This window comes from Neopsephotus bourkii, unplaced genomic scaffold (genome assembly GCF_033783945.1).
Source record: "Neopsephotus bourkii isolate Nb327-2 ecotype Australia unplaced genomic scaffold, CSIRO-AGI_Nbou_v1 NB_1787, whole genome shotgun sequence".
In the NCBI taxonomy this organism is placed as follows: Eukaryota; Metazoa; Chordata; class Aves; order Psittaciformes; family Psittacidae; genus Neopsephotus; species Neopsephotus bourkii.
The window spans coordinates 1,309,888-1,370,038 of record NW_026902261.1 but is presented as its reverse complement, the minus strand read 5'-3'; the positions used below and the strand labels follow the sequence as shown (position 1 = coordinate 1,370,038).

Sequence of the window (60,151 nt, the reverse complement as noted above, 5' to 3'; positions counted from 1 at the left end):
TGCCAAGCCTTCACTTTGTTCCTTCACACTACGAATTTAATGAAGGGCTCTTTATTTTATAGCTGTACTAATGTCAATGCAAAAAAACCCGCGATGACCGTGGGCAAACACATCACCAGGCACCGACAAAAGCTCAGAGCAATCCTGGGGAGCAAAGGTGCTGGGATCCCACAGCTGCTGGACTCACACAGGACATAGTTAGAAAATCAGAGCCCAGCTCTGAAGCAGAGTGCCTCCAGGGCAATAGCTGAAGCAGGGTGCCTCCAGTGCAATAGCACAACTGTGTTCTCAGCAGCATCAGGAGAGATTCTGTTGATTTAGCAAGCAAGAAGAATTGAACACATTCTCATCCTAAGAAATAAAAGAAATTAAACTAAACTGCCTTCAGCCTCCAACTGAACAGAAGCTCCCATCACCCTTCTGGCTCTGCCACTCAGAACTGAGGCTTCTGAACTGCAGGGCCCTCAGTCCAGCTCTTCTCAAGCTTGTCCTCCTTTGTTTTGAAAAGGCCATTAAGTTCTCTACAGCTTGTTGGAAGGCCACTGATCTGATCATCAGTGGATTGGTAAAGTTCATTTGAACTACCTTCTTCTCTGGAAATAAAGTTTCAGTAACAAAATCAGGGTTTGAAACAGAAGTAGAAGCGGGGGCAAAGCTGATCTTTAAGCAGTCTTTGAGGAACACAGACCCTCGGAGCTAAAGGCATGTGGGACTCTCATCTTCGCTCCCAAGCTGCTTAGCAGCCACATTAAACCCTTTGAACTCTGATAAACTCACCACACTCAGGGTGCATCACACTCAGGTGTATTACCCAGCTTCAGGCTCCTCCCTGAAATGATCAGGTACCAACAGCCCCTGCCTCAGCCCTGTCCTGCCCCTGGTCAGAGCCTGCCATGACCGAGGGGCCACAGCAGTACCTCTAACAAAGAACACCATCTGTCACTTGGGTTGCTAAAAGTCCACCACGAAGACTTCAAAGCCTGGGCCACCATCTGCTCTTTGCAGAACCTCACCTTGTTTTGTGAGCGCTTCTCTCAGAGCTGGGGTTATCATCTCTCACTTCCCACCCTCCTCTTCCTCCCAGTGTTCTCTTGAGTCAAGCTCATTCCAACATCTCCTTCCTCGAGCTCACGTTCTCTCTGTTTAAAGACAAGGAATTACAACCATTTAAAGCCAAGCATCACAGTTTCAACGCTGTGGCACAGTTCTGCCACAGACCTGATCAGCTTAAAACTGACACAAGTGTCCACACATTAATTCTTGCATTCCTGTAATTCTGCTTTTTACCCCTCTTCCCATCGGACTCTGGCCTTTCAGTTTTAGATTTAAGACAGAAAATACACTTAAATAAATAAACACCACACCAGAAACCAGGTGGACTTGTTCTACTAACACAGCAACCAGCTTCAAGCAACCTGGGCTAGTGGAAGGTAGGTGGGGTGGAACTAGGTGAGCTTTAAAGTCCCTTCCAGCCCAAACCGGTCTGTGATTCTGTGATTTAGTAACATTCTCTAGGGCATTTTAAGAAACAAGCTGTTTGAATCTCCTGTGAGATTGAGTGGGACCCCCAGGGTTGAAGCCCAAGTGTTTCATGGCTGCACAATAACCTCATCTCTCCACAGAGCACAAACCAGAGGGAACAAACCATTGCCTGGAGTGAGAAGCATCTGTTGTTCCAGTTATCTGCGACAGGCCAGGGAAGAAAACCACATCCCTTCCATGACTCAACACAGCAGTAAGTGTCACTTCTGAGACTTTATGGGTATTTATAGTTTCACATCTGCACAAAAGCATGAAAGTGTAAATAATTACTTTGATATTTCATACAGCTTGTAATCTGTCAGCCCCTTATGGCTGGTTTTGAAATATTAAAGGAGGTATGAATAAACAACCACCAAAAATCAACTGAACACGTTTTCTTTTCACAAATGGGGTATCGCCCATCCAAGCCTCCTTCATGCCAAAGACATCAAGAAGTTCATGCAAACACTTCCAGTTTGAGTCCACCCACCAACTGTGGCCATGATGAAGGAAACCACAGATTTCTTGTGTATCTGAGCAAAATTTCAGAAATAAAGGAGCCCCAGAAGAAAAAAGAAAGAGAAAAACCACCCAACCAACCAAAAACCAAAACAACACAAAACAAGAGACTCAGAGGCTGGAGGGCAAAACAGTTCCTCATAAGCACTTGAAAAGGAAGTAGGAGAGTAGACCACTCAGGGACAGAGGTTATTACCTGCCCCACTCATCTTGAATAAAACTCTGGCTCACACTTTCAGGGAGGATCTTCAGGAAGGTGTTTTCTAATGACCAGTAACACACCATGGTCCAAGCTGTTTCCATCTTCTACTTCCTTTCACTCTGCTGAATTTTTAGGCAGGATTTCATTGTTTTCTATAACGCAGCAGAACTTCCCTCAAAGGCAGCACTATGAAGTACCTGTCATTTGTTGGGTCTAAAAGCTCGTTTCTCGAGACATGATTTATCAGCAAGATGCTTCAGCAGTAAAACATTAATCATAGAATCACAGAATGGTTTGGGTTGAAGGGACCTCAAAACCCATCCAGCTCCAAGCCCCTGCCACAGGCAGCAGCAGCTCCCACCAGGTGCTCCAGCCCCCAGAACATCTCCATGGCCTCCTCTGGACTGGCTCCAGCAGCTCCACGTCCCTCTTGTGCTGCTGCCCCAGAGCTGGATCAGGGCTGCAGGGGTCTCCCCAGAGCACAGCAGAGGCAGAGAATCCCCTCCCTGAGCTGCTGCTCACGCTCTGAGGGTGCAGCCCAGCATGGGGGGGGGGGGGGGGGGTTCTGGGCTCAAGAGCCCACTGAAGCCGGGTCATGGGGAGCTGCTCATAGACCAACACCCCCAAGTGCTTCTCCTCAGGGCTGCTCCATCCATTCTCCCCAGCCTGTGTTTGTGCTTGGGACTGAGCTGACCCAAGTGCAGGACCTTGCCCTTGCCCAACCTCATGAGGTTTGCACTGGCCCACACATAAGGAAGGAAGCAAGGAAGGAGATAAAATCTTCATCTTTTTACTAGTAAGTATTAAACTAAGAGCTTCTCCTCCCACAGGCTACCATTTAACCCAGAACTAGGCCCAGCCATTCAACTGGAAAAGAAAGGCACCATCTGAGCACAGACTTGCGAGCTACTCAGAGCAGAATGCTATGCAGGATTTAAAAGTGGACACATCCTGGCCTCTCTGATCTACAATCTCATGCCAGGTTAATTCTCCCAGAAGAACCAAAGCTGCATTATGGAGCACACAGAATCATATCATACAATGGGTTTTGTTGGAAGGGACCTTAAAGAGCATCACATCTGGTTCCAACCCCCTGCCATCACAGTGTTAAAAAGGCAGGGACTGACTTCAGTACAAAAGAAACGTCCTGCCCAAGACAGCCTTCTGATACAGGAAAGGTCTGCCTGAATATCAAGGGTTTGACCTTAAATATTTGGGCCTCTTACAGCAGTGTCTGAGGAAAGCGTCTGAACAGCAGAACAACAAGGAAAATTGCCTTTCTGGCAAGGCAGAAACACTTTTCAATACTCATTTTTCCTCACAGGGAAAATTCCCCTCCCCAGTCCCAACGGAAAGCCTGTAAGGAAAATAATCAGTTGTTTGTCTCTGCGCTGCACCACCTGACTTGTTCAGTTTGGCAAGTGACTGGCTTCAGGTATTTCTTGTGGGAAATAGAATTCACCCCCTGGGAGATTTACTTCTTTGCTTAATAAACCTTTCATATCTATTATTGAGGGTTTGAGCGGTGAGAGCAAAGTTACCTTTGCACAGAGCAAACTCCTCAAGTCCTGGGGATTTAGCACAAAGTCCTGCAGTAAATCCACACAAATTACAGTCTTTCCATAACAAATCAAGCAAGCAGTGAGCAGAGCCAGCTTTTCAGGCCCTGGAAATACCACACCACCAAAAAACTCAAGAGTCATCCCCTGGTCTGCCGGTGAAGGCAAAAGACCCACCTCTTCCCTTTCACTGCCATACAGGCAGAGCAACAGGCAGCAGCAGCAGCAGCAGCACATAGTGTATGGGAACACAGAAGCCCATTTTTGATGGGTCAAGAGCAGAGGATGTCTGACACAGGGCACAGACACAGGCAAGGACCTCAGCATTCTGTGGGAACCTTAGGAAGGCCAAGGGCAAGGTTTTGCATGTGGGTTGGGGTAATTCCACGCACAAGCACAGGCTGGGGGAGAACGGATTGAAAGTAGCCCTGAGAAGAAGCCCTTGGGGGTGCTGGGCCTGGCTTCAGTGGGCGCTTGAGCCCAGAACCCCTCTGTGTGCTGGGCTGCACCCTCAGAGCGTGAGCAGCAGGTCAAGAGAGGGGATTCTCCCCCTCTGCTGTGCTCTGGGGAGACCCCCCTGCAGTCCTGATCCAGCTCTGGGGCAACAGCACAAGAGGAACGTGGAGCTGCTGGAGCAAGTCCAGAGGAGGAAATGGAGACGCTGCGAGGGCTGCCTGGCAGCAAGAAACACTGCTACAACATTCCCAATGGAGCTGTACATGGACTATTAAAGTTCATGGATTACACGAGCAAAGAGCTGAAGTTCACACCCACAGCGCTCTGGAAGCAATACTGCAGTGGCAAGAGGACAGCTAGAAAAGCTGACAACTTGTCCCTTAGTTCAGGCTCATCGGTCAGTGGCACCACAGGCAAGAACCACCTGGGGGGTTCAGAAAACTGGGTTAGACATCAGGCTGCCCACAGGAACAGCACTTGGCTCCTTGCAAAACAGCCTTCTACAGGACTAAGACATACGGGGAGAAACCGGGACAGGAAGCAGACTTCCACACAGCTACTCCTGAACCCAACAGAAGAGCAGAACCCTGCAAGTGCACGTGGGCTTCCTCCTGCTCCAGGTACAAAGCTCTGGCTGCCACAACCCAGCTGAAGAGATGCTGACAGCACTGCAGTTTGCTCGGCCCACAGATGAAAGGCCCTGCCAGTCTTACACAGCACAGGATACTCTCGCAGGGTCTCAGTCACAGGGAAAATGGCTTTGAGCATTTGCAAGTGAGCACAAAGATGAATACTGGAACCTTGGATTGAGTCATCTGTGAACCAGCAAACACCCCAACAGCAAGAAAGCCTCGTTAGAAGTAGCTGGTAGAGTCAACAGAAACACAAGCTCCATACCCGCTCCAGTTAAACACAAAAGCCTCAAGCAAAAAGCAGACAACGGTTGAAGCATGACAGCTGAGAGATGGGGATCTTGGCAATCCATTACCCCTCAGCACTGCCAGAGGAAGTGTCCTGATCAAGGGCAAATCTCATGGCATGTATTTTCAGGAAGTGTCCCTGAAATGGGGAAGGCCCCGAGAAGCTCTCTCAGAAGCGAGACTTTTACTCCTGGAACACAAACCTTTGTGACTATGCCATAACCAGCTGGAAGGAAGTCTCCATCCACACATCTCTCCCCACGCGGCAGAGTAACAGAAGGTCCCTCACGTCATGCTGAGGCAGCAGGTACTAGCTGCCAGCCAAAGGAAGGATGCTGCTCAAGCAGAGCTGCAGCTCAGCCTCCACAGGGTTGCACTTGCTTTCCTTTGCAAAGTCGGTGCTGAGGGGTTTGGACATATACAACAGCATTTGAAAACCCAAATTCATGCAGACACCTAATAAGGGAAGATTTCTGCTGCTATCCAACCACCTCAGTCTGCAAGGGTACCGCACATCTGTGAAATACAAGTGGCTAAATGATCCTACCAACATCCCATTTTCCCGTAGTGCAACATCAGCCAGAATCCTCATGGATAAAACAATTCTCAGATCACAACTCTAAAAATACATCTGCAGGGCTCCAAAGGGCTTGAAGGCTGCTCCCTGAGCTATAACATCCCTGCTGGGCTGGAGGGAAAGCTTTACAGCAGCTCATTAAACCACAACTCCATCTGCTGCACAGTTCTGCCAACACCATAGAGATTGATTGCCAAAGTCACTCCCTTAGAGTTGAAAATTGGGCCATACAGTCACACTTTTATTCCTTTCTTCTGTGCTTCCGTAATCACACCTAAAATCCAGGTAAATGTGATTTAAGCAGCAACCCAAAAATTGAAGGTGTCTTATTGTAAGCTTTTAAAAATAAATATAATTTAAAAATTAACTCATCAAACTTCTAACTTATTTTGTAGCCTGTGTAATAGCAGGACTTGTTGCATGTTTGTTCACAGCAGATGAGACATAACAGTTCTCTTCCTTTATATCCTACCGACCCATCCTTGCTTGGGCACTGCTGAGGGGTCACAGGGACCAGCCCAACTGAGCTGGGTCACACTGACCCCTACACAGGGAGCACAGATCCAGCCCCAGGCTGCCGCCAGACACTGGCAAAGGCTCTGCCAGTGGCAAAGAGAAACATCATTTCCTTGTGCAAAAGCTTCACTGCATTATTACAAGAAAATGTTTTGCACAATTACATTGAAAAACATCCAGATGGTTGGGAACACATGTTCGGACTCCATGCAACACAGAAACAGTTCAATGCCATGTTATAGCATCCAGCTGCTTCTGTAGAGCCCAGAGAATGCTACTTCTGTTCTCTTAGTGCCACCCTCTTCTGGTGAGAAAGCTTTTTGGAAAGATTGCATCTCCTCGCACATCCACAGCACCTACCAAAATGCAATCCCCATCTCATGCCAAGCCTCTGCAACCCAACAGCAAGAGAGGGACGTCAGAAGAGCACCTCTGACACACCAACAAGGCCAGGTGAATACTGTGCCTGCTTTGGCAGCACATGTACCAGCAAAGGAAGCAAAACTGTGGCTCACCTTGTAACAGGAAAGAAAAAGCAGCTCCCGCTGTCCAAAGCTGCTCTTCACACAGAGCAGGGGAACACTGGACAAGGTGAGGATGTGCTGGCACTTGAGAGCCACCTACAAACTGCACTGACCGCTGCAAGCAGGAACCTGGAGAGCTGCTGCAGCTGCAGGCCCAGCCTGCGGGGCTTGTCCCACAGAACACGAGTGCAGCCAAACACAAGGTCCAGCCTGAGCTTACCTTTAAAGTAACTTTCCTTTCTTCCACCCTTATTTATCAGGGACGCCCAAGTCCTACCCAGAAAAGGCAAGCCTCAAGAGCTCTTGTAATGCTCTTTATGAATTATAATCCTTTGCAATAGACAAGATTTAGAGAAGAAAGATTTGAAGGAAAGGGTGAAGTGTCCCTGTGACAAATCCAGATTTTAATGCAAGCAGTAGCTGCAGCAGTTAAAAGATATTTAGCAAAGCTTGTTTTAAAATGTAGGCTCACACTGAATTCTGAGCCACAGCAGCAGAGGTCAAGGAGCAGCCCAGCCAAATGAGCTGCTGCAGATGAAAGCACAGTGTTCCTATAGGAACCTTTCACACCGTAAAAGTTCCAGGAAGTTTTTGCAGAGCTCTAAACCTGTGTATCAGGTTTAGCTGATTTTGAATCTGACCGTTAAGTACCCCAGCCTCATGCAGGTAGCTTAAAATACAGCTAACAATTCTTGGAGACGCCAAGAAGTTTCTGCCTGCAACTCAAACTTGCAGACAACCCTTTTTCTGTAAGCCTTATACCTTAAGCATCTTATAGCTTAACACTCACTGCCTCATTTCAAACAGAACTTCATCCATTGCCAGGGGTGCAAGGTTTGGTCTCCCACAGCCCTCACATGCTCACAAAGGAGGTGATGGACACTCCCAGTGCTGGTGAGCACCTTCCCACTGAATGGCTTCTCAGGGGACATCCCCCGGGGCAAATGCACACAGAAGGAAACAAACTCCTTGTTTCCTGTAAACCCCATCTCATTCTTGATCTCTCTCTCACACAAACCTTTTCTATTTACATTGCAAATGTGACTCTCAGCATCACTAAACTTTTTCTTTGGGGAACCAAGAACATTAATCTGAAAACTGTGTCAAGAGATCAGCCCATTTGATTGCTTTGCAGCCCATCAACAGAAACTTAGGGTATTATCATCACTATCACTCATGCCTGCAGTTTAGAAATACAAAGGTTAATAAAGCCATTTCATTCCCTGGGAGCAAGTCTGGATTGATCTATCTTTCCAGTCTCTCCCACCTGTGGGAGATAATCCACCTGAAGAAATGGTGTCCCTGGGATTAACAGCAGTCCTGCAGGCCACAAACACACCCATTAGGTTTCCTATTTGATCCGATAAATACATTTCAGGGGAGTAACTTTGGAGGACAGGGGAAATGTGCCACAACCGTAGAAGTCCACTTAGTTACTAAATTCACTAAGAACCACCACTGCCTTCTCCTGGTGCATAAAAGCCATTCGGAGAACAGGTTCTAGGCCTAGAAATAAGCAGCTGGAAGGGTGGTAAATGCAGAGAAAGCCCAGACCTTCACCCACCTACTTGTGCATCATCCGTCCCTGCCTGGCACCACAGCCTTGGATCACCAGGCACCCAACAGAAGCAGCCTCAGAGCTCCCCAGGCCTCTTTCTGGCCACACTCCTATTACCCACTGGTGACCTTCCACCCCCTCAGGAAATTCCCCTCATGAAACCACAGGCATTATCTGCACTCACATCAAAGTCTGGGTCCAGCTCAGGACCCTGACCAGCATCATCTGCAACTATATCCCCTGCAGCAAGTTCCAAAAGTTGAATTACTCCGCAAAAAAGGCACCTACACCTTCAGAAGCTCTTTGAATCTCCACCTCTTTCCCAAGAGAGAGTAGCTCCTAAGTAGAATAGCTACGACTGACAGGAAAAGAGCTTCTGGCATTCACCTTGAACTACTGAAGCCATCTGCCTGACCCAAACGACTGCAAGAACACAGCATCTGTCTCAGGCTCTTTGATGATCCTTTGTGAAGTGCGGTGAAGCACAGGGAAAAAAGCAGTAGAACAGAACTCAGCCTTCACTTCCACCAGGTCAGGCAACAGGAGATGGATGCAAAATTAAATTCAGATCACCTGCAGAGATGTGAGGAAACATTTATTAGATAAAACTCCACAGCTTCACTCTGACAGCCCATTAAAAGCAGGACAACGAGGAATTCTGACCATCTGTGACTCTGCATCTCCCTTATCCACGAGCGATTTGCACTAGAGGCACTACTTGCCTGCAGAAGAGATCAAAGCTGGACCCTAAGTTACTGCAAATTAACCACATTGCACAGGCAGAACACCTGCTATTCCAGCTCCTATAGGCAGAGGAGTTAACAAAAAACACTGATGTCCACAAAATCTGTGCTCAAAACTGTTCAGGAACATTTCAAACCCAAGTAACTTGGTGTATGAAGAAGCACCTGATAGAACCCTGAAGTGCACCACCTCTCTTTAAACTCGGTAGCTTGTGTGTGGATAGTTCAGCTACAAAAGCCCAAAGCATTGCCTGTGCTGGGATGGATGGATGGATGGATGGATGGATGGATGGATGGATGGATGGATTGATTCATTCATTCATTCATTCATTCATTCATTCATTCATTCATTCATTCATACAGCTAATCCATAGGCCTGGATAGGATCTCACAATTATGTGAAGTAAATGTAGTTCCAATGAAAGCAGTGAAGTTCTATCAGAGAAAAACAGTGAGGATCAGGTCCAATATATATTTTGCTAAATTACTGACATGCATCTGGATTAAACAAGTGAACTACTGGATTTTCTTATTCAATGAAGACCTGAGAGATTGCCCATGAACATGTGTAAAGGTCTGAAATGGCCACACAGTGGAAAACCATAGGCAACAGTTTATTCCACAGATGTAGAGGCAGATGCTCTAAAGCCTTACTGTGGATGTGCACTCACTTCACATGACCTGCTTTGTGTACCTGCACGCTTGTTCTTACAGTAAAGACGAGGTCAGTCACCTTCATTTCAAAGGGAGAAAGCTTAACTTATGCTATGGGTCTGGTGGGGATGTGCCATTTGCCACTGAACACAGCAAAGCTGATGTGCTTTCTATTCACATGCTGGCTTATCTCACAGCAACTTTTCATGAACTCAGCGTGCCAGAGGGCCAGGTGTGCTCAGAGAAGCATGGAGTGGATGTGTGACATAATGTGTATCTTTTTCTGCAGGTCAATGAAGGACTCCAAAACCTACTCCAGCCCTCGAACCAATATGCCTTCTTCCTTTACTGCTTCATCATCTTTTATGTGATTCATACTTTAAAGGAGTTGGCCTACTACGTTTTGCAAACCCATTACCTGTTCTGTTTTGCTATTGTGCTCTTCCGCAGTCTTAAAATGGTTTTCCAATATTACAGAAGTAACAATAAATGTCCTTAAGAAGAGCTGCATATTCTACTCTTTTTTGCCTCATTTTTGCTGCTTTTTTATTATCGCTACACCAATCATACATGCAGGATTTCAGCTATCATTGTATGCCTAATTTAGGAAAGTGAAGAATGAATGCAGAGTGCAGGATCTTCTTGTGTTTCTGCAGCCTCTGTGTTTCTGAGCAGTGGAAGGTTACAAGGAAGGTCCACTTTACATACACGGAAAGATCTGCAGGAGACTGAAATGAGTAGTGGCACAATCTTGCTAAAAGTGGCAGTGAGACATTGCTTGCTGTAGGTAAGGCCTACATACACAGATTTAGAGAATTAGACCAATCAAAATAAGTGTATAAAAGCTTTACCAAGCTGCAGTTCCTCTTTTTCCAGCAAAAGTAACCATTAGGTCTTGTGGAAATCCCAGGCCCCTTCAACAGTTTAGTGTTTCTGTGGAAGGCAGTGATTCAACTTCATTTTTTTAAGTGAAGACCTGTAAATAAGCTGCTTTGAAATCTGTGGTTTTCTTTCACTAAAATAATGAGAATGTCACACAAACAATGGAGAGAAGTCTGTCCTTTGTTTTCTGCTGAATCTGAAAACACTGCGGATATCCTGGATGTAAGTAAGGTTTGCAATAGCACAAGTGACTTTGAATACTTCTCTTCATTGTTGGTAACTCTTGGATTTTAATCAACAGAGGTTGTATGAATCTGTGTTTAATCTTAAGTCAAATTACAGCTACAAATACAGAAACATAGAACTATCTCCCTTTACTCCACTTTGAGCAACCTGGTCTAGTGGAAGTTGTCCCTGTCCACAGCAGGGCTCGAACTAGATGAGCTTTAAGGTCCCTTCTAACCCAAACCATTCCATGATTCTGTGGTGTAATGGTTTGGGTTGGAAAGGACCTCAAAGCTCATGTAGTTCCAACCCAGTTAGTCACAGATGCGAGATCACTAGAAGTTCCACAATACAGTCTGCACAGAAATGTTATTTTGGATGCTCTTTCAATGCTAGCTTTTGGGGTTCTAACCCAGCAAAATATACATGGGGAAAGGAAAATCAAGGGATAACATTGACTCAGGTCACTGGAAAGAGCAAATGCGTAGGAAAAATTCCAAAACATCAGGAACATCTATGTGAAGTTAATACAATTGCTGCTAAACAGAAAAAACAGCTAAGTGGTTATGACCAGCCAAAAATGCCAAGTGGGTTTGCTCAAACATAGGTGTAACACCTTGCCTGTCACTAAAATTGTTCAATGATTCCTCAGATTTTTTGTATCCAAGTAATGATAACACCAAGAATTCTTTTCAGGTGGTGACTGCTTTCTGTATAGTAATTGCCATCTGGTATTGCTAGTGACTTGTACTATCTGTTTTAACCAGCCTGACCTGTGTGTTGTTTTTCTTGTTTAGGAGATACAAAGGAGAGTTGGGAATATGACACTCTAGAGCAAAAGAGAACTGAATATTTGAAAACAAGTACTTCTGAGAACCTTGCAGAAATATCAGCACTGAGGGAAAGAAATGAAACCTTGGAAGGTCAGCTAGCTGCACTTGAAGAAAAGAATAAAGAGTTTAGCGAGCAGATAACAAGCTTGCATCTCAAGCTTTCTGCTTCTGAAGAAAGGGCTTTTGGCTTAAGTGAAGAACTTAAGCAGCGTCAAGCTGATTATCAGAAGATTGCTTCTGAATTGGACAAACAGAAAACTATAAATAAGGAACAAGAAGGAAAGATTATTCAGCTAAATAATGAAGTAGAAAGTGCAAAACAAAAGTTAATTGATGAATTGTCACAAATTAAAGCAGTGCTGTCCAAAGTAGATGAGTTGTATAAATGTCACTCACTAGCTGAGTCTTACGCTATGGATATTGATTTTGTTAATCTAAAAGCTTCATTAGACTTTCAAAAAGGCAAACTAGAGAGAGCTCAAGTGAGTTCTGTATGCATGCAGTCCCAAACTGATTCTGCAGAAGATCAGAGATGGGAGGGCTCCTTTCACAGCACTGTTGAAAGCATTTGGGAAGAATGCAAAAATATTATAAGGGTTTCTTCACAAAAAAGTCAGCGGATTCAAGAACTACTTCAACAAGTTGAAGACTTAAAGAAAGGACTTGATGACTCTGAGAACTGTAATAATCAACTGAAAATAAATTAAATGAAATTGCAAATCAAGATCATCAGTCCTTAAAGGAAAAAGAACTTATGAGTCAGTTAGAAGAGCAAATTCAGAAGAAAACACAGGATTTTGAAAAGCAGGCTGCAGAAGATCGCAGAGTAATTGCCGAGTTCAAGGAGGAAGTTACCACCTACAAGGAAAAAATAAGAGAGCTTGAATGCCTATTGGAGGCTTTTAAAGCTAAGGATGACAGCATAGAAAAGTTAGAAGAAGTACTCAAAGAAAAAGAATCTATTATTTTAAATCTAGAGACTAGTACAGTAGCTCTGCAAGAGAAATGTGCCAATTCAGACCTAACCATTAAAGAACTAAATGATAAAGAAGTAAATCTGAAGGAGGAAATTGTGCAGTTGATGAACAGTTTGGAGAATATGAAATGCTGTCTTGAGGAGAAAGAGAAAAATGAGGATGAGCAAATACAATCTATAGAACTGTAAGTAAATACTGAGAACTTCTAGACCTTTGAGAATAGACTCAAAGCTACTTTCTGTGAACATCAGTTTATTTTGACATAACACTTGCATGTTTATCAACTTTTTGAACCAAGCTACTTAAGAAGTCTTAATACACTACTTGCATTTTACAGTTGCATATTCTGCTGCCTATGTTTTCCTCACCTGTTTGTATATTCTTTCATAAATATGCATCTAAATAATGTGGAACTACTGTAGGGGGAAACAGGAGCATGCAAGGAAATAAAGAATTCTTTGGGGATCTCTGATATTGTTATATTGCATACACTTTCTAGAGGAAATAACATAGTTTACTGTTATATCCTGTAACTTGTCTGAAAGCAGGTGATGTTTTCTTTGGAAAGGACTGAATGTTAAAAAGGAAAAGAAGGAAGTTAAAAAAAAAAGAGCTTAGGGAGTAAACACCTGGTTTTGTTGATAGCTATCCTAGGTGAACAGAGCCTACTCTAAAACCTTGAAGGAATAACAGGTTTAGAAGGATAGCACTTTCCCCAGCCCCTTCTACTTTTTAGATCTTTAAGAAATAAGAGCTTAAATGTATCTGACAGATTATATTTGCTATATGCTAAGGCAATTGCAAGGCAAAAATAGCTTCAAGATGTTATGTAGCCCTTCTCCTTACTAGGGTTTCTTTTGTGCCATATTTGTAGGTACCTGCATACACACTAATGCACAACTTAACATGAAGGTCTGGGGATCCGCCACCTTGAAAGGTGTTTCTCCTTTTGTGTGGCCTTGTTTTGTATCTTCAGCTATAGAATCTAAAAAACCTTCTGTTAGTTTTAAAGTAAAAATCCAAGGTGTCTTATTGTAAACTTTTAAAAATAAATATAATTTAAAAATTAACTCATCAAACTTTTAAATTATTTTGTAGCTTTTGTAATAGCAGGACTTGTTGCAATGTTATTGTTTTTTCTACTTTCTTATTTTTACATATTTTGATCCTTACAAGGTCTGGTATGTAGGTATCAAGTTGAAACTTACTTGATATTAACCTTGTTCCTTTTCTTACTTTGTAAGGACACCTAATGATAAAAATGATTGCTCTGGTCTGCTTAAAAATAAATTGCAGTGTTCAGAAGTGAATCTGATCAGTTTATTACTTCAGGATCATATAATAGCTGAAATCCAAAAGTAAAGTTGTAAGGCTTGGCATCAATCTGATAAATCTAAGATTTTTTTAATGAATAAAAACAGCATAGAGCCTGAGTTAGTGTGGAAAAGGTGTTTCTCTGAGGTATATAATACAAATGTCATTTACGTCTCTTAATTTTGAACACAAGGCTACGTAAAGATCTTTCTGAGAGTTCTGCCCTTGTGCGGAGTTTGAAAGAAGACTTGCAGAGGAAAAAGGAAGAATATACAGATTTGAAAGAGAAATTTTCTGATGCCAAGAAACAAATTCAGCAAGTACAAGAAGAGGTTGGTAATGTAGGCCAAATGTTTCTTCAAGTTTGTTTGTGGTTGTGTTATTAAAACCTGTGTTCACAAATTTCAAGCTATGAATGTTACATGATTAATAATAAAGCTGTTTCAAGTGATGCATTTAGCATAACAGTGAATCTTAAATTAAATTGCCATTAAAGTTGTAAGCTAAAGATAGTACCAGATGTCAAAACACAGATTAATACAGATACTGAAGGGGGGGTGGTGGTGTAAATTTTGTTAATGTATTTGAAAAAGGTTTGTAAAAACTATGGCTAATCTGGTTATGGAGGAGTAAATTATAAACATAATCTTAATGACAACAGTAGCCTTATGTTATTCGCGCTGACTTCAAAGGCTGATGTTTCAGGGGGAAAACACTGATACCTGGAAGGAGGAGATGGATTATTCAGAAAAAGCAACTTTTAAAAATTTGAGTTACGTTTCCTATTAAGGTGTGGAGAAGAGAAGAAAAGAAAGCATGGAATTGCTTTAATGTTAATTGTTAGTATTTGCTTTTCAAGCACAGGATGTCTTAGAACCTCATGGGATGTTACAAGAACTTAAAATTCAAAAGACTGTTGAAGAGTTTGGTTTGAAAATTAAGACTTCAATGTCTTCCCCAGCAGCCTATAATTTGAGGACCTATTCCTACTCAACTTTCACTGTATAATCCCTTGTTTGAGAAATAGCAAGGAAATGAATTTGTAGCTTGATTAGGTTATTTCCTGATAGGTCTTTTTTGTTTTGTTTCTTTTGTGATTTGTGGGGTTTTTTTAACCCCCTGCCCCTGAAAATTTAGCTGTTTGCAGACATTTAACTCTTAATTAAAATAATTAGTTATTTAGTAACTTACAAAGGTTGTAAGAGGCTTATACAAAATGCTAGCTTTCCTTGATGTCTTTGTGCATTGTTACAGGTGAGTACAATGCGATCTGAGGAGAAATCACTGAGGAGCAAGGTTAATGAACTTCAGAAAATTAAAAACCAGCTTAGTGAAGAATTAGAGATCAAACAGCGCACAATTCTGCAACTTAAAAAGGTAGGGGTTTTGGGTTTTTATTTTTTTTACTGCTCTTAGTTTTTTTTTTTTTTGATGAATCCTTAAATGGGGCAAGCAGAAGGAGAAAGCTTACAGAAACTGGAGTAAAGATAAGAGTTTGAAATTAATTTTAATAGGTGGATAAAAGATGTTTAAAGAATTTCTCACTGCATGCCACTGTCAAATTGTTTTTATATAATCTGCCTAATTAATACTCACTTAATAACTGCAGATATTCTGATTAGTGACACATAGATATGTTAGTAGTAACATTTTCCTCTAAACCTTTTGGGGTTTAGTCAACTTGAATGCTCCTTAACACCACATAAAAAATTTATGCTGGACTGTTTTTCTTAAATGCTTTAGGAGCAGTTGAATAACGAGAAGCTGGAAGAAATCTCCAAAGAGTATGAGAAAACATGTAAAGGTCAGAAAAAGACAGTTTTATTGCTTCTCCCCTTTGTGGAATGGCAACGTAATGAGCTGTCATATTGTTAATGAACTTGAGACAGTTTTATATATTTATATGTTAAAAAAACCTGGGAACTTCAAACAGGGCATTAAAATTACACAGTCAAGAACAAAATTTTATTAAGGCATTGTTTGCAGGTATATTTGAAAGCAGTCTCAAATTAAGAAATATGAGCTCAGAGAAAGTGTGAATTTGCTGATATCAGTGTCAGGTTATTAAATGTTGGTATTTATTAGTCATTTTAACAAATTGGAACACTGAAACACTAACTAGCACAGTAACAGTTTCTGCAGGCTTGACAAACATCATTAGTTTCCCATATAATACAAGACACAGACTGATGTTAAACTGAAATGTTTGCCTAAATCAAGTTCATGGAGTCACTTAAGAATTTTGGATTCAGGTAGTTCAGTAGAGTTGCATTGTTTCTAATAGAGCTTTTGATCTTGGGCAATGAGGAGGGTGAGGGCTTGTCCTGATTTTCTGCTGGGATAGAATTGCCTTCCTAGTAGCTGGTACAGTGCTGTGTTTTGGCTTTAGTATAAGATTAATGTTGAAAACAACAAAACATTGGTGTGTTAAGTAGTGGTTTCTCATGGATCAGTTAGTGATGAGGAGCACAAGAACTTGGGGGGGGAGCACAGCCAGGACAGCTGACCTGAAGTAGGTTAAAACATGATAGGGCTCATTTGTAAATATTTTTCAAATCTTCACATCTGTGTGCAAAGGAAAAAATAATTGAAGATATGCGGATGACATTAGGAGAACAAGAACAGACTCAGATTAAACAAGAAGAAGTGATGGAAGCCAAACTAGAAGAGATCAACAGATTAGTTTTGGGTAATCTATGGAAAGGAAGCAGGGAGGCAAAATTATATTGGATCTACTGTGATTAGATGCTTTAAATTTATGGTTTTATTTGCTGACTGCTATTTAGATGTTAATTTTATGTAGTACATAAAAAACTTCTAAGAGTTAAAGGCTCTGTTGTCCCTTTGCAGTCACAGCTGATAAATTCAAGGAACTTTAGAATAAGGATGCGAATGTGTGTCGGGTTTAAACCAAGCCAGACAACTTGTGCACTCAATTCCAGTGAGTGGTGCCAGGCTGGAAGCAATAGAGGCCCACGTTAGTCCCACCCTTTCCCCAGGGGCTCCCAGAGGGATGGGGAGGAGAATCGAAAGAATGCAACTCCCACGGGCTGAGATAAGAACAGTCTAGCAACTAATGTACAATACAAATCACCACCAACGACAACAATGATAAGAGAAAATAGAAAGGGAAAGGAGTACAATACCACGCGCTGAACAAGGAGTCCGACCCGGCCCACCCCCCGTCCTTCTGGGTAACTCCCAGTTCCCCCCTGGGCATGACGTGCTGTGGTATGGAATACCTCTTTGGTCAGTTTGGGTCAGGTGTCCTGTCTCTGCTTCCTCCCGGCTTCCCCTCCTCCCTGGCAGAGCATGAGGCTCACAAAGCCCTTGGCCAAAGCAAAACATCATTTTTATCAACTTTGTTCCCAGCCCGAAAGTCAAAACACAGCACTGCACCAGCTACCAAGAAGGAGAAAAAATGACTGCTACTGCTAAACCCAGGACAATGTGCTCAAATATGCATTTAAACTACATATTATATAACCTAATTTTGTGTACTGACTAGAACTGGAACTATGGAAGCAGAAATTTAGAGAGCTGAATAACCAGAGCGATAGTGACTGGCAGCAAAAGATGAGAAAAAATGAGGAGAAAAACATAAGTGAAAATGAGGAAATAATGAAGCTGCAAAAGGAGCTGAAGGTAAAATATGGTGATGTAATTCATACTTAGCTTTAAAGCCATAACTTTCATTTAGAAATCTTTCTCTTTCTGTGTCACTGTCTTCAAGAGCTAGGGCATCATATGGCAAGTTGTTGCACTAGTAAAGGAAACCTCCTCTAGAAGCTGTTTTGCACCAGTACAGCAGTTTGGACACGTATCTTTGTAACGTATGGCATCACTGATGCCCTGTAATGAACTGCACTCATCCTTATATTATGCTACCACAGATGTCTTTCTACAGCTAGGCTTCTCTTACAGTTGTCTTAGCTAATCTAACTCATGATAGCTATTCCAAGCCTCTTTCCTGTCAGTTGCTTTGGCAACTAAATCAGACTCAAGATCTTGCACTTGCTGTATGACCTGTAACCCCTTCTTGTTAGGCTGAGGATTTAAACTTAATTCTCATTGGATTAGAGAGGAGATTTCCCCTCTCTCCCCACAAGCGGCTATTCGGGTGCCTTCTGTTTTATGTGGGTGAATGTCTGACAAGAGCTTTGATTGTGATAGGAAAGGAGGCAAAGTTGCTGTGGATTGAAGCGACATTCTTTGGTATGCTCGATCTCTGCCTACCATTCAAACTGTACTGTACTCTTTGCCTTCCAGTCTTGAAGTAGAAGTAAGTTTTCTAACATGTCCTGCAAGGCAGTGTAAAAGATTGGGAATCTGTAAGTTAAGAGTCTGTTTACTTCTGGTGTAACTTTTATAGTGTGCTCACTCAGCACATCTTTAGACGAGGAAAAAAAAGTTTCCATGAAGATGTGTCAGTCTGAATAAAACTTGCTGAAAATTGTTCATTTTTTCTCAATACGGAGGAACATATGAGAATGTAGTACTTGCACTTGGGAATATGCTGGAGTAAAACTGTGTTAGGATTTTTATCTTTTGGAAAGAAATCCATTTAATGGTAATCTGGATTTTGAGATTTTTATTTTGTCTTAATCTCTACCTGTCGTTTTATTTCTGGTTTAATTAAAATAGGAAAATGAGGCAAAGTATCAAAGTGATAGAAAGAAGTGGCTGGAGGAGAAAATGACACTCATACATCAAGTAAAAGAAGCTGAGATCCTTCGCAACAGGGAAATGAGAAAATTTGAGGAGGAAAGAGAGCACCACGTAAAGGATCAAGCAGAAATTGTAAGTGACTGGAGGTCTTAGTATATTGAATCCTCTAGTGTCTTTAGCACAGAGCAAATCTCATGTGAAGTCTTAACAGTGTGGATGCTTTAGGGTAGTTGACTTTTGTCAAAATCCCCTCACTTTATCACATGGTGAAGCCTAGATGAGACCATCTTGTTAAGAAAAGGGAAGAATAGGAGGGTCATAAAATGAAAAAGCTTAATAGGTAATGGAAGTTAACATGCCTGTTCTTTTCTATCCTATCATCACCTCACTGAATTCTTCAAACATTATTTTGTGTGTAAAACACCTGTCAGTAACCTACACTTACATGAATTGCTGCTTATTTGAAGCTAAGAAAACATACTTTGAAAAATAGGATTGTTTGTTTGGCTTTTTCATAAAAGCAGAAGTTAACAAAAAATCTTTTGAGATTTAAAAATACTTAGTTAAAATGCTAGTGGTTTTGTTCCTGTTTCAGTTTCAACTGAGAGTCAATAGCAAGGTAAATGCCTTACCTGTTCACCAGGCTGCATTATGGTTGTATTTCTTGAGTATCTAAAATTATGAAATGAATCTGACCAATCTAAAACTGTATTTGCATCCAGATATAGTTGGCAATGACTTTCTGGACCTACAATCAGTACAGGAGGGTATTAGGAGCTTAAGATTACTTTAACGTTATCTGTGACTTTGCTTGCCTGAGACTTGCTCGCTCTGATTTTATTACTAACAAGGAGTATAAATATAGATGCAGATTTTCTAGTTGAAGCGTAGTTTGCTTTTGTATCTTTTTTGTGAAAATAGCTCTATGCGAGCTTTGTAAGATCAATATAGGCTTTCAAGTTTACTCAGGCCATAAAATAGTAATGCTATGTGAAACCAAACTATCAGAACAGTTCAGATAGTGCGTAGAACTGGTGCTCAATTCTAATCTTTTTTTTCCCTATTTAGGAAAGTCTTGCTGCTGCACAGCTGGCAGAAAAGGACAACAATCTTCAAAAGTGGCGTGAAGAAAGAGAGAAATTAGTAGAAGCTTTGGAAATACAGCTCAAGACTTTGGTTTCTAACACCACACAAAAAGATAAGGAAATAGCAGAACTGAAACAGGCTGTACTAAAGGATTTGGGAAAGGTTCTCTCTCTCTTGTTCTTGCAGGATTTTTTTTTTCTTTTTTACTTTGTTATGCATTAATTCTACAAAACACAATACTTTTTGTGTTTTGGCTCAGTTTTTTTCTTCTTACTGTCATATTGAAGCCATTAGCAGCTCATTAAAAATAGAAGCTTTATGTTTGAAATTGAATTTGTAACAGTAACCAAAGTTTCAGAACATTTAGTAGTTTAGTTAAAGTCTCTTTGATCCTTTGATTGCAAAGTTGAACTGGAGATCTGAAACAGTTATCATAGCTGCTGCTTTTTTCACAGCCCCAGGGACTTAATGAGCAAGTGGGAGGTGAACTATTTATAACTTCACATAAGTAGAGTAAAATAAAAATTTATGTTACATCTTCCCTGGGTGTTACATGACTTCCCTTCACTTTAAATAGTGACCACTCATACATGAAATTGTTGGCTTTTTGTTGGATAGCTGACTGGTTTAGCTTGCAGTTCTAAAACTGATGCTTCCAAGTAACGATGCTTGTGTGTATATTTTCTTTTGCCAGTCCTGCAATTTGTGGCATGTTTTGCTATGTTTTTTAGGCTAAGGAAACTGATACAGAAGAACTAAGGAAACAGCTGGCTGAGAAAGATGACTTTATAAAGGAACCAGGTTAACCATGAAAGTCTTCCGTCTATGGCAGAAGTACCTTTACCTGAAGAAGGACAATCTGAAATAGATCAGACTGTAAACAAAGAGGTATGGTTTGTTATGGAAAGTATGTACTAATTATAAGGTTTTAATAACTTTTGTTGTTTTCTCAATATATGTTTCAGCAACACTGGGAATCTGACAAAACTTATTGCTCATACTACTTCATACTTTATCTTCATTTCTGAGTTCTTGTTCATTCTTTCCATCTCCCACCTTTGCTATCAGAAAGAGGGTACTTACATTAATAGAATACCATCTCTCGATACGTTTATAGAACTTGCATACCTGAGGGGAAAACTAGTTAACTAACCCAGGGTTCTAGAGATTTGAAGACAATGTAGTGCCATTCCAGTTTGATTGTGTTCAGGGAATTTCAGGTCAAAACTTTTGCGATATTGCCTATACTGTGGTAATAGAGATGTTTCTGTAATAGGAGCTTCCAACTGTCGTGGTTTAACCCACAGCCAGACAGCTTGTTACCCACTCCCCCCCTTCTTGCCCTCCCCCTACTCCTGGGGGAACGGAGAGGAGAATCAAAAAGAAATGCAACTCCCACGGGTTGAGATAAGAACAGTTTAGTAACTAAGGTATAACACAAATCACTGCTGCTACCACCAATAATAGTAATGATAAAGGAAATAACAAGGGAAGAGAATACAACACCCCATCACCAGGTGACCGATAACTTGCCCCCCCCCAGCCCGATCAAGCACCAACCCATACCTCCTCCAACCCTGCAGTCCAACTCGCCCTTCCGGGGAACTCCCAGTTACATCCTGGGCATGACGTGCTGTGGTATGGAATACCTCTTTGGTCAGTTTGGGTCAGGTGTCCTGTCTCTGCTTCCTCCCAGCTCCCCTCCTCCCTGGCAGAGCATGAAGCCCACAAAGTCCTTGGCCAAACCAAAACATCATTGTTTTTCAGCTCTGTTCCCAGCTGAAAGTCAAAACACAGCACTGCACCAGCTACCAAGAAAGAGAAAAATGACTGCTGCTGCTAAACCCAGGACACCAACCTATATGGGGGTTCAGAAGAACAAAACAGTATCTTGCATCCCACAGAAAACCAAAACAATATTTGAAGTTTACACAAAGAAAATATCAACTTTGCTTATTTACGGAAGGAAAAATTGAAAGGCTTGCAACTATACTGAGACTTCCAATTCTGACTGAAATCTTGTGTGTTAACTTCAACAGTATTTAATGATATGGTTCTCCTGCTAAACTGAATTAATGCTGTGTGGCTCTATTGCTAATTAATAGTGAACAGGGCTGAAAGTGGATTTCCTAGCAATCCCTCCTCTGGCTGCTAGAACATGCATTTCTCCTCTTGCTACAGAACTGGAATGCAAAATGCGTCTCTTCATCTCTTTCCTGTCTACTGCCAGATAAGACTGTCTGGGTAGTTTCTTGCTAGTTCATCAGTTCAGCTAGTGCCATATAGATAAAGCTTGTGATGAATGAGGGAGGACAGAGTAGCTCTCAGATGCGTTAGTGCTTTACACAGCTTTGTAATAACAGGTAAGAGAGCACCATAAATATTTATTTTTTTTGCTATTAAAGTAGTTATTGAAGAATTGTTGTGAACATTTGGTGCTGGCATATTTACCTCAAGGAAGTAGAGACAATATTTGTTCCTATGGGTAAGTGGAGGTGTCTCGGATTATGATGTGAGAAACTTCTGTTGATGTTGAAGTGAATGGGGTAAAGTTTTGGGGGGGAGAAGTCAAATAATTCCTGGGAAACACATTGTGACAATAAAGAAGAAAAACTAAAGCATTCAAGGGGATATGTCTCCTGCCATTTAAGAAGAGGCTAAGAAGATGGCACTCTGATTACGAGAGGTTAAGGCTACTGGAGAGTTATGGAGCTGAGGTTTACAAAATCATGGTTGTGGTGGGTAAACAAAAGCCAAAACTGTCTTTCCTAAAGTCCTGCAAGAACTGGGCAGCTGTTGCTGAAACTAATAGGAGATAATTTAAACAATTAAATAACTTATTCCTATCTGAAGCCACTAATGATCCTCTGAAAACAGGTACTATCAGCAGGGAACAGAAAAACTTGTATTTGAAATCCGTAACTATATTCACAAATGGGTACTCTAAGGATTAGGCAAAGGTATATCACAGTATCACAGTATCACACAGTATCACAGTATGTTAGAGATTGGAAGGGACCTCAAAAGATCATCTAGTCCAATCCCCCTGCCGGAGCAGGAACACCTAGATAAGGTTACACAGGAACGTGTCCAGGCGGGTTTTGAATGTCTCCAAAGAAGGAGATTCCACAACCTCCCTGGGCAGCCTGTTCCAGTGTTCCGTCACCCTCACTGAGAAGAAGTTTCTTCTCAGGTTTAAGTGGAACCTCTTGTGTTCCAGTTTGTACCCATTACCCCTTGTCCTTTCATTGTTTGCCACTGAGAAGAGCCTGGCTCCATCCTCGTGACACTCCCCCTTTATATATTTATATACACTAATAAGGTCACCCCTTAATCTCCTCTTCTCCAAACTATAGAGACCCAGCTCCCTCAGTCTTTCCTCATAAGGGAGATGCTCCACTCCCTTAATCATCTTAGTTGCCCTGCGCTGGACTCTCTCCAGCAGGTCCCTGTCCTTTTTAAACTGAGGGGCCCAGAACTGGACACAATATTCCAGATGAGGTCTCACCAGGGCAGAGTAGAGGGGAAGGAGGACCTCTCTCGACCTACTAACCACCCCCCTTCTAATACACCCCAGGATGCCATTGGCCTTCTTGGCCACAAGGGCACAGTGTCGGCTCATGGTCACCCTGTTGTCCACCAAGACCCCCAGGTCCCTCTCCCCTACACTGCTCTCTAACAGGTCGTTCCCCAGCCTATACTGGAACCTGGGGTTGTTCCTGCCCATATGCAGGACTCTACACTTTCCCTTGTTATATTTCATCAAGTTATTCCCCGCCCAGCCCTCCAGCCTGTCCAGGTCTCGCTGGATGGCAGCACAGCCTTCTGGCGTGTCGGCCACCCCTCCCAGCTTAGTGTCATCAGCAAACTTGCTGATAGTACACTCAATTCCCTCATCTAAATCATTGATTAATATATTAAATAATACTGGTCCCAGTACCGACCCTTGAGGCACTCCACTAGATACAGGCCTCCAACTAGACTCCGCCCCATAGACTACAACTCTCTGGCTTCTCTCCTTCAGCCAGTTCACAGTCCACCTCACTACCCGATCATCCAGACCACACTTCCTCAATTTAGCCGCAAGGATGCTGTGGGAGACCGTGTCAAATGCTTTGCTGAAGTCAAGGTAGACCACATCCACCGCTCTACCATCATCCATCCACCGTGTTATTTCCTCATAAAAGGCTACGAGATTGGTCAAGCACGACTTCCCCTTGGTGAAGCCATGTTGACTGCCCCTCATAACCCTCTTATCCTTGATATGCCTTAAGATGGCACCAAGGATAAGGTGTTCCATCACTTTCCCAGGAATGGAGGTGAGGCTAACCGGTCTATAGTTACCCGGGTCCTCCTTCTTGCCCTTTTTGAAGACAGGAGTGACATTTGCTTTCCTCCAGTCCTCAGGCACCTCTCCCGTTTCCCAAGACTTGGTAAAGATGATGGAGAGCGGTCTAGCAATGACCTCAGCCAGTTCCCTCAGCACCCGCGGGTGCATCCCATCTGGACCCATGGATTTATGGATATCCAGATTGCTCAACTGGTCTTTAACCCATTCCTCATCGACTAAGGCAGACCGCTCCGTTGACCTATCTTCATCCGAGGTCTCAGTGGTACAGGGCTCTTCAGGACTGCCTCCGGCAGAGTAGACAGAGACAAAGAAGTCATTCAGTAACTCTGTCATCTCTGTATCTTCTGTCACCAGGGCACCCGTCCCGTTCATCAGCGGGCCTACATTGCCTCTGGTGTTAGTTTTACCTGCCATGTATTTGAAATAGCTCTTTCTGCTGTCCTTGACCCCTCTCGCCAGCTTTAATTCCAAGGAGGCCTTAGCCATCCTAGCAGCTTTCCTACATCCTCTAGCAGCAGCCTTATATTCTTCCCAAGTGGCCAGCCCTTCTTTCCATGACCTGTAAACTCTCCTCTTCCACTTGAGCATACCGAGCAATTCCCTATTTAGCCACGCAGGTCTCCTGACCCTCTTCCTCGACTTCCTACGTGTCGGGATGCTCTGATCTTGAGCTCGGAAAAAGCAGTCCTTGAACGTCAACCAACTATCTTGGGCCCCTTTCCCTTCAAGCAGCCTAGCCCACTGGATTTCCCCTAGCAATCGCTTGAAGAGGCCAAAGTTTGCCCTGCTAAAGTCCAGGGTTGCGATTCTACTTGCTATTCTACTGACCCTACCACACAAGATCCTGAATTCTACCATCTCGTGGTCGCTGCAACCAAGGCAACCCTCAACCTTCACTCCTTCAACCAGACCCTCCTTGTTAGTGAGGATGAGATCCAGCAGCGCACCTCTCCTGGTTGGCTCATCCACCATTTGCATGAGGAAGTTATCATCCATACACTGGAGGAACCTCCTGGACTGCGGCTGGGTTGCCGAGTAGTCCTTCCAGCAAACATCAGGGAAGTTAAAATCCTCCACGACGACCACGGCCTGTGACTGTGAGGCCGCTCTCAGCTGCCTGTAGAAGGCCTCGTCAACTTCCTCACCCTGATCCGGTGGCCTGTAACAGACCCCCACAACAGTATCGCCCCTGCCAGCCTGCCCCTTAATTCTCACCCACAGACTCTCGACTCGCTCATCATCTGTCCCCGGACAGAACTCAACGCATTGTAGCTGCTCTCGCGCATAAAGAGCAACCCCACCACCCCGCCTGGCTGGCCTGTCTTTCCTGAAAAGGACATAGCCCTCCATGACTATATTCCAGTCATGTGAGCTGTCCCACCACGTCTCTGTAATTGCCACCAGATCATAATCTCCCGACTTAACACAGGTTTCTAGCTCCTCCTGCTTATTTCCCATGCTGCGCGCATTGGCGTACAGACATTTCAGGGAGCGAGCCGAGCACACCGATTTCACCCTAGGATTACAGGAGGCCTCCCAGTCATCATCAATTCCGGAGCGCTGTCCCACTGAGGCAAGCCCAGCTACAACCCCATCCCCCTTCAAATCTAGTTTAAAGCTCTCCAAATGAGCCCTGCTAATTCGTGCCCCAGCATCCTTTTACCTCTGTGCGATAAACCTTTCCCACATGCCAATGTCCAGGCCGGTGCCCTATAAAACCAGCCGTTATCAAAGAATCCAAAGCCCTGCCTGGAGCACCAGCCTCGAAGCCAATCGTTTATGGACTGCATTTTCCCATTCAGTCCCACATCATCAACAGAAGATGGAAGGAGCAAAGAGAAGATCACCTGAGCCCCAGAGTCTTTCACCATCCGCCCCAAGGCCCTGTAGTCTTTCTTCATCTCCCTCAGACTGCGGGAAGCAGCTTCCCCCTCACCCGTCTGGAAGACCAGCAGCGGGTAGTAGTCTGTCGGGCGCACCAGGTTGGGGAGCACCCTGGTGATATCCCTGATCCGGGCTCCAGGCAGACTACACACTTCCCTATGATGAGGGTCAACTCTGCATATCGGGCCCTCTGTTCCTTTCAGAATGGAATCACCTACTACAATGACCCTTCTTTCTTTCTTACCAGAGGCAGTCTTGAGGTGCGAAGTCAACCGCTTTTTCCTATGTGGCCTTGTAGGCGGGCCTTGCACCACATCCTCACCTACCTCTCCTTCCAGATCCAGAGCCTCAAACCTATTACAGAGGGACACCTGGGGAAGCGGGGCAGGAAGGGAGGAGGGCTGCCCATGACGCCGAACCGGAACTCGCTTCCAACCCTCCTCATCTTTTTGGTCCCCTACCTCCGGGCGACAGCTACATGACAGGGGCTGTCTCAGGCCATCCCCCTCTGTCTGAGAGGGCAGGGGGTCCATCCTCTTTTGGGGGGTATCTCCCTGGAGCCGTTCCAACTGGTTAGCCAGGGAAATACTCCAGCAGTCGATCTCCCTTTCACACTCCCTGATGCTCCTCAGCGTCTCAACCTCCTCCTTAAGTTCAGCCACCAAGCTAAGCAGATCTTCCACCTGCTCACACCTCACACAGGTGGAATGCTGTCCTCCTTCCCCCGGCAGCAGCAGGCTCTGGCACTCCCTGCATCCAGAGACCTGAACAGCCACGGTTAGGGCCGGGGTCTCTGTCTGAGTTGCTACAGCCCTCTTACTGCTAGCTCTCTTTCTGGAGGCGACCATACTGGTCAGCACAAAGACCTACCTGTTCTTCCCTGCACCTGGTGGGCAGAGACCGGTCGCTGCGCTCTCAAAGGCTTTTTCAAGTCAAGGGGCAGGGGAGTGGTCGCCGTTCGCCGTGGGAACGCCCCCCGCCACGTCAGCCGCTCTTTCGCAAGGGCTGCTGGAACTTCCTTTGATCCCTCTAATGCAACAATTGAGAGTGCTGGGTGAGTATGGAGACAACAGACGACAAGGTGGCTGGGGTCACACATTTTATCCCTCAGATAACAGCATCTCCCTTTGCCACTGTCAGAGGCAGAATATTGAACTAGATGAACTGCTGGTAAGACACAGCAGGACTTCTCTTATAATCTCTTAGCATGAATAGATTTTAGTGATTCAAAATGTCCTGTTTCCTGTTGCCCAAACAATTCTAAAAGGTTTTGGGGTTGGTTTTTTCATGGGGGTTTTTTGGGTGGGTTTTTTTTTTTCTGTAAATCTTGCTTGATGATCAAATCACCTAGTTTTGTTGCTCTTCGTAGCAATAAAAGCTGCATGACATAATCATGTGAATATATCTGAACTGAATCATATGTTCTTGAAAACTTATCTATCGCTGAAGCTTATAAGGTGGCTGATTATTAAGTAGAGTGAGGAAGTTGAATTTGTCTTGAATCAGTTGAATTTGTCTTGAATCAGTTGAACCTTGTTACTCACACAATTAATTTCTCTAGGTGTAGAAGGGGGACGGAAAGCTCCCTGAAAACAAGCTAGAGAAAGACTATCCTTTTCTCTCAAGCTCCTATTACTGCCCAGTTCCTAAAGAGCAGCAGAGTTAACATGAGTAACATCGTGTCAATGCTACTACTGCTAGCTGTGAAAACTGTGACTAGCTGTCTCTGCCCTTGAGGGAAATGACTTGCAAAGTATCAGGCTGAGTTCAGCAAGGAAGATTAAGTTCTGTGGTCATGCATGGAAGTGTTAACCTTTTAAAATTTAACAAAAGTTTTAGAAAGTAAGAGTTGAATTCTGCTGTAGTTGAAGTAGATTTCTTTGCTTTTATTAGAAGTGTTCCAAAAGCTGACTGCTAGAAAAAGGAATGCTTGCTAAGCAACCCACTGGAGAAGGATATGTATTATAGCATTTAAGTCATAGTTATTTTAAAGCTTGTTTTCTTAAAATGTTCCTATGCTTGCAGGACCATTCTGAAATTGTGCTTGACTTGTCTGAAATGTCTACAGAAAATGGAAAAACTAGTCGGTTCCCAAAACCAGAGATGAAAATCCAGTTCACACCTTTGCAACCCAGTAAGATGGAGGTGAAGCACCAGGGCAGCCCCATACCAGTTACAGTTAAAATGCTCAAGCCAGGAAAGAAAAGAAAAAGTGAAGAGATGGATGAGGTATGCCCTAGACCAACTGACATTACGTTGTGCAGCTTTTCTCTAGTACTCTGATAATTTGTTAAAATCCTATCCTCCTGATTCTCACTGAGACCCAAAAGGTGTATGTAGGGTATGTTTAAGCTTCTTCAAACATCATCCTGTCCTTCCCCCTGCCTGCCAAGTGAACAAATCTCTGGCCTGTGATGAGTAAGGTGATAGACTTCAGTTTATCCAGACTCTGGCTCCTTATCTCCGATTTGCACTTTCTCTTCACCTTTTACTTTTCTCTCTCCCTACAAGCACCATTTGCTTCTGCCTCCAGCTGTGATATATGTGGGATTGCAGACCGTAAGACAACACTGTGGTGGTACTTTAATCGTACTTGTGGGGCTTATGAATCTCTATGCTTTTAAGGACTTTTGAAGCTGACTGGTAAGTATGAGATTGTGGATGATTTGTCTAGGTAGTAAGTGGTGTTTTAGCGAGTGAACGTGTCTCAGCTGAAGACTGAAGTGTCTGATACTTTTCTAGCATTTCTCGCTCAATCATTCCCAAGTGATGGTTTTTAATATCTAAATAAAATAGTTAAGATAAATAATCACTTCCATGATTACTGTGCAACAGGGCTTCAATAAATTTATTTTGTTAAACCTGTTAAAAGCTGTGTAAGTTAGTTCATCTGGAATACAACACTTCATTCTGGAAGCATGTCCAGAGCTGATTTACGTAACAAATATAATTTGTTATGCTAAATGGATTATAAACGATTCAGCAACTTTAACTGTCAAGGACCATCTCATAAAAGGTACTCTTTCTTTGATATAGTGTGTAAGGTGCAGGGGGCATCTCGGCTTGGTAAGGCAAGGCGAGCAGACAAGGACCATCTCATAAAAGGTACTCTTTCCTTTGATATAGTCTGTAAGGTGCAGGGGGCATCTCAGCTTTGTAAATTGGCTTGGTAAGCTGGCCTGGTAAGCGTACGCATGGTTTGGAATCCTTCCGTAAATCGAGATAGGAAATCTCGTAGGTAAAGGTGTATACCCGGCTGCTAGCGTCCGTTTGGTATGCACCCACAAGGAGCAGGGGACTTCTTGTGGTTTGGGTCCTGCGAGATGCAGGGGGTGTCTTGCAGAAAAGGTTTTGGATTTTACTGGTATACACCCAAAGGAAGCAGGGGATTTCCTGTGGTTTGGGTCCTGCAAGATGCAGGGGGTGTCTTGTGGAAATGGTTTTGGATCTTGTTGTTACTTGATTTATTTTGTGGCTTCTTACATTAAGGATTTTGGTCTTGTGATTTTGCTGTCAGTGACAGACTGCTATAACTAAACAGGGGGCATCTTGTGATTTCGGTCCTACAACACACAGAGGGTGTCTTGTGGAAATGCTTTTGGGTCCAGTGTGCTATCAACAGCCCATAAGGGATTTGATTCAGTGATGCCATCAGTGTGGGTCCCTGAATAGGTTAGTCGAATTACCCTCCAATACAGCTGGCTGTTCAGTATGGTTCCCACAGTGGGACGCAGACAGGATGGTCGGACACAAGGGTCTCATCCTTCTTAGGACACTGACAGGCTGTTCAACTATAGAGGGTTCAAGGAAACTCCCCTATTAATGTTACGATATGGTCTGAGCCATAGGGGTTAGGAAGTATTGCTTTTGATTCTACTGGTATTCGTCTTATTTTGTGGCTTGTTACAGTAATGATTTTGGGCTTGTGATGTTGGTACTGGTGACAGGATGTTATAACTGTGTCATTAACTGTTGTTTGGTTGGTTGAATTTAAGTCTCTGTCTCAAGTAACTGTGTGGAGTATGTCTCGGGGATCCCATTTGTGTGTGTGTGAATGTGAGATTGATAATGAAAAATCAGCAGAGTAAAGAGATCTTGAAAAGGAATCCTTTTGGGTGCATTTTGGCACACTGGAAAGAACTTGGAGGGTCTCCTGGGGGCTCAGTAAATAAGAAAATATTGGTAAAATATTGTAACCAATGGTGGCCTTTGTATACTTTGGAAGGTCAGGAAAAATGGCCTAAAAATGGAACTCTGAATTATAATACATTGTTACAATTAATGTTGTTTTAAGGGGGCAAGGAAAATGGGATGAAGTAATGTATGCAGGTGTGTTTTTCACTTCAAGAAATCACACGGAGTGAGAGACTGAATGCAAAATTAATATAGCTCCACCAGATTCCTTAATTTTGGCTTTAGAAAAGGACAGGGAAAAACTGTAAGTTAAGCTGGAGATGCTCAGCTTGTGATATTGGGGAAAGATGTTTAAAGTTAGAAGACAGTAATCAGGAAGATAGGGTGGAAAATCACGTACCACAGGTACCTCCGAGAGGAGCACCCTCTGCATCTGTCCTATCTGATATTGATAAGGAGGAAGAGATTGCTGTCACTGGCAACCAGTGGCACATTCACATTCGGAGTTAAGAAGGGGTTAAACCAGAAGCGCTGTTGCAGAGGCAGGCACCTGCAGCCCTGCAGAGCAGGGGGAGCCGCTGTGAGAAGGAAAAAAGGGAAAACCAAGGGGGAAAGGGGGAGAGCTCGAGCAGCTCCAGTGTTTGAGTGTGGGAGGAGGGATGTTGGGAGGAGGTGGGGGAGTGGGGTCCTCTTCTGTGGGACCGGATTGGTGTGCGTGCGTGCTATGGGGAGTTTGGACGCTGGAAGTGACACTGCCCGGGAGGGGTGGTTGGCAGTGCCATGGGGTAGCTCCGGTGACTGGAACTAAACTGATGGGGACCTGGGGAATCTACCCTAGCAGATCCACCGGTTACATTAAAACTAGGGACTAGAGGAAATAAAGTGGAATTTTAGTGGATACAGGAGCAACTTATTTGGTGTTAAATTGGAGAGAAAAGAATTCGTTACAGGTGTGGGAGCTACTGGCCACCAAGAAAAAAAAAAAAGAAAAAAAAAGAGAGACATTCTTTCTGAAACCGTTAAAATCCAAATTGGGAAGGCAAATAGGAATGCATAAATTTTTATGCATGCCAAATTTTCTAAAATCTTTATTAGGGCGAGAAGCAACATTTAAGGAAGGGAAAATGGAATTCAGAGTTAAAAACAATCAATTAATTGCAGTTTTGACTTTATCTTTAACTCAACAGAAAAGCAAAAAGGAGGACCTCCGTGAAATAGAAGAAATCCTTTATCAGATATATGTGGGAGTATGGGAATCTGAAGTTCCAGGTAAGGCGAAAAATGCTTTGCCTGTTAAAGTGGAAATAAAAAGGGGGGCCTGCCCAATCAGAATAAAACAGTATCCCTTAAAATTAGAAGATCAAAGGGAATAAAAAATCATTGATAAATTTTAAAATATAGATTATTAATTGAATGTGAATTGGAATGTAATACTCCTGTCTGGGCAGTAAAGAAATATGATGGGAAAAGTTGCAGCTTGGTTCAAGATCTCAGAGTAATCAACAAAATTGCAGAGGATATTCCTCCAGTAGTAGCTAATTTGTATGACTGATTGACTGAATGGAATAATAATCAGAAATGGTTTCCTGTCCTGGATTTAAAGGACGCTTTCTTTTGCTTACCATTGGCCAAAGAAAGCCAAAGTTATTTGCTTTTGAATGGGAAAATCCTGACACAGGAAGGGAAACTCAATTAACTCGGACAGCATTACCTAAAGGGTTTAAAACAGTCCAGCGATTTCTGGAAATCAGCTAGCATGAGAACTAGAATCATGGCAGCCACCTGCTCAGATGGGGACTCTGTTACAACACGTGCATGACCTGTTCACTGCTACAGAAACCAAGGAAGAATGTCTCCAGTAGACAATGGAGTTATTAAATTTTCTGGGACTGAACGGTTATCGGGTATCCAAACAAGGCCCAACTAATCCGAACCCCAGTTTGGGTTACCTAGGATGTGAAATAACAGGAGAACAGAGAGAACTTGGAGCTGCTGGAAAAGAAGCCATTTGCCAGACTCCACGAATGTCAACCGTCAAGGAGCTCTGGACATTCCTGGGAATAACAGGATGGTGCAGACTTGGATCCATGATTATGGTGTTCTGGTAAGACCACTGTATGAACTTCTGAAGGGAAACTCTCCCTCTCTGGACTGGGCTGGTTCTGTTCTGGCACAAGAGGGACAAGATACCCCTGAGTGCTCTCCAGGGTGAACATCTGTCTCCTCCAAGGCAGGGGCTGCAGTTCCCTTTGCCTGGGGAACTACAGTTTAACAACCAAAGAACAGCAGTAGAACAAGAATATTAGAACAAGTGAAGAGCACAGATAGAACAATGACATCTTCAACATCTTTGCCGCTGATGGCCCAGCTGATGGCGCTGCAGGCTGGGATCGCATCCCAGGCACCATGGATCTGATCTCTCCAGCCAGCCAGCAGCAGATCTCACCCCATGTGTCCTGACTAGACCTGTAGTGCTGCTCTGCACCTCTCTCTGCACGAGGCTACGGAGCTTTCTATTCAGTTCCTCAGCTCTGGGGAGCAGATCGGGTGCACAGCGGTGGGATCCAGGAAAGCCTCTGAGGCCCAGAGGCTCCCAAGATTGATGTCCAGCAAAAGCCTCCTCCAGGATCACAAGCAGCAGCGCCGGGCAGCCAGGCTGTTACCAGCAGTGCTTCCATCTGATCAGTAAAGACCTGTGTGCAAAGCACGGTGTCTGACACTGAGGGTCTTTCCTTGGCGGCTGTGAAATACACACTCAGTGGGGAAAGAGCTTTGGTGGGGCAGGGCAAGAACACTGCAGGACAGAGGAGTTTCAGTCCTACTGAAGGGCAGCCCTCTCCCAGGGCTTTGCTAGAGCAGCTCGGCTGCAGCCCTGCTCTTGGTGGTCCCTGCACCTTCTGGTCTCTGTCAGTGCGCCCTGCCATGGCTGCACAGCTCTGCTGGGGAGGGTGGAGAGGAGAGGGTGGAGGAGGAGAAGGAATCACAGTGCTGGGCACCCAGGGCAACAGAGCTGCCAGGGCAGCACCCAGGGGGAAGGAAGCCCGAAACTGCTGGCTCTGGGGCACCCACACCCTGCCCAGGCTCCGTGCGCTGGTGGCAGCGATGCTTCCTGAGCCCAGGCAGGTTGAACAGCACCACCTGACGTAGGAGCAGTCTGTTAATCCTCTGTGCGCCATTTGTTCCCAAAAAGCCCTGATCCTGTGGGGCTCTGACTTGGCCTACACAGAAGATACTCTAATGGCATGGCTCCCTTGAGGACAGTGTCCAGACAGAGCTCTCCCCTTCTGCAAACTGCAGAGTGACAGGATCACACCAGTGCTACAAGTCCTTGGGACAGCCAGAACTGATTAAATCAACTGCAGGTGGGGAAAGTCAGAGAAAGAGAAAACCTTCCTGGGCCAGGATTGCAACTGCACAAGTCACAGCTTCCTCTCCCCTGTGAGAGGAGCAGCTTCATTTCATTTTCTTTTTTCCTCTCTGAAAGGACACAAAAGTTGTTCCAGCTGCTGTGTCTCGAACTGAGGTACCAACGGAGGCACCTTCCAAGGAAAGGCCCTGTGCTGAAGCACCCTCAGGAAGGATGAAGTGTGTGTGAAGGGGGGGGCTGTAGGGTAGGATGATGCTTCATCCGCAGCTGGAAACTTGGACAACAAGGCCAGACGCTTTCTGGGATGTTCAAGTGTTTAATAACAGAGAGAGGAAGGTTTCTGGGTGATAAATGGAGCCTCCTGGACCAGGGCAACTAAGATGATGAAGGGAGTGGAGCATCTCCCTTATGAGGAAAGACTGAGGGAGCTGGGTCTCTATAGTTTGGAGAAGAGGAGATTGAGGGGTGACCTTATTAGTGTATATAAATATATAAAGGGGAGTGTCACGAGGATGGAGCCAGGCTCTACTCAGTGGCAAACAATGATAGGACAAGGGGTAATGGGTACAAATTGGAGCACAAGAGGTTCCACTTAAACCTGAGAAGAAACTTCTTCTCAGTGAGGGTGACGGAACACTGGAACAGGCTGCCCAGGGAGGTTGTGGAATCTCCTTCTTTGGAGACATTCAAGACCCGCCTGGACACGTTCCTGTGTAACCTTATCTAGGTGTTCCTGCTCCGGCAGGGGGATTGGACCAGATGATCTTTTGAGGTCCCTTCCAATCTCTAACATACTGTGATACTGTGAGTGCCCCTGCTGCTGGCCCGGCTCCTTTGGCCACTGCTGGTGTTGCCTTCAAGCATTACTGGTGGTGTGATTTCTTTGCGGGTGCAGAGGAGTTCTTGGAGCTGCTGGTCTTCCTCTTGTGAGGGCACTGGGTTTGGGGTATTTAACCCAGTAGACCATTTAACTTCTTGGTAGCAAGGGCATATTGCCATTTTCCTTTCAATTTTGTGTCTGCCAGGACCCTCGCATCCTATTCTGCAAAGCTGCTTTCCAAACAGTTATTCCCCACCATTTCCTGGTTCATGGAGCTTTTCATTCCCAGGTACAGCTCCTTGCACTTGCTCTTGTTGAACCTTTGCAGTTCTTGTCAGCCTGTTTCTCCAGCCTGTCGAGAAGGAGATGTAAGAGAAGGGAAGCAGGAGTATTAACAAAGAAGCAGGAGTTACCCATTTCTTTTGTCTCCACGTTGCTATTTAGAGCTGGGGGGAAAACTGTCTGCTGGAAAGACGGAGAGAGCAGCCTGCGTGCTGGTGAGCGGCCCAGAGGCTCCAGCTCTGGTGATGGATGATGCATGCTGGTGGAGCCCAAGGGCAGGCTAACCCGGGTGTAAGCATTGTCAGGGGCAATTATAGCTTGAAGGATGGAGGAAAATGTTCAGGGCTTCCAGTCGACTGTTCCATCCTGCCTTTGTGGCATGTCATCCCTGGGGTTTTTACTGGAGTTCAGGAGACAGTGAAAGCAAATAACACAACCAGAGGCTCCAAGGCAGTGCTGAGCAAGCTGGAAGGCCTGCACATACCTGGGGCTGGGCTGATGTTTGAGGTGGTTACTTCAGCCCTCTCACTATGGGCAACATTTCACTGCACATTTCCCTCCAGAAACCCAAAATGGAAAAATGTCTGGCTTCAGCTAGGCAGAATGTGCAATTCCAGCTCTCCATGGAGATGCACTGGCTCTGCTGCCCCCAAACCATCCGAAATGGTTCCAAGGAAAGGCCCTGTGCTGAAGCACCCTCAGGAAGGATGAAGTGTGTGTGAAGGGGGGGCTGTAGGGTAGAATGTTTGCATCCCACCTTCTCAAACCTATTTCTCCTCCTATTTCTGCTGACCAGAGCGCTTCCCTCTTTCCCAACCAGGTGCTCTCGGAAATAGCAGAGCCTTTGCCATGCTCTGCCCCAGTTTGGCACAGGGCTAGCCCACAGGACACACGCACCCCCTCTTTGGTGTACAACAGCAGCTGCCCCAGGCTCAGTGCTCACAAGGAGGTGAAGGCGGTAGAAGGTTCTCACGGCCCTGGAGATGTCTTTTTTTTCCCCAGGACTTAGTGCCTGGGCTCTCCTTCACAGATGGGTCATGTTAGCACCGAGCTGAGCACACAGGAGAGGCTGGGAGTGCAGCAGTTAGCACAGAAAGCGCCAGCGAGGGAAAGCCAGGCTGATGGCACGCTGCTCTGCCTGCACGGCCCTCGCTACTGCTGGGCACCAGCCCAGGGTACTTTTGGGACACCAGCTCTGAGCTCCTGTGCTTGCCCTGTCCTCGCTGCAGCTCCCTGGAGCTGAGCCCAGCTTGCCCTAGGTTGCAGCTGAGCAGGTGCTCAAGGCACAGAGGTGGGGCTGTGCCCTTGGCCACTCCTGGATCTTTCCTTTGGGACGAGCAGCAACTTTGTCTGAGGATTCCCAAAGATCCTTTTTCTCTCTCCCAGCCTCCTGCTGGGCTCGCTCAGCTGATGGGGAGGCCATGGGCCTGGAGCCAGAGGGTTGGCTGCCCCACGGGGGTGCAGGGGTCTCTGGGAGTGCCAAGACACCTCCATGCCTCCTCCTCTGTGTCCCCTCGCAGCCAATGTGCTGCAGGCGGGGAGCAGCAGCAGGAGTCCTGCAAGGGAGGAGCAGTGCTTGGTGGGGGCTGAGGAGCAGTCATGTCCCAGGCAGAAGAGGTGCACGCTGAAAATGGGTAAGGGCAGAGGACTGTGAAGAGCTGAGGCTGGGTGACCAAGGATGGTGAGGCCACGATGTTCTCCAGGGGTAGTGTATGGGCTCCTGACGTTTCAGGCAGGTCCCAGTGCATAAAGGAAGAGTTTCCATGGGACTTGGCTGAGTGGCCACTCCTCCGCTGCAGCAGCTGGTAGAGGTGGGTTACAAACTGCTTGTCCCAGTATATGAGTGATTTTGGGTTAGGGTTGGCATTAGGGTTAGGGGTTAAGTTTAGGGTTAGTGTTAGAGTTAAGGTTAGGGGGTTTAGAGTTAGGTTTAGGCTTAGGGTTTGGGTTAGGTGGTAGGGCTTTGGTTAGGGGTAGCTTTATCTTAGGTGCAATGTTTAGTGTTCGGGTTAAGGGCAGGGATTGGGTTAGTGTTAGGTTTAGACTTAGGGGTTAGGGTTATGTTTAGTGTTCTGGTTAGGATTAAGTTTAGGAGTTAGGGATAGGTTTAGGGGTTTCGGTTAAGGTTAGACTTAGGGATTAGGTTTTCATTTAGGTTGAATTTTAGGGTTGGATGTAGAGTTAGGTTTAGGATTACAGGTTTGGGTTAGGTTTAGCAGTGAGGTTTAAAAGTTTGGCTGCCATATTGTACCCAGTTTTCACCCCCATGGTGGCACTTGGTGATGGGGCAGCCAACCTGGCCCTGGCTGTTCACTGTCATCTGACTTTGAAAACTTGTTCTTTTTGTCCATAAATCACCAAATGGTTTTGCTAGTGATAGGGATGTTGGCTTGAAACAAATGGGAATGTCAGACCATCACCCGTCGTCCTATCACAACAGGCCCTGCTGGGAAGTCTCTCCCCATCTTTCTTACGGGCCCACTTTAAGAACGGAAAGGCTGCAATAACTATTCTATTATTAATAAGGTCTCCCTGGAGTCTTCTTCAGGCTGAACAACCCCAACTCTCTCAGCCTTTCCTCACAAGAGAGGTTTTCCAGCCCTCTGATCAGTTCTGTGGCTCTAATGCCCTGCAATTTACTTCGTACCTAATCAATGGCAGAAGTACTGCACATCTGCAAGGTCAATGGGGCAAGCCTGGGCTGCGCAGAATCAGTGCTCACCGTGCACCTGGCCAGCACAGCCCTTTCACAGGAGCAGGCCCAGCACCCGCTCTACCAGAGCTGGTTTTGAGGGTACATCACTGCAGCTGCCTCTCTCTTATTTCCTGTTTCTTATTTCTTTTTAGTTATAGGAAATACCCAGAGTAGGAAAAACCACTTTATTCACCATCTGCATTGCTCTGCAGCTGCGCACAGGGGAAGCTCTCCTGCTCATGGGTGCTCTGCCAAGAAGCTGCCTGGAGCAACCTGTTGTTTGTCCCCTGCTGCAGCAGAATTTGCTGTGACAAGATAAAAAGGCTCTGAAATCCCCCCAACAACCACAGCAGCTCCCGCTGCCGGCCACTGACACTCAGCACCATCCTGCCCCATCAGGCACCCATCCTGAAGGAAGCCTGTCAATAAAAAACCCTGCGGGTCCTCTCTTTTTCTCTTTTCCCAGGTATTTTTGTTGTCCCCACTTTTTCTAAGGCTTGTCCCAGCTGGAATCAACATCCTTGCCAGCAGCCGGGGCACTGCCATGACCCAGGAGCTCCAGGGCTGTTGTTCCCCTTTCAACTCTGATTAAAAATGAATAAATAAAATCAATCCTTTTCCGTGTCTGGATTCAGACAAGGCAACGCCTCTGTTGGAGGAATGCAAGGGAACAAAAGCAAATCAAGTGTAAAAGAAAAGAGCAACCCAGGGTTTCTGCAGCTTCTCAGCAAGGCAGGGCACTGGGAGGGGGTTCCTCTCCCAAGTGGCAGAGGGTCCTGGGATTCTTTCATCCGTGTCCTTTGTTTAAAGCCAAATTAAAGAGGAAAATGAAGCGAGTGGGGCTTTTCGCCACCTTGTGGTGCCTATTATTCATGAGCCCCAGGCCAGCCAGGCTGGGCTGGTACCACCAGCACCAGCAGCTCCATTTCCCATTACAAGCTAATTGTCCTTTTACTCATTAACTCTGATAGGACTTGCTCATTTTCCTTGGTATTTTTCTGCCCCTCAATCTTTCTCAAGAAGTGCTCCGCAACACAGGACACTGGGTGCTGCCCGTGTTTACAGCATCAGAGCAGCAGTTAATGCTGCCCAGACTCAATCCTTCAGTGTAGGGGCAGCTTCCAAACATCTGGTCTGGTCTCACACATCAACTTCTTCTCCAGCAGAGCCGGCCTGCGCAGGGCTCCCAGGTCCTGTCGGCTCCAGGAAGAAAATGCAATTCTGGGCTTAGTTTTGTAAAGGCACCCAGGGCAAGAATGGCCCAGCCTGCTAAAGCCCAAACAGGGGATGGGTTTATGATGATTTCTCTTAAAATAACCACATAGGAGCTGCTGAAGCCGGGTTTTCAGCCCAGTGGTCCCAGCCCTCTTCCCAAAGCAAACATTACAGCACTGAGGAACAGAAGACTCTAAGGTCTCCCCTTCAGGAGCCTTCTCTTCTCCAGGCTGACCCAGCCCAGCTCTCTCAGCCTGGCTCCAGAGCAGAGCTGCTCCAGCCCTCGCAGTAGCTCTGGGACCTTCTCCAGCCTCACTCCAACATTTTCACATCCCTCTTGTGCTGTTGCCCCAGAGCCGGATCAGGAATGGGGTGTGGGGGGGCGGGAGTGGGGGGTTCTCCCCAGTGCACAGCAGAGGGGCAGAATCCCCTTCCTTGGCCTGGTGCTCAATGCTCCAGGGGTACAGGAGCAGCACACAGGGGTTTCTGGGCTGCAAGCACATGCTGTTAGGTCCAATAACCTGAAGCATCTAATCAGCAAGTTGCTCTTCATTTTCCCCAGCACCTTTCCAATTGCAAACGTTCAACATATTGCTACAATCACCCCGTTTCAGCCTTGGCTATGTCAAAAGAGGACACCACACTACAGGTGCAACTCTGGAACAGTACATGAATGCAGTTTTGGCTTCCAAAGGAATGGGAACGGAAGAGGTTCTGCTGCATCCCACATATTTAGTGCTCTTTCCAGCTTCTCGGTCTCTGCAGCCCTCATCCACTGCTGTAACTTTGCAGAAATCCCAGCCCCAATAAGCTCAAACACAGTGGCAGCTCCCCATAAAGTAACCAAAGAATTTCTTCACAGATGATTCAACCACTGAGGCTAGTGGGAACCATCCCTTTTTCCCCATACCAAGAGGCTAACACAAATTCAGCAGCATGCCAGGCAAGTGATCGTACCTGTCGAACAGTGCTCTGCTGCATCTCAGCCCCCAGCACAGCACTGCCTCTTCCTCCGAGCACTGCAAGGCCCTGGCAGAGTCAGAGTCGGAGTGACAGGGTGATGTCAGCACCGTCATTTATTTGAAGAGGGAGCACAGCTCTGAGGAGAGGCAACTGATACTCCCATTCTGCAGCATGCTAGGACAAAACAGCCCCACAGAGAGCAAGAGGCCACCTCCCAGTACACGTCACCCCAAAGCACATCTTCCACAAGCACACAACACCCTCCCCCTCCTCCCAGAGGGAAGGGGACGGCTCCATCTCCTAGGGAAAGTCAGCAGACACCAGACATGCTGGAACCTTCACAAAAGCCATTCCCGAGGTACCGGCACGAGATCCAGGCAGGCTGAGAAGCCAGGCCAGGCCAGCCTCCACTGCCTGCTGCACACACTGCTCTGAGGTGGAACGCCGCTGTCTGCTGCTGCTTCTGTCAAGGTCTTGCAGACAGAGGTCTTGCTGTTTGCTCTCCAACCCTGCCTCCTTGGTCCCCAAACTTGCATTCCACACATCAGCCAGCAGTTAGCCCGATTTATTACAATGTAGAGCTACCTGGGAACAGAAAGGAAAAAATCCACCCACACTAAGGCCTGGCAGAGGAGAGCTTTTCCCTATGGTCCCCCCTCCACTGATAGAAAAATAAAATAAAATAAGAAAAGTAGAACAATCCTTCATTATAAGATTAAGGTCCTTGATGTGTGAGTCTGTTTCAACATGCCCAAAAACTGTCGAGCTTTCTCCTGCATGAAGAGTTGGTCTCTGGTTCCACCACAGGCTACCACTTTCCAAGCCCTGGTCATCTACAGAGGGAAAAGAAAGCAAATGTACAACACAGTGAGGGGAGAGGACAAACATTACGTCAATTTCCTTTCTTGAAAGACTGCAAAGATAAATAAACTGTTATCTGCTATCCAAGAGAAATAAAATATTTGCCTTAGGAGCACCCATCTTCCAACCGGGAAGAACTCGCACACTGCCGGTTACTGATCTCAGCTGAAGTGGTGATTTCAAGCAGAGGAAGGTTACATTCAGGAGCTTCCCAGGCAAATGCTCCATTTCAGAACAAGCCTCGCGCCCTTTCGGGCCTTGCCCCTACCTGGCTTGAGACAAAACCCACGAGCACAAACTAGCTAACGCTCCTTGTATGGAAGAGCTTCCAGAGGGATATGAGGAATGCAAGAACAACTTTGGGGTTTATTCCTAACCAGTTAAATTCCTGCAGGAGATGGTCAGCCCAGGTCCAGATTAGTCAAAGACCATCCTTAACTGCAATTTGGTGCCTTCAGTTTCAGCACAAAGGAACAGCTGAAAACCCACGTGTGCTTCAGTCACTGCATGCAGAAAGGGCACCTATGACACAGTTTTGCACTCCAGGAAAAACCTGCAAATGATCTGACAAATGCAGCCAAGAGACACAAGGTCCTGACCTGGAAATACCCACTGACATGCACTGCAAGGGACCAGAGCTCGAGCTTCAGCACTTGCAGTAAGAACAGCCTGTGCAGCCAACAGCATGGCTTTGGGTTCAGCCAGGGCTAGGTAAGCTTCCTTAATAAATAACTGCCATTGCTAGGAACACCAGTCCGGTACAATAAAACCCAAGAGCCCCACAGTACCATAGACAGCTCTGCTGTTCTTGGGCAACGGGGTTTCACTGCATATCTGTACTGTCACCACACAAGCTGCCTTACTGTCACCTTCAAGTCAGTCACAAAGCTTTATTTATGCAGACCTATTAGCTCCGAGAGCAATATGACCCTACACAGGACAGAAGAAGAAATGGAAGTGTCTAAGGAGGGCTCGAGAAGGGGAAGGAATTACTCTGGCTGAGGAGTACTTATTTGTCAGAAGAAAGAGCTTTCACAACAGCTCTAATCCAGGGACAGATGCAACCCCCTCACTGCAGTGTTTCATTAAGACGGAGCCAATGCTTTTCAGTGAAGACAACACTGCATTACAGCTCTTCCTGGGATGTGAAAATCGCCCACTCTAGCCCCCAGTTGCAGTTCACACACACACCCCCCCCCCAAGCAGAGCACATATTTCCACCCTCATTCAAGCTACAAGAGAGCCCTGATGACTTGGCCCGAGCAAACACCTGCACAATCATGGTCCAAATCCCCTTCTCTATGCTACACTGGCTAACAAAGCAAGGATACCCCACACACACTTGTGCACTCTGCCTGCAAATACTCCAAGTGCTGAAGATTTTAAGGAGAGCACGAGAAACCGTTTATGCCCCAGAGGCCATTTGTAGGCTGCTGTGACTCTAGCTCAACCCAGATACACCTGTGTGGCACAGGTAGCAGTAACACCACCAATGCCAGCATAAGCCACAAGGTGGCACACTCTACTCATCACGGGTTCAAGTAAACGGCAGGATAAAGCCAACTTGTGCTGCCAATAGTATGCAGCCTTCACCGCAACCCAGAAACACCCTAAAAACCACAGGGGTGAGAAACACGTTTTGGAGCTTCAACCCCTTGCTCCTCCCCCTGAGGAGGGGGGACAAGGGCTGCCCTAGCAGTTCACCTCTGACTGAGGGAGGAATAGCTGCAGAGCTTACCGGTGCTGGTGGTCTGAAATGGCTGGGCATTTTCCTGCAGGACATTTTCTCTGGCTGCACTTGCACAAAGGCTCTGTTGAGCAAACCACTGTCGTTCTTCCTGCTCGAGGAGGAAAGGTTTAGGGACCTCGCCAGGAAATTCACAGGCTGCAAAAACGAAAGAAATTAATTTGTCTGAACAGTGCTGATATGTGGCCTGGCCACAAGACCAGCTAACAACTCCAGCCCTTCATCCACATTCACATGTGCTGCTCAAAGGCAGCTCCAGGTGGCAAAGCTCCCACCACTCCCTTGCACAGGGTTTCACTGTGAGGGTGCTGAGGCGCTGGCACAGGGTGCCCAGAGAAGCTGTGGCTGCCCCATCCCTGGCAGTGCTCAAGGCCAGGTTGGACACAGAGGCTTGGAGCAACCTGCTCTAGTGGAAGGGGTCCCTGCCCGTGGCAGGGGTTGGAGCTGGAGGATCCCTTTAGCTTTTGGGTCCCTTCCAGCCCAAACCAGTCTGGGATTCTAAGATTCTGTGGAGCAGAAGCTAACTCTGCCCCTGCTCTGAGCACAACACCCCTCACCTGAGCTCTTTTGAAGCAGACAGTCTTGGGGAGGGCAGGCGTATTTTGTGTCATATCTTCATCCACAATATCTAGCGCCAGAGACTTCCGGACCTTCTTGATGGGACTCCTGCGCAACTGGGGGGCATAGGAAAGCAAGTGCCAGCATGAATCAACCTGCGAACTGCCATCTTCACAGCCCACGGTGCACACCAAGCTCATGTCAGCCCACATCTGCACTGCTCTAACATCTTCCCACCACATGGCACAGCAACTTCCAGAGTGCCTCCTGGCACCAAGAGCCACAGATTTGTAAGAGGAAGCCTCTTCCAGTAGGAAAGAAAGGCCACCAGAACTGAGCCAACAGACACTGCATACATGCCCACAGCCTTCTGGGAGCCAGCTTTCCACAGATGCTCCAAGTGTGCCATGGTGTCTCCTATGGGTTACGGACATGGGTCTCTCCTAGCATGCCCCAAGCTCAGCATAAACCAGAACAAAGCCGGCAGGATTTTAAGCAGGCCTTAGCCTCAGGCACCTCTTGCTGATTAAAAGACAGCAGCCACAGCCCAAAAACATTTGGGCATCAACAGCGGTATGAACAAAACCAGCAAAACACCCCTAAACAGCACAGAACAGCTCAGCCACAGGTACAAGGTGCAAAACCAGCTCACTCCTTGTTTCCTCCTCTGTTTCTCAGGCTTCACATCATCCTCTATGATAAGTTCGATGCCAGCTTCACTTCGGAGCACCTCTTTCAAGTCTTCTTCCAGGTGAGGAGTCTGGGGCTGGTGTGAAAAGGCAGAGAGAAAACATAAGACAGTCAAAACCTGTATGCTGCGCATACCCACAGGTATTTCCCTCAAGGGATAGTAGGGTTAGAGGAGCACACAGTGGGAGAACACAACTTATTTACTTCCCAGCTGGAACAATGAGATTTCTGCTAGCCTGACAGATTTACAAGATCTCCAAGCATGAGAGACTCCTACCAGCTGAACCCCAAAGCACCATCAAGAGACCAGTATGCACAAAAGGCCTGAAATGCTGGAAACTGCCATCCCTACAACACTGACATTAGGAGACCCAGTTCGTCTGGGATGCCTAGGTAGATTGTTTCCTTGGTTTCCCTTAAGTTCATCAGTAGTATAGCACTGCAGCCTGATTCAAGGGCAGGTTTGGGCAATTTTAGCTGCTTTACAGAGGAGCTAAAAGTCCTGTGGCTACTCACCAGGACATGTTCACCATGACAAGGTCCCCCTCATCCCTCCCACCTCAGCTTGGCACTACTAAACTGCTCTGTTACAGCACAGTTAACAGCAAGCTCACAGCTCTGCTGCAACCTACCCCATGTCCCCTTTGCATTCATTCTGCTTCTGCCATCAGCAAGGGGCAGACCCACCCAATAATTACCAGAGGCCTGATTGGTCCATATTTCTCCAGGGCATTTTTGAAAGGTGTGGGGGTGTGAGGTGTGCTGTCCACCACATACTTCTGATCTGGTGTAACAAACCTGGAAGCAGAAAAGACACAGGATCAGGCATGCTGTAACCCACACAAAGTAAACCTGTCCTTCCGAGCCTTGTCATGACATGAGCCGCCTGCAGTCTCATGTGGAAGGAGCAGCAGAAGCCATCCTGACCTGGCTGGACTGTCCCTGGGCTGCAAACAGGGCAAAACAGGAGCTTTCAGTAGGGAAAACAATCCTCCAGACATGTCAGCTCTACTGCTCCATCCTACCAGCTACAAAGCACCCTTGCCCTAAAGCAGTATACATCCTGACACAGGCAACAGCTCAGCAGCCCAGCCTTATTCTGCACTGCTTGTGCAGGTGAAGCTGCTCAGGTGCTACTTGGGCTTGTGACAGCCAGAGCTGGATGAGCAGAACTCCTGGGTGTGAATGCACTGAGAGCAGCTCAGCCAGTTCATGTCACCTGGATGGGGAAGCTGCTCTGGGCCATGCCAACAGCAGAGTGGTTTTGCTAACACAACCAGCACCCCCTAACACTGTGCTGCTTCAGTCCACCAGCAAAGCATCACCTGTGCAGACCATCCCTTCTCACCCCCCTGGTACAGTGCCCTGGGTAACCATCGCCCTAGAGTGCCCCTCAGGTCAAGCAAATCAAAGGCTGCAGAGCTCAAGGGATGGATCTTAACAGCTCTTGTTAAGGAAGTCAAAATCCCTTCCCTGCTGGCACACAGGGAAGGAAGCAGGGCTCACAGCACAGCAGCGTTTCCCAAACGAAGGCAACACAGAAGGCAACAACCCACCCAGCAGCCAAGCACAATGGCGGTTACTGGGCTATTGCTTCAATCAGCCTGGACACTCGATCCCTGCAGTTCAGAGAAGAGCAGTCTCTGGGGGAAATGCTGCCTTAAGGAAGTCCCCTGGCCCTCTCTCAGCTGTGCCAGTACAAGTCTGCTTGAACTGGACCAGACTCCTCTGTGGAAAAGGACAATGGCCAAGAGAGGAGGAGGAAAGGACTTACGCCGAGTTCTTCTGGAGCAGAGGGGTCTTGTCCCTGTGCAGAGGAGTGGTGACGATCACCTTCTGACTACACACAGGTGTGGAAGTCAGAGATGGGTTCTCCAGTTCAAGTGTATCCTGTTTGGTCCAAAAGTTTAAGAACTGCAAAGCACAGGAAAGAGAAGATACTCAGTCTCAAGCATTCCAGCATAGTACCACCAGTCATTACTTTTTCCTAAATACTGGGGAAAACCTGAAATAGGGACAATCCTCCCATACTGAGTGGCAGAAGACCAATCAGTCCCAGTATAAACCTTGATGACTCTCACAGTCCTGTGCATGGATACACATGTGAAAGTTGCCAGAAGGTGCCTCACACCTCTAAAGGTTATTCACTTCCCAAAAGGGATGAACTGATACAACTACAAGCATCTATAAGGTGGGAGAAAAATCTCTCCTTGCACTAGTCCAGATACAGCCAAGCAAAATGGTGAAGGAGGAGTAAACCCAGCCCACCAAAGGTCTGTTCTGGTCTCAGGCTGACAAATGGGAAGGAAGACACAAGCGTGGACACAACACAACAGCATTCAAGATAACAGATTTTGAATTGAGACATCTTCAGCCTCAACTGTGAGAAAACTACAAACTATCTCATCCCTGCTGGGATTTTACTTCATGACAGCTAAAAAGTGACAATTTTACTCCCATAAGGGATGAGGATTGTACCCAAGAACCCATCAGGAGAGAAGAGCTCTATGTATTACATTTATTGATGGCAGAAGCTCAGCCTTAGAGGCAGGCTATGCCGTTTGCCTTCTCAGATTTAATTGAGGCATTTCACAATCTACAGAGCTGCACATTTCAGGTACTGCTATGATATCCCAGTTCTTGTTGGCTTTGCATTTGAGGTCATAGAATCTCAGACTCATTTAGGTTGGAAGGAACCTTAAAGCTCATCCAGTTCCACCCTCTGGCAGGTTCAAGCCATTCCCCTTGGCCTGTCCCTACAGGTCTTTGTCCCAAGCCCCTCTCCAGCTTTCCTGCAGCCCCTTTAGGCACTGGAGCTGCTCTAAGGTCTCCCCTTCAGGAGCCTTCTCTTCTCCAGGCTGACCCAGCCCAGCTCTCTCAGCCTGGCTCCAGAGCAGAACTGTTCCAGCCAGCTCCACATGCCTCTTGTGTTGGGTGGCCACAGAGCTGGACACTGGACTGCAGGTGGCCTCATCCTCAACACAGGTGTCAGACTGCCCTTTGGTACTTTCCCATGTACTGCCCTGGGCTGCAGAAACTGCAGAAATAAAGGCACGGGTAAGCAGGATCTGAATAACAGAGCAGCTGTGGGAACTGTGCTGGAGAACACAACGGTCTTTATTCTGTTATATAGACAGAACTCCACTATATCAGTACGTGAGACAGTAGTGGGTTTGAACACCACAGTGCTCAGAGATGATGCATGTTGGGAGAAAGGCTGGACCCAGTGATCTTGAAGATCTCTTTCAACCTGGTTGATTCCGTGACTGTTCACCACATTTGTGTGGAGTCATGACAAAGGCTGAATGATCAGAGTTCCTTTTGCAATGAAGACAAGATCAGGAGCATTTTCCTGAGCACAGCAACACAAAGATCTGCACGAGGCACATGGTGCTGAGCCTGCCTGTGTGACTTCACTGGAAATAAACAGGGAAAGCCACTTGTCACTGTTGCCACTCTGCTAACCACAGCTAGGGCAGCATTGCCCTGGGGACAAAAGCACCCCTGGGACAGAAGCAATCCCGCAGTGGGCAGGCATGTACATCTGCACGGTGGTGATTCTTTATCATAGTGAGCACATGCCCTGCCCACCACTCAGGGTGGCTGAGCCTTCCTGATGCTGCAAGCACTCGCAGAGGCAGGCATAAGCTGCTGCTCCACAGGAAGGGCAGCACTTAAGACAAGCAGTACCAGTATCCAGGCTCTACGTCTTGTTTTAGCAAAGAGACATATGCTGCACACTAGCACTGGCTCAGTTCAAGGGAGGAGAAGCACAAAACTGACAGAGCTGATGGGAACACACAGTATTAAGGCAAGTAGACAGAGCATTAACACGCTTATTAGCTCACAACCAAGCCCAAGCAGAGGAGCAGCTCGACTGAACTCTGCCACGGCTCCATACCTGAGATGGAGAGAAGGGCAGTGTCTTGACAGGGGTGCTCTTCGGCGTCATACTGTTGCAGGAGTCAAGGAAGGAAAGGCTGGTGCTGGTGACGTTCTCTGTGACTGGGGAGAGCATGATCTTCCTCTTCTTCTGCCTCTTCAGCACAGAGGGTGGCGTGCCAAAGCTCACCTCTGCATGTGGTGAGATGGGGATGAGCTCCCCTTTGCTGCTTTTGCTGAGGTCAGAGATGGTGTGGCCATCCAGGCGGTATTCGGTCACACTGGGCAGGGACGACGTTGGTTTGCTGGGGGTTTGCCTCACTGGGCTGCTGCTGCTGCTGCTGCTGCTGCTGGCAGAGGGTTCCTCAGGCAGGTCAAACTGGGTCAGATCACACCACCCATCTGGGTCCTGCTCACAAGGGAAATCATCAGAAGCAGCCCAGGAAGGAAAGCTGAGCAGATGGTACAGATGCAGATACGAACTGGGAGGTGAAATGAGTGAGGTGGCGGGAGTGGTGTGAGATTGCACCAGCTTTTGCAATAAGCCTGGCTAGAGGAGAGCTCAAGCCCTCTTCTCTGCTGCCAGCACAGCTGAGAACATGAGCAGGGAACTGACCCAACTGAAAGCTGCTGCCTGTGCATAGAGCAGGTTTTTTCTATTTACAGAAGGTTGGTTTCCCAGTTCAGTTCATAGCACAGCTGCACAAACAGCTGCTCCCACACACAGAGGGGACAAAGAAGCTGGGAGTAACTCTGGGGACAGCAGCTGAATGAAGTGACTGTCACCTAACACCAAATCATGGTCTTTGGCACATCAGCACAGCTGGACACAGGGCTCAGCTGAAAGCAGATTAAAAATAACCACACCAGTTCAGAGATCATCTGCTTCACAGCTCAACCCTACCAACAGCCAATGTACCATTCAAGCAGGCCCCTAAGGACCCCCAGATAGGCCATTAAGCCTTGGGAAAGGACTCTCAGTCCTCCTGTACAGATGCAAAACGTATCCTTCAGAGATAATCAGCTCATAAGCTCCTTAGGCAGGCTAGGTGCTTCAGAGACATCTTCCCTCTGAGGGCAGCAAAGTGCTCTGTTGGTTCTAGCCAGCCTCACTTCCTGACATGCCTGTCACCCTAGGGACCTCCAGCACTGCTTGACTGGCCCAATTACTAGTTTCAGTAAAGCTACCTCCACTGAAATCAAATGGTGTCATCATCCCAGTGTGAAGGAGTCTGTCCTGCACACTACAAGTGGGCCTGGCCCACTCCCAGTCTGTCCTGTCCTATCTCATCCCATAACAGGAGGAAAAGTAAAGCCAAGAAGCACAGGCCCGAACCGTTAGGAAAGGGAGAGCTGGGGACACTGCCTGATAAAGGAGGGTTGAGATCAGGTTTACCAGCATCTACAGCCTTCCACGTCAGCAGAGCCCAGGCACAAGGACATCAGCCTAGGAGAATCTGCAAGCCCAGAGCAATACTCACAGAGCTGGGAAGGCCTAATCTTGTCCTAGTAAAGAGACAGGGCTCACAGCACACAGTGGGAAGCCACAAGCCAGTGACAGACCCAGTCCTCCTCAGGATGCCTATGGTGATGAGCAAGGGGAGAGGATGAAATTCGGTCTTTCAACATTGCCTGGAAAAGCACGGATTGTTACTTACAGATTCAATCATGTCCAGAGCTTCATTGAAGGCTGGTCCAGATGCTGGGTACAAACAGTTGGCAGCTTCGACAACCCATTTGTATGGCGATGTGACAAGCGAAGAGGCATCCTCAGGCACCGCATCATCTGGGGTCCCCTCAGCATTATGCTCTGCCAGTTCCGTGGCTGGCAGCTCTGAGTGCAGCTCCTGTACACCCGCCACTTCGTCGTCACTGACGTCCTCTTCCTTTATTTCAGAGATATTGACTGGCCAGTTGGGCAGGATGCTCTTCGCACATACAACAAAGAAGTCCAACTTTTAGTACAAACTAAGGGAATAAATGTCCTAGGGACAAAGAGCAAGGGTCCCTGGACACATTCTGCTCCACCTGCTTTCCCACCAGCCATTCAGTTTGTCTCCCATCCCTATTCTTCCTCACTGCTCTGTCCCACACACCATTCAAACAGAAGTCCATAAAGGATAAACATGTTTAAGGTTTTACTTAACAGTATCCCAGGAGAAAGTTAAACATAGGCTAAGCAGGCAGCACTAATTCTGCACTTCCTAATTCCCAAGAGCCCGCCCGGGGAAAACTACATATTTTCTTCATGAAAAAGGTGTACTTTCCCTGCTTCACTTTTTTTAGCGGAAAGGAACAAAACACCTCTTCATCATACCTCCCCCATTGTCTGGGGCAGCCTCCTTCTTCCACCAGCGACAGCACTACTGGGCCAAAACAAAAATAATCTGTCTCTGAGACAGTTCTGATACTGGAGTTGGCAAGATACCAGCACTAGCAGACTGCTGTTCTCCGCCTGGATAACACACTCAGGCTTACATTACACCTCTGGCTCCTGGAGGGAGAGATCTCCCAAGAGCCAGTCTCTTAGAAAAGGCTGGGAGAAGGCACAGACTATTTCTGAAGACACGAGTCTGTGCCAGAGGCAACGTGGGAGGCAGGAGGAACAGCTCTGATCTACATTGGCAGAGTAGGGGACTGGCCCAGGTGCATGCTGCATAGGTGATGGTGCAGTACCTGGCTCCCAGCTTTTGTTTGACTTTGGCTCTCCTTCTCATCCACCTCCACAAGCAAGTAGAGTGACCTGGACTCCTTAGTTTCATTGAGGAAGCCTCCTGTGTCTACCTTTCGCTTGATGGTGGAGTTCCAGTGATTTTTCACAGCATTGTCGGTCCTACCGAGAGATCAGAAGGAAAAAAAGTCACCATTTACAGCAGCTTTAAAGCACAGCTAACAGCTCCTACATGCTCTCCAGCACCATCCTTGAGCTCAACACATGGATTTCCACAGGCCACCCAGCTGCGAAGGCACCAGTGAGCAAAGAAGTCCTACCTTCCAGGCAGCAGCTTGGCAATCTCCGCCCATCGATTCCCCAGCACCTTGTGGGCCTCAAAAATGATGCGATCCTCCTCCTCTGTCCACGAGGATTTCTTCACCTCAGGGTTTAGGTGGTTATGCCACCGTTCCCGGCACTGCTTCCCTAACCGCCCTTTCAGGTGCTTGGCTATCAGGGTCCATTGTTTGGTGCCGTACTTTTTAACCAGCTCAATTACCTTTGAAGAGAGCGGGAGGAAAATAAGGAAATGGAGTAAAGGACGGGAAGTTCAATACAGCTATCGTCAAGCTTTGCTCTTCACCTCTCTTAGGACCAGGTAGAGCCAGTCAGAGAAAGGCCCCATTGGAGAAAAAGCTGGAGGGAACCAGCACTGACAATCAGATGTACCAGCATTTGAGAGAGCAACAGTTCAGCCAAATTTCTAAAAGAGGCTGTTTCCATGCAGACGTTTTGCCACATGGCACGTGTGAAGGCAGAGGACTGCTCACAGAAGATGGGGTGGAGATGGGGCACCAGGGGCAGAGGGCACCACATGTAGAAACACAAGCCCATTTCTGAGCGAGGGCCAAGTCCCATGTGCTCCAAGGCTCCTCTGCCCTCCCTCTTACCAAGGACAAGGCCACATGAACACAGTCCCCCACCAGCTCTGCCCTAGTCTGCCCACTGGGCGCAGCCTCCCTCTAATAGTGTGCTACAACAAGGACATGCCAGGGCTGCAGCTCCATGCCCTGCTAGCATCAGGATGCACAGAGCCATGCACTTTATCACTTCTGCTTGAGGCTCAAATGCAAATACTTCTGAGCACAGAATCTGTTCTGAGCCCCTGCAGTATGTCCACAGCACAGTCAGGATGAAACAATTTACTGCCTGCAGTGCTCTGCCCACAAAAATCATAGAACCATAGAACGGTTTGGGTTGGAAGGGACCTTAAAGCTCATCCAATTCCAACCCCTGCCACGGGCAGGGACACCTTCCACTGGAGCAGCTTGCTCCAAGCCCCTGTGTCCAACCTGGCCTTGAACACTGCCAGAGATGGGGTAGCCACAGCTTCTCTGGGCAACCTGTGCCACTGTCTCACCACACTCATAGAGAAGAGCTTCTTCTTAATGTCTAATCTCAACCTTCCCTCTGTCAGTTTGAAGTCATTCCCCTTTGTCCTGTCACTACCACCCCTTGTCCAAAGTCCCTCTCCAGATGTCCTGTAGTCCCCTTTAGGCACTGGAAGACTGTTATAAAGTCTCCCCAAACCTTAGAGAAGAGGCTGAAGAAGTCTCAAAGAGCATTTGTACTCTGGCCAGCTGTGCTCAACTGAAAGGTGCAGGTACATAGGTGATGCCCACAGAACTTTTAGCTCGTAACAGATGTCCTTATTTCAGACTCTTGACTATCAAGCACAGAAAGATGGACCAAAGACACCAAACTGAGGCACAGGCACAGGAGCTGGAGTGCTTGCAGGGCAAAGCAATATGCTGAGTCCAGGGAAAGTTGAAGCCTGGCCTGACCAGGATGGGTAAGGTGGCAGAGTCAAGATACACAAAGGGAAGAGCAAAGTGGGCAGCAACAGCTCTGCTGTAGGAAGGTAGGAGGACATCATGAGAAGCTTCCCTACGATGTGCTTAACATAACACACAGATGGGATGCAAGGTGGACAGTAACAGCCTGTAACGGGATTAAAAGGGAAAGAAACAGGGGAGCAGAAGTGTTAAAAAAGAATCTGCCAAAGTAGGACATTTAGCAGCAAAAAACCTTGGTAGAAGTTAGAATTCATTCCAATTTCTCTTAAGCCTATCAAGATCAGTCTGTCTGAGATGGCCCTCTCAGTTCATTCTGGAATCAGCAGAGAAAGAGGCTTACAGAAGTCACAGTTCATCTAGCAGGCCTACTGAGGCACAGGAAATAACAGTTTTCTTTTCTCTTAGATCCAACACGGCCAGGTCAGGTGGAGATCTGCCAGCAGGCAGATGAATTAATTCCCTTTTCTGCTCCCTCACTTGGTGGCCTACTGTACCAGTACCGTGCGTGAAAGGAAGATGTTTAGCTGAACAGGCCTAGACCTGCTCTTGCACACTGCAGCCACGTTTGCATTAGGCTGCCCAGAACAAGTCAGTGCCGCTTTAACCGTCACCCACCCTTGGAGGAAACTACGCACACTTTACTAAAAGACCCAAGGGTCTTTCACCTCCTTCCTCTCCTCAGAGAGTCACAGTCCAAACAGTCAGATCCTCTCAGCCCTGACTTACCTTTTGGTCCTCCTCTTTGGTCCAAGGGCCCTTAACCAAGTCTGGATTCAACACTCGCAACCACCGGTACTGACACTGCTGATCACTGCGGTTCTAGAAGTCACAAGAATAGCCACGTGTTAGACTGGAGGCTCCAACAACATCTAAAGCAATTGCAGACTCCACACACACAGGCTGGCCCACAGAAAGCCTGCAGAAGCACATGGAGAATACATACTATGACTAGGGCACAGAAGCCTCAATTTCTCACCCCACCTCAAACAAACTCGCCTTTGAAAGGCCTCTATACAAGAAAGATGTCTCCCCCCTCTGCAGGAGCAGCAACTCACAGCCTAGGGCTTCAGTCACAGAGCAGAGTTCCACTGTGCAAGGTGCTCCAGACACAGAGAACCAGCAATGAGCACAAGAAGCAACATGCAAATACTGACATTCCCATCTGAGAAAGGGGTCACTTACAGGAAAGTGACTGGCCAGGAACTTCCAGTCATTCTGCCCATAATGTCTTACTAACATCTTCAGCTGCTCATCCTGCAAAGAACAAAGACATCCACTAAGGCAACACACAACGCAGGCACCCTTGGGCTGACAGCATCAAGAGAATGAGCTAGATCTTTTGAATTGTCAAGAAGGGATTTTTTTTTTGCGTTCTGCATTCAGAGGACAAAGGTAGCTTGCCCCATCCTTTAGCAGTGCTCCAGTACATGGAACCCAACTGGAATACACTGTTTCTGGACTCTGTACTAGGGTGAGCTCATACAGTGAGTAAAACGAGATCAGCTCTGCTCTAGTACAGTCTGGTCCAAATCCTGTGACCAAGCCTACCTGCTTATCCAGCCCCAGTACAACCCTGACCAGACAGTTCATTTCCCAGCTCAGCCACTGCTCTTGCCTGGCCAAGACAGCTAAATGGTTAAAGTGTAGCAGCACCAGTCCAGTGGTTTACCATCTTTCAGCACTTTGGGGCTCCACAGCATTTCTTTTACAAACCTTGTTAATAGTCCAGGTATGGGGTACAGCTCACAAAAAGCTTGCTCTAGGTGCCTTGCCTGTGTGCTCCAGCTGGGCAAATACAGGCACGAAATTACTCCCTGTCCCAACATGAGCCCAAGGCTTTGATCCCTGCATAAAGACCACCTTAACTGGTGTTCATACCGCAGAGGAAACAGGACATCTTTCAGTTTTCACACAGAACAAATATGGAGGATCTGGGAGGACAGAAGAGAATATCCCAATTAATTTCAGGCTCTCAGCCAGGATGACTAAGCCATGATCCCAGTAGTCTCAACATTCCCTTCTTTTGCTAGAAAAAAGGGAGAACATTTTCACATTCAACTTGCTGGAGGTCTCAGCCATCCCTCAGAACCTCTCTGCTGACCAGAGTGCTGCAGGCAGGAGCTCCCTTGCTCAGGGCTCACAAACTTAAGCTAAAGCGGTTGGTGCTGCTCTTGCTCTCCAGGCTACACTTCAAACACCCCTGAGTCCCTGGCCTCACTGAGACCTCAGCTCACACCAGCAGAACAGACACAGGGTCTTCTCCAGTAGCAAGACAGCAGGAGGTGGTGTCACGGCTGGCAGGTGAGGACTGGGGTGGAGGCACCCAAGCCCAAGATGCCATGTCAGAGGTACCTACTCTCAGCCAAGCTCTCACTCACCTCTTCTTGCGTCCACTTGACTTTACACCTGCCATCCCGCTGCTCTGGCACATCCTGGTCAGTGTCCTGGCAATGCAGCTCATCCAGGTCCTCACTGAAGATAAATAAATGACAATTATAATTATCAGTTCTGATAAAAAGGCAGCAGAGCTCCAAGAGCAACCTGCACTTCCCAAAGCAGAGCCCTGGATATATTCTCTTCCAGCAATGAGCCCCAAACACCTCACATTGACACCCAAGTTTAAAGCAGTCCCTCAGCTTTGGACTCTTACTGTACACCAGCAGTTTTTATGCTGCTGGGAGCAGGGGAAGGCACATTCATCTTGATTTCCTTCCCCTTCTGCCTCTCTGGAAAGGCTTTTCACCGACGGACTGGCACCATTTCCCCACCTTACAGCTCACCGATCTCCCGGACTGCTGCACTAAAGAAAAGGGACAGGCGCAGTGCACGCACGCACACACACACACTCCTCCCCCGAGCTCTGTCCATCGCCTGCCCTACCATGGGGGTTAACGCCAGGCCTGCACTCCGCTCACAGACAGAGCCAAGCGGAGCCTTTAGAGCGGGCCCTGAGGAATAGAGAGGCCGGGGTGCGAGGCCGCGGCCCTGCTGCAGCCCTGCTGCAGCCCGCGGCCCCGCCGGAGAGCGGGACCGGTCCGCCCGGGGCGGATGGCGGCGCGGAGCAGCGCAGGAGGCGGCCGAAGGGCTCCGGGACAGCGGCACTCACCCACGGCCGCGGCGGGACATGGCGGGGCCGGGAGGCGGCGGCGGCGGCAGCGGCGGCAGCACTTTCCTATCTCGCGCCAACGGCACCACCCCGCCGCGCGGGGCCGGGCCGCGCATGCGTACTGCCACCGCCCGCCCGCACAAAGAGGCGCGCGCGGAAGAGCGCCCGCCCGCCCCATCCCCGAGGAGCTCCCCGCGGCCCTAGAGCCCGCCCCGTCACCGAGCACCCCAGTGCCTCTTCCCTGGGATAGGATTCCGCACCTCCCCTCCCGACAAGATCCGCAGCAGGTCTCCAGGAACGCGGTTTGGGGTGCAAAGGGAACCCCTCAGGACGTGTCCTGGCTTAGCTCCAGGAAGGGGTTTCTTCCCCATGGCCACCCCATGTCCTCACCGCGGGACCCCCGGCAGCTGCTGCCTGGCCCAAATCGGACAGAAAAATAAGAATCAAGCACCTCCTGCACCCTACTCCGGAAGTACTGCTTCCTCCGGGGGCGCGCTCCGGGCTCAGCACAGGCCTGGCATGTCCTAGAAGAGAGGAGAAGCAGTGCAGGAAAGCGCAGCTCCGCCCTGGCCCCGCGGCCGGCAGCGGCACTGCTACCCTGTCACTGTCATGCTGGCACGGAGTGTAGGCGCAGCTCCCCGGAGACAGCCAGCCCTGAACACCCCACGGCTTCGCACACCTGCATTTTGGAGTTCTGCTGCTCACATGCTGCCTGTGCGCACAAAGCACACACCACAGCCAACATCCGTGTTCAGCCTGCATGCATGGATGCTCCCAGCCACTGCTTAAGGGCAAACAAAACAAAACTTAAGAGAGATTATACAGTTAAAGACTGGTTTGTCTTGGACGGGACCTTAAAGCTCCTCCAGTCCCAACCCCTGCCACAGGCAGGGACCCCTTCCACTAGAGCAGGTTGCTCCAAGCCCCTGTGTCCAACCTGGCCTTGAGCACTGCCAGGGATGGGGCAGCCACAGCTTCTCTGGGCACCCTGTGCCAGCGCCTCAGCACCCTCACAGGGAAGAGCTTCTGCCTAAGAGCTCAGCTCAGTCTCCCCTCAGGCAGGTTCAAGCCATTCCCCTTGGCCTGTCCCTACAGGCCCTTGTCCCAAGCCCCTCTCCAGGTTTCCTGCAGCCCCTTTCGGCACTGGAGCTGCTCTAAGGCCTCCCCTTCAGGAGCCTTCTCTTCTCCAGGCTGACCCAGCCCAGCTCTCTCAGCCTGGCTCCAGAGCAGAGCTGCTCCAGCCCTCGCAGCAGCTCCGTGGCCTCCTCTGCACTCGCTCCAACAGCTCCAGGTCCCTCTTGTGTTGTTGGCCCCAAAGCTGGATCAGGACTGCAGGACCGGGAGTCTCACCAGAGTGGAGTCACTTGTGGACCCTGCCTGAGTGCTGGTCTAGGGAGGAAGGTTCTGTGTGTCATCATCCTTCTGCTGCTGCTGCTGCAGCAGCAGATGACCACAGGCCATGGGCACGCTCCTCTACTCTCCAGGGCTAGTCAGTGATGAGCTACAATAAACCAGGCCCTTGCAGGAATCTATCCGCCTCTAGCAGTTGGCCATGGCCCACCCTCACTGCCCCTGAGCTTAAAAAGAAGCAAACAAAACCCCCTCATTCTCCCATACTAGCTTAATCAGGCAATTAGCCTGTTAATGAAGTACCAGAAATATAAAACCACTTTAAATAACACAGGTAGTAAAGGATCAAAGTTTTGAGGAGTGTTTCTGTAGAAGCTGGGGGTAAGCAGTGCTTTTTTAGTCCATTCTTTTGGTATGTAGCTTTCATTTCTCTAACATTTCTCACAACCTGATTTATTTAAGTTACCTTTAAGGGAAAAAGTACTTTAGCTTTTTAAAGAAAACTTTCCTTCTTTCTGACTATACATCCCTCCTTTGCAGTAAATTTAAGAGCTTTTTATTCTTTTAATGTGTTCAGCATAAAAAATGTTTTTGGACTGCAGTGGCTGTCTTCTCCTCCCATCACCTTTAGTGGTGCCTGGAAAGCAACTGCTGGCTGAGCTGGTGGTGAGAACCTCCACCCCTCCCAGGTAGAGGGGGAGCAGTGCATGGCATGGGGCCTGCCTGGAGGACCTGTCCATGAGGACCTCCCTTGGTGCCCTCTATGGGCTGTGAGACCCCTTCAGGTCTGGAGGGGTGGTATCATGTAGGGGACTAAGGGTAAGATGAAAGCTGCTCCTCAGCCTCTCCCATCATAACTAGAGCCTGGGTTTAGCCCCTCCTGCAAAGGGACTTGAGGAATGAGGAAAAAGTGCCTTAATTCTGGGGAAAACCGGCCCCCTCTTAGTACCACTGATGGGTAAACAGGTTTACTGAGACTCTCTATACCTCATATAAAGCTAAAAATAGTGGTATATAGGATGAGGCTGAATGAATACAACTCTAGGGAGGCTCAGTTACGACCTTTACGCAATAAGCAGGCCGTGGTGCAAATGACTCGCTCTACAAGACAGTGACAGGCCAGATGACCACTACCTATCCTGGAGCCTGCTCAGCTCCTTGATCTCCAAAGCAATACTGAGACAGAGTGGTCCTGCTACTCTAAGCGTACACTTTGTTAGTGAATGGTAATGAACAGTAACCTCTTTGTTCTGACAGGGACATGCTGATCTCCATAAACCTGACAGCGGTGAGATTCTGCATCATGCTGTCCACCAAGAAGCACGGCACCAACATCCTGACCATAAAGGAAATCCTAGAAAATGTGTTTGTGGCAGTACCTTCCAGCCATACCCATTCTTCTCCTGCCTGCACTTACTACATGGACTCCAGCAGTGCTTCCAAACCAGACACATGGGAGCTTCCCATGGACTTGGGCAACATAACAAAGGGCAGTTCTCTGTGTGTTGTTAAGCAGTTGGAGTCTCTGAGCAGCTGTGGGAAGTGTGACCTGCACAGCCTGACCCAGGGCATCTCTGACCTCAGCCTCACCTGCTTCTGCAAGCACCCCCCCCGGGAGGCTGCCTTTGACCTGTCCACTTTGCCTGGGGAGCAGCACAGCAGAGCTGGCTGCCTCATGGATGAGGTGAAAGCATTCAAACCCCCTGGGGAGCCTGCTCTCCAAGAGCACGGAGCTCAGCAGTGACCTCTCAACCCCTGGGAAGCTGCCAGCACCAGCGTGGGAGATCTCAGCAATAAAAGCCCCCCTGGATATCAGCCTGTCCCTGGATGCGAGTACCGAGGACCTGAGGCTCCTGGGATGCTCTAGCCTGGACACACCATCCCTGGAGACCTCTCTGGTAATTCCTCTGTCTTGGCCTGGTGCCTTCAGGAGGCCACCCGCATTGACCTGCACATCTGACACCCCCGACCCCCAGCTGAAGCATCTGGACCCTGTCCCTGTGTTTCTGCACCAGGCTCCATGAAGCTCCCCCGGCTCCTCGCTGCAGTGGTGGCCTGTGGGGTGACTGCCCGTGGACCCGCCCGTCCTCCCCGACCACCGACCTCTGTATTAATGCAGTAAAGCTCTGAGCTTCACCCCGTGCCGGGTCTCTGCTGCTCCTGGCCTAAGGCTGAGCTCTGCTGAACGTGGATGCTGGGCCGGCTGGGGCCCTTCTGCCGGTGAGCGCAGCGACCTCCAGCACCTTCCCCACCCCTGAGGGGAGCCCGGACGGACCCCGCGTCCCCTGTGCGCCCGAGCCTGCCGCGGGGCCGCCACGGAGCTCCGCGGCCGGCTGAGGAAAGGCAGACGTCGCGACAAGATAGGCGAGCCCCGGGCAGGCAGGCCTCGGCTGTGCTCCCGCGGCGCGGCCCCGCCCGCCGTTACCTGTGAGAGGGGCCCAGGAGGTCCCGGGGAAGGACGGGGACCGGAGCCCGGCGCTGGCCTCCGCCGTCGGGCCATGGCGGCGCTGCCCACGGGGAGCTCGGGCAGGGAGGCGGCGCGGCTGGGGATCCCTCTTCTGGCCGACGGGGAGAAAAGCATCCTGAGCGCCGGGGACCAGCACCGCAGCGGCACCGCAGCCCCGCGCTGCTCGGCACAGGGGAAGCTGCGGCCTCCCGGGAGCAGCCGCGGGCCTCCCTCCGCTCGGGCTCCGCGCAGGTTCATCCTCGCCCCAGCTGCCGGCCCTGGATCGCTCTGCACCGCCTGCAGCCCGGGCTGAGAGGAGGAACCGAGCCCGCCCCAACCGCCCCCCACACGGTCTCTTGCTCTCCTGTCCACACTCCCAGCCACGCACAGCCTCTGCCCGCCGGGCTGCTTCCCTCTCCTGTGGCTGCTTACAATGGCCACAGACCTGGGGAGCTACTTGTTAAAGCCATGGCCCAGGGCCTTTATGGTTTGCTTAAGAATCAATATATGCTGCTCCCTCTTGTAGGGATAGATTAAGAGATTAAGAACAGAACCATCACAGAACCATAGAATGGTTTGGGTTGGAAGGGACCTTAAAGCTCATCCAGTTCCAATCCCCTGCCACGGGCACGGACACCTTCCACTAGAGCAGCTTGCTCCAAGCCCCGTCTAGCCTGGCCTTGAATCACCTTTATCACACTCGCAAACTAACCACTTCTGTTTACCAAGTAACAGTTTAAATACTTCCAGGGAGACAAAGGGATAACTTTGAAAGAGATGCAAGCTATTTCCTCCACATGCATTTCACACTAGAAATTCTGGTCAAAAAAACATCCATTCAGTGAAAAGTCTGTTCTTTTACTTCAGCTGTAAGAAACACTACACATAGCACATGGAGTTGCTTGTATTCTCTGGCTGCCTGGCTGACTTCTTTCTAAACCACATTACAACATCAGGAACAGGCAACAACTCAAGAGAGAGGGCGCAGTATTTATAGTTTGAACTGCTGTCCTGGGTTCAGCTGCAAGTTATTTTTCTCCTTCCTAGTAGCTGGCGCAGTGCTGTGTTTTCAGCTTCAGTCTGAGAACAATGCTGGTAACACACTGATGTTTTTTAGTTGTTGCTCAGTAGCGCTTACCCTGATCAAGGACTTTTCAGTCTCATGCTCTCTGCCAGTGAGAAGGGGCACGGGAAGCTGGGAAGAAGCAGAGACAGGACACCTGACCCAAAGTAACCAAAGGGTATTCCATACCACAGCATGTCATGTCCAGGATAGAAATAGGCAGAGTCACCCAGAAAGCCCAGATCACTGCTTGGGTTTGGCTGGGTACTGATCTATTGGGCATTACTTGTGTTTATTGGTTTCTTTCCCTTTCCCTTTTTAGTTTCATATTCTCTCTCCTTGTTATTTCCCTTACCATTATTATTCGTAGTTTTGTATCATACTCTAGTTATCAGACTGCTCTTATCTCACCCCCTGGGGTTTACATTCTTTCCATTCTCTTCCCCATCCCTCTGGGAGCAGGGGGAATGAAGGGAGGGAGGGAGCAAGCAGCT

General features: G+C 47.5%; 2 protein-coding genes and 1 pseudogene across 3 annotated transcripts; 2 read left to right on the top strand and 1 right to left on the bottom strand.

Annotated features, from left to right (window-relative positions):
- The first annotated feature begins 4,453 nt into the window (after positions 1-4,453).
- On the top strand, positions 4,454-28,691 carry LOC133226479 (kinesin-like protein KIF20B; annotated as a pseudogene).
- Positions 28,692-39,540: 10,849 nt separating this feature from the next.
- Positions 39,541-54,818, bottom strand: MYBL2 (MYB proto-oncogene like 2). Of its 2 annotated transcripts, XM_061380056.1 has the most exons (14): positions 54,799-54,818; positions 54,071-54,164; positions 52,875-52,946; positions 52,419-52,511; positions 50,175-50,395; positions 49,860-50,016; positions 48,842-49,111; positions 47,203-47,592; positions 45,076-45,215; positions 44,000-44,099; positions 43,264-43,377; positions 42,611-42,727; positions 42,045-42,191; positions 39,541-40,278 (listed from the first exon to the last, which is right to left on the bottom strand). In XM_061380056.1, the coding sequence occupies exons 1-14, from the start codon at positions 54,816-54,818 to the stop codon at positions 40,153-40,155; spliced, it is 2,061 nt and encodes a 686-aa protein (XP_061236040.1). In that variant the 3' UTR covers positions 39,541-40,152. The 2 variants fall into 2 exon arrangements, with proteins under 2 accessions (XP_061236040.1, XP_061236041.1); XM_061380057.1 differs by lacking the exon at positions 47,203-47,592.
- A 2,633-nt stretch (positions 54,819-57,451) lies between these two features.
- On the top strand, positions 57,452-58,241 carry LOC133226478 (uncharacterized). Its single transcript, XM_061380084.1, has 2 exons — positions 57,452-57,789; positions 57,842-58,241. Exons 1-2 carry the CDS (start codon positions 57,452-57,454, stop codon positions 58,170-58,172), a joined length of 669 nt encoding a protein of 222 aa, XP_061236068.1. The 3' UTR covers positions 58,173-58,241.
- Positions 58,242-60,151: the final 1,910 nt, after the last annotated feature.

Bases quoted from the DNA above. Each gene is read 5' to 3' on its own strand.
- MYBL2 (XM_061380056.1), bottom strand. From the start codon at position 54,818: ATGTCCCGCCGCGGCCGTGG. The intron at 52,512-52,874 runs GTAAGTGACCCC...TGTGACTTCTAG, and splicing joins TCCTGGCCAGTCACTTTCCT to AACCGCAGTGATCAGCAGTG. The intron at 42,728-43,263 runs GTGAGCTGGTTT...TATGCCCCCCAG, and splicing joins AACAGAGGAGGAAACAAGGA to TTGCGCAGGAGTCCCATCAA.
- LOC133226478 (XM_061380084.1), top strand. From the start codon at position 57,452: ATGCTGTCCACCAAGAAGCACGGCACCAACATCCTGACCATAAAGGAA. The intron at 57,790-57,841 runs GCCTGGGGAGCA...GAGGTGAAAGCA, and splicing joins GCCTTTGACCTGTCCACTTT to TTCAAACCCCCTGGGGAGCC.